This window comes from Triturus cristatus, chromosome 5_2 (assembly GCF_964204655.1).
Source record: "Triturus cristatus chromosome 5_2, aTriCri1.1, whole genome shotgun sequence".
Taxonomy (NCBI): Eukaryota; Metazoa; Chordata; class Amphibia; order Caudata; family Salamandridae; genus Triturus; species Triturus cristatus.
Window position 1 is genome coordinate 987,813,693 of NC_140588.1, and position 72,089 is coordinate 987,885,781.

Here is a 72,089-nt window from a genome sequence, read left to right on the forward strand (position 1 = left end):
CCTCTCTAACTGCAGCCACAACATCGTGCTGCACTCATTTATTCAAGTAAAGTGTTCTAGAAGGATCTGTGCTTTCTCCATGTGTATTCAATGTGTAAACGATTCTGTTATCTTACACCCTCCATTCCATGGGTGTACAATTGTATACATATTTAGACAGTATGCAATTTATTTTTAAATTAGTGAAGCCCAAGAAACTCTCTGCTACTCCTGAACCTAATGGCGTTTGCCTTCCCTCCTGAAAACTATATAGAAATGGATGGATGGATGGATAATGTTTAAACTGAATCCAAACTGAGCTATTAATGACCATATATTCCTTTGATAATTGTTATCCTAATTTATGGCCTGTTTCCATTGGTTCTCATTCTAGCCTAGCTAAACAAGTACACAATTTAGGCATCTACAATGACTCACATTTGTCATTAGGGATGTAGGGCTAGATGTACGAAGGTCATGAATATCGATTTCATAATTGTGATTTCCTGCAAAATCGCTATTTCTAATTTATGAAGCTCTTTTGAGTTTCATTAGTGATTCATAGTGGGCCACAAATACACCTACCACATGAGTATTAATGAGGTAGGTCGCAATTTGCGACATATTATGAATCGCAACCATCCCAGGGATGGTAGCCTGCTGGGGTCAGCAGACCACCATGTCTGTGATTACTTTTAAGTAAAGCAATCTTTTTTTTTTATGCACAGCCTATTTTCCTTAAAGGAAAAGGATGTGTTGAGAAACAAAAAATGAAACATTGAAGTTTAATTGTTTGGGTTCACCTAGACTGTGCATGTGCTGTCTCTCGAGACCTACTGTGTCTACTGTATGGACTTCCAGCACACCTATCGGTTTCGATTAATTCCTTTATGTGCCTTTCAAAATTCAATTTTTTTCAATGGTGAATAGTTTGAATTTGTTCCTCTTTTTGGTGTTTTGGTGACACCCTGGAGACTTGCCCATTTACATGAATCGGTCATATTAGCTAGTTTTGAAGCACTATTTTTGCTTTTGCCTTGGCTTGTTTAGGCTTTTCGAACGCGCTCAGCCGAGGGCTGCAAATCATGTCCTTATCTTGCTTTCCACTGTCTTTAGTTTCACAAGTGCTTTTTCAGCCAGAGGCTATGTTGTTTTTCATCCTATAACATTTTTGGCCCAGGGGCAATTCTGTTCTGGAAAGAAAGAAGCATGACTTGAAGTAGTCCTTTGCAGCTAGAGTATTAGGTACTGGGCGTAATTGGGTGAACCACCTCTACGGGGATCAACAAGCTCTCAATAACCTCCCTAAAAGATCTCTGGGTGGGCGGACCCCATACAAAGCACTTTTTGACGTCAATGTATATCTTCCAGACCTTGACGTTCCAGACATTGTGGGGGCTGTGGCAACCTTAGACATAGATAATCGTTGTGCTGTATTATAGGACCTAGAAAAGTTATGTGGCAGTCCAATTGAGCAAACACTTGCACACGTCTTCCCCCTCAAGTACAGACATAAAGCCTGAAGTCTCCGGCTGGATTCCAAAAATCGGAGATCTTGTTTGAGAAAAGGTGGTAATCAAAAAGGAATTCGACCAATTGTACCTTGCTTCTGGGGTGATTGTTGATATCCAGGGTTCAAGAACTGTAATCTTGCCACTGCTTCCTGGTTCTAAAGACAAACACTTTGTCTCTATCGAACATGTCAAACTACAGCATGTGGCCGATCCTAAATAGTAAGCGACGGTGTGTCAGTGCTACTCTACGAGACATTCCTTTGCAGCCCGAGAGCACCACCAATGCTGATACTCCTTGGCTTAGTGTAGGAGAGGCTAAGTCCTCAACCAGCAACATGACCGAAGTGGGGACAGTCTCTACTACTGAGTCTTCTGGAGATTAATTCATTTTTAATGATCCACCTATGGTGGACTTTTCCAGTCTTGCTATTGAACTCAGGCCTCAGTTTCTTCAACTAAGTACCTCTTGGTATTACATGGATCAGGATAATTGTATTACAGACAGTTCTTTTGTTTTGCACCTGCCTCCGGCACGGAACTGTGTTTTTATTTAATGGCTGAAAAGTACTTATCTAGTCCCACCTTGGATATATGTTAGGGTCATACTCTCCCTGGTTTTCTTGTTCATGTGGATTGGATTTGTCTACGGAACTGGCCGACCCGACCGGGAGCTGGCCCCCCATTCTTCTTCGCATAAACTGAAAAGAGACTTGTCCCTCACCAGCATTTCAGTCATTCCAGTGACTGATGGACTTGTTTAGGATAAAGTTCTTTTCAATATATTCAGCCCTATGGAGATCCTGCAGACACCATATGTATTCAAAGTTTCTATGGGTGGCATAATAGTGCCTGGGTTACATTCAGATGATTGGTATGTTAAAACTGTGAATTCTGTGCTTTCTAAACAAGAGTATTATACTATTTTTGAATCAGAGGATCTATATCTCAATTCTAAAAACTATGCTGATATGTTTTGTTATTGCCATTATGGACACCATTTTCTACATAGAGCCAGTAGTCAACGTACCTTTTCAAAATTATACACAATGGTAACATTACCCAACTCCCCCACAAGGGAGTTCTAAAACGCATACAGATAAATTCACATATTTCACAGGATATAACATTTTAGACCCCACGTCTTCTTATTTCAAATTAGTCCCTACCCCATCAATAAAAATATATGCTTACACAGACCAAACTAATATATACAGCTTTGTTTGTTAACCAGTTAGCCCTTATAGGCTATGATTACTGGAAAGACACAATTGATTTAAAAGTGATTTGGGGGACAAAACCTTGTCAGGTTCAGGGAACGGAAACCTTATTTCTGGCTTGCTTAATCCCAACACAAATGATCTTCTTGAACGACACCATCCAGCAGGCTACATGTCTGGAATTGGCAAATATTAAACATAGGAATACCCCAAATATTTCCCCCATTGCCTGCTTTGATCACTGGCAAAGTTTGACAATTTATACCAAATAACAACTCAATAGCATGATGCAGAATGGTACATTTATTTCCACTCTTTTGGGTCCTAATGGGTGATTATTGTGGACAGTAGACACTTATGGTTATCATGCTAGTTTTCTCACTTCCACACCTGGGTTCAAATCAAGCAGACCCGATCCCTGGTATTCTAACTCAGAACATTCTGATGTTGTTACCACATATTCAGTGGGGAAAGTGAAACATTTCATACTGTCTGCTGTGAAACATCTTTCTCTCTTGTCCAAAGACATGTATTTGTCAGATTTTATTGGGGTCCCACATCTCCATGTGCTTAAAGATTTATTTATGCAACTTATAATGTAATTTGATAATCATCCCAAATCGAAGCTGCCACGTGTTTAAGACAAATAGATCAGAAGAATTTGAATAAAGTGCTTGCTGTTGTTGATATTAATACACTGTCTTCTTGTATTTATAATTTAAATAACATTGTGTCATCTGTTATTGATATTATGCAAAGTGACATGTCTGCATTGTATCATGGGCAAAGTCAGCTTAGATCTATTATGCAATTTAGCTGAACCCTTCAGACCCTTAAGAGTGGGTACATACCATGGCGTTATTTGAATTGCAGTAATTTATTCTTGCCCTTTAATTTCACACACAAACAGCAAGTGATATCAATGAAAGCCGCAGCCTATACAATGCTGCATTTAGAGAAGTTAGAACAACTTCCATTCACCATAGCCAAGACATCCTCAGCTGTGTGATTGATACACGGCATTATCTCTTTACCAATTTCGACATTTCATTTCACAGCTTGCATAAAATATTTTCCTGTTGTTAGATATGAATCCCTCAGAGACAGCTTCATTCATGAGTTATGGTCACTTCCCATTTCCTATTTTTGTGATCATTGCAATAAGGAAGTTTTCCTTACTGGAGATGAATGCGACCCTTCTGTTTGACATTCACTCATTTGTAAACATGCTACGATCCACAGCACATGTAATGCTTCAGTGCCAAGACTGTTTCCGAATGAGAGCTAGAGTCCCTTACATCTTGTCCGCTTCCCAGCTCGTCACTTGGTACAACAACGTGCTGTTCCCCCTTACGCATGGGACTATAGATAGCTCGTTGTGGCCTTCCATTCCAACTTTGAAGGCAGATTTCAACAAGCTAAGCAGACTCAAAGCATTCCTGTTTTAAAAAAGTTAGCTTTCACATCTGCTCGCGAAACCTTGGAATTGCAGGTGGCCCAAACTTTTAGCACAATACAGTCACAAACCTCCCCCTACATTTCGGTGAATTGGTGCATCGAATTTGTAACTCATCTAACGCGGCCGGTTTTACACATTTCTTTAAGATTGTCGGTTAATTCCAAACTGTCTTTAGAATAATACAGGGGTTTTATTCATTTAATTTTTTTCCAGTTTTTACGGAGGATTTCTGCTGCTTTTCTTCCTCATTTGAAGCATTTTAATCCTAAACCGCTCCAACTCTATCATGAGCACATGCTTCAGTATTTTGGAATATTTTTACTGCAAGAACTAGATCTTGATTGTTCGTTAACATTCCAGACTTACTGATTTATCTGCATACAACCGGTGTTCCACTGCCTCTGGTGCCCCTTCCAATGGGCACTGGATATGGGCTTGACTTTGCAGAAGCCTCTTGCTGTGGACATTGAACTACTAATGAGTTCCTTAGCGGTCTCATTTTCATGACTGTCACTTGGGTTTGCAGCTTCTCCACAATTCAAGAATTGAGATACTCCTTTTTGAGGAAATATGTGCATCAGAACACAAACTAATGAACACAGGCTCTCCTAACATGTTTGTAGGTTACTCAGTAGCAATCTCCACATCAGCTGACACGAGGATCATAGCTGTTCTTTGGAACTTGTGACTTGGGCTGTCACTCATCCATCTTCTGTGGAGCCAGATTCCTTTATGGAATTCCTGGCCTCTGAATTTGTGATTGACATCATGGATTCCTCTGACGCACCATAATTTACCTATTTTTCAAAATCAACAAATCATTTCCTGTCTCATATTGCTGCCAAAATAAAATTTTATACATTATGCTTTGAGTTTGTTTATCTTTCGATTACATTTATATGTTTTAAAGATGTATTGTGCTAGTATCCTGACCAAAGGGAGGGTATTGTGCGTTTTTTGTTTGACCCATTGCGGTTTTATCTATGCTAGCTTAATTATGCATGTTAAAATCCACTTTTGTTTTGCACACATTACTAAATATCACGCTTGCTTTTGTGCCACATTGTATTTTGACACCGAACCATATCTTTTCACAGCCGAGGCAAGGTCAAATAACAAATGCCCCTTGTTAATCTATATGGTCAGACACTAGCACCTGGACATAATAAAAGAATGCAGCTGCTGTTTTGAATACACATCTTGTCATATAACCGAAGACAGGGGTTCTGAAAACACACACACAGAGCAAAGGTCCTGAAACAAAAGTGCTGCATCAGCTGAGATGTAGATCATCCACCTATGTGAGAAGTTGGCCTGGTATATGCTGTCCACTTGTTAAAGTGGGCAAATTGTACCAGTCCAAACAACACTTATTGATGATTATGTTAAAGACAACCTTTATTGAAAGCTATCCTAGTGGTAGCTATGGAGAGCAGCCTTCAGGCTAAGTCTTGAAGGAATGTAAAGCAGCTTGTTTCACCAGATTAGAACCTCCTGAATGACCAAATGAAAGGAGAACCACACAAGGAATATATAAAATATATGTATTTATTACTAAACACTCTCTACTAACCTCTTTATGAGATTAGAGAACAAAGCACACAATATTAAATCACTAGAACAACAGTAAATAGCACAATACACAGTGGGCTCCAGGGGGAGAACACAACATATACTAAGAAAGTGGTAAACAACCATGACTTGACTAGACACAGCGCCTAGTGCACGTAGAATCGCTGGGACCCCAGGGAACCACCCAAGGTAGTGACACAGGGGACCCATGGAGGACGGGTGCAGTGTGTGAACACAGGCGCGAGCTCCGTACAACTCTATGGGAAAGTCATGGTTGGAATTTTAAAGATTAAGGACACTTCGGAGAGGACTTTAAGCAAACCCAGTTAAGCATAGAAGGTTCTAAGGCCAGCACCCTTGCGAGTACTGAGATATCCGTGTTATCTATCCCAGAGAAGCCGGGTGCATAGGGGTCAAGTAATGTCGGAAACCTTCGTAGTTTTCAATGGCGTGATGCGGAAAAGTGCTGCTGCAGTGAAGATGCAAAGTGTCCAGTGTGATCCAATCCTGGATTGGAGCTGAGAAGAACCCGAAAGCAGAGGGGACAGAGTCTGGGTCACTTCACTGTGACCAGGGGCACGATTGATGAATGCCCACCAATGTCGGGTGTTTCAGGTGAGAAGAGGTGAAGCTTGACTCTGCAGCCACGGGGACCAGGAGACAACAACAATGATCAAAGTCTGGAGGTGAGCTGTCCCATGAAGGATGTCAAGTGCTGGGGGTCAGTGTCCGGATTGAACACCAACAAGCCTTGGCAACTACAACCCACGCGGGCAGATTAAAGATGCTTCGGTGAGGACCAGCAAGGTCCTGGGGACTCTCCAAGCTATGGAGAGTCAGGGCACGTCTGGAGCAACCAGGAAAGCCCACAGACAGTCAAAGTTACGTTCACAGGGACCCACAGGCCAACATACCAGGGATCATGAAGGGACCTCGAGCTGTATCACAAAATACCAGCCCACGGAACACTTGTGGAGTGTAGGCCGGAAATCTTCAGTGCAATTACAGCTCGGGGTCAGGACTACAAGTAGCCCAAAGCACAGCCTCAGGGGTCGCCAAAAAGCATATGCTGCTGCAAATGTACGCGGTGCACAGGGGTTCAGGTTGCATGGTCCCCACGAGGGATATGGGCCTCAGAATAGCTGAGAGCGCAGATCAGCCTCAGAGACCACAGGAACCCACCTCCTGTGTTGCAGAAATTTCGGAGTCCTCAGGAGCTTGGGAGATGCAAACCGGTCAGATGCGTTTTAGGTGCCTGCCTTGCATGGGAGTAACTCCTTTACTCCAATGGAGATTCTTCAGTCATCCAGCGTTGTGCAGATCATCAAAGTACTTGGTTTCTGTAGCAGAGTTTAGTCCAGGTACAATCTAAAGCCCTGTAGTCAGGGGTTCATAATTTATACCCAAGGAAGGGGTGGGACAAACTCTGGGGACCCTCCTATGGGAGGGTCAGGACAGAAGGGTGGCTACACCCATGTCCTTTGTCCAGTATCGCATCCAAGAAGGAGCAAATGGCTCCTGCAACCGGTTTGAGCTGGACTATGCACAGGGACACCAAATGTGCCCCCGGAGCAGACATCAAAGCACTCTCAGAGTGCACCTGCTCGAGCTTGGCTCAGCAGCAGGAGGGCAGACTCGTGCCTGTGGCTGGCAGCATCCATTTTGTGATGCCCAGGTTGAGAAAGCTGGTACCGCGTAGCCCGGTATGTCACATTTGCCCCTCTATGAGGGTAGAATCATACCTCCCTGCCAGTTACTGACAGGTAGGTATGATTCCAAGGTGTTTGACACCAAACATGACATGTTTCCATGTAGCCGTTTTAAAGTTAGCATTTACCGCGAGGTTATAATGCACTTAAGTATATATGGTTGGCTGCATCACAAACAACCCCGGAAAATAGGTTACGAAGGCTGCAGAGCAGCTCTGCTCATGCAGGTGCATCCTCTCACATAAAAGCCAGCTGAGACGGCGAGTGGGACGCCTTGCTGCTTTTGTTTCTGCCCATTTGGAAATCGCCTGCTGCCAGCCTACTTCTTGCGGAACCCGCTCCGCGGGTCCCGCTGCGTGAGGAGTGTTGACCGCAGTGCCTTGAAGGGGACACCGAGGGAAGTACTTGCACGGGGCTGCGAGCGAGTGCGTGAGCTCCTTGGGACTGCATTTCCCAGGAGCACCCGCCAGCCCTGATCAGCTACACCTGGGCCGCTCTCCCCGACCCCTCCTACCCCTTCCACCTATTGTGTTCATACTCCTTATTAAGCCACAAGTACTCCCGCAGCGCGGGAGAAGCCCGGGACAAGGGCGGGACCGTCTGTGGCCGTCCGGGGCCGAAGGAGGCCGGGCTGGGCCACCCCCCTTACCAGTGACATATAGTATCACCTCCAGTAAGTGGCTTAGAAAAGTTGGATTTGTTTAGTGTTTAACATGGCAACGTCTACATCAACAAACTCTGTAAATAGCCATCAAATAACTCCTCCTGTAGAGTCTGGTCCACTGGCAATTGGCCCCTTAGATAAATTTTTCTTTAATCGTTCACTGGTAATAGACAAAGAGTTGACCTTGGCAGAGAAGCGCGCAGAGCGTAGGCTGTCAATCGAAATACTTAAGAATTCAACGGATAAGTTTTCAAATCTAGCTTACCCCACCCTGGTAACTCCTCTGTCATCAGTGAGCCTGCCAGTTGTAAACGACCATTTTGAGGTCCAGGCCCAAAAACCAAACAAGGATGTTGTGATAGAACTAAATAATCCTTGTGGCGGCAAAATCCTACCAGCACCGCTCACTGATTCTGGCGCCAGGTTACATTGGCCCAACCCAAAATCGGGTCCAAACGGAAACGACCAGCATCTGTAAGAAAATGTAAAAGGGTGGTCAAACCCCCTCAAAAACTCAGGAAGTTACATAAACTCGTGAACACAGGAGAGGTAGCTACTAACGAAACTCAAAGCACAGAAAGTGTTACACCTACTAATCTTGTCTCCTTGAACAGCCAGGACGGAGATGACAATCCTTGTACCGACTCCACTGTACCATGTAAAGATAAGGAGCAATCACTTGTAATTGTTCTCCCTGAACTGGAAAAATTGTTTAGATCACTACTCACCCCCATTGAGGATAGAATTGCAAAGCTTGTAGATAGGCTAAACCATTTTGAACAGACTACCTTAGACAATTTTTATTCCACAAAATCACTGATTAAAGCGAATAGGGTGGAAGTAAGCACAAACTCTCAGGTCCTAAACAACCCTGTTATTCAGGATAAGGGAAGAAATCCCCGAAATAGCTCTCCTTTACCTCCCAAACTGAGCAAACCTACAGTTAAAGCCATTACAAAATCCTCAGACAGAACAGAGAGAGCAAACGTTGGCCCTGATTTACCTCAGTCGACCTTAATACACCCTACACAGCCCACAATCCCCCCGACACAAAATCCACCAATCGCAACGAGTGCTGAGGCTACAGTGCGTCACCAAGCGGGAATAGTACCAACAAACGCAAACGTAACTAATAGCACGCAGAAAGCTCAGAATATTCCGGTGGGAGGGAATAGGGCTAACACAGGTTTGTTGGTAGGTAAAATTTCAGTACCGTCCCAAATAAATAACAAACAACAGGCGCTGAAGCCTGTCCCCCAATATGTCCCCCAAGTTCCCAAATCTATCCCACCGCCCGTGGCAAAACAACCCTACAGAAAACCACCAATTAATCTCACCCCAGACTCCTTTCCCTATGTAGCAGTTCTTATAAACGTCCCACCATTACCCCCAGGACAGAGAGAAACTTTCCAGATGCTCAAAAACAAGATCATGCACTGGCTAAAGGAAAACCGTCCTCTGCCTGGTGACATCGACGGGCTAATCATAGGGGTAAGGAGAATAGATTGGATGGGATATACATCGAAAACCTTGGGTGGGGATTGCATAGTGGTCAATTTCCAAGACCCAAGGGTGGCGGGATGGATAACAAGGCAGGGATGGGGAACAAATAAGGGAGGTATCGGAATTGTAGACCTTACCTTTTTTTACCCCCGACCGACTAGTGTAACGACTAGTTTACTCAATGAACCCCTTATTCCCCCTACTGTATCATGGCCAGTCAATCCCTTACCACCTCCTCCTGTAGGTCATAATCATACCACTTACACATATTACAACCCTCATGTAGGATGGCAGGAGCCGGGATGGGGACATTGACAAACCAGTACTGACAGTTTAGGAGGGAACACTAACGAGCCAGAAGGGCAATGTGATGTTCATGGTAATACAACTGTTACAAACTTATTGGTCAATTACATCGAGACGGGGGGTTTGGTCGAAGAAGGTGGTTTTAGACTGGGAACCCTAAATACAAATGCCAAGATAACATACCCAGCCAATACGACAGTGGATCCGACAGATGACCAAGAAAGGCAGACTAATTCTACTGAAAGCCCTATGTTAGCCCAAGTATTTCCATTGACTAACACCCGAGATGGGCTAGATGCTAGCATTGGTACGCTTTTATCTTGGAATGTCGCTGGGCTGGCAAGTAAATTGGATTCCCAATCCTGGGTGGATTTTATAAGTGGGTATGACATCTGTTGCTTCCAAGAAACCTGGGCTTGTGATCCCCTTTTCTGTCTTGGTTATTTGAACTATTGTATACCAGCGTCAAAAGGGGGAAGAGGGCGGCCCAAGGGAGGCTTAACTGTTTGGGTTAGACAGGACCTGCAGGTCAACATCAAAATGTTGGACCTGGGAAATTGTGATTTGCAATTATTAAGAATCTCCGTAGCAAAGGGTCAACTAATAGATTTGTACAATGTCTACGTGAGAGGTAGCAACGTAACCAATTTACCCACCATTGAGCTGTTGTCTACTGCCATTGAGACCAAGTCCCAGGAAAGTGTAACGATAATTGTAGGGGACCTCAACAGGACTTTTGAACCTCTGGACTGTACAAATGACCTCTTGGAGAGCGAAGAGGACAATCTCTGGGGAGTACCACCTCTATGCCTAAAACCTGTAAGGAGATGGACAAAAGAGATCTTATCACTGAATGGAATTTGTATGGAACATGGCTTAAGAGCACTGAACGGGAGGACACCTGGGGACAAGGAGGGCAGCTACACTTTTGACAATGGCATCAACAGGAGCCGAATCGATTACATTTTGTGCAGTCTCCAACTGTGGAAAGGGGTTGTTGACATGACAGTTAGGCCCCGGGTTGAAAGTGACCACAACCCCCTCTGTGTGACTCATAGGTGGTGGAATACTGGTGCGGGTAACCCTCTAGTGATATACGATGAAACCCCTGTTATGAGTAATGATGAACGCAGGTTAAAATGGCCCAAGGTACTGGCAAACGACGAGGCCACTATGACTTACATCAATAATGCTGTTGATTGTGCAATTTCCGCGATGGAAACAGCGGTTCCAGTGGTTCCAGGGGATAGTGGAATCACCGAAATCCACAATAAGTTATTCTCCCTCCTGAGACCATGCTTCTTCATTAAAAAAAGGAAAGGGAAGAAATCTAAAGAAGTGGGAAGGTGGTTTGATAGTCATTGTAGATCAGCACGATTAGCCCTGGGACAAGCCATAAGGAATAGGGACCGCGCCGCTGTGACAAAGAATAGGGAACTGTACAAGATGGCCATCTATCGTGCAAAAAAGAATTGGGATGAAGGCCACTGGGCCGAACTAAAAGAGACCTCTGATAGTAAAGACTCCAGGGCATTCTGGAAAATCATCAAGTGGGGTAGTGGAGCCGGTCCTGCGAAGCCAGACAACAATATAGCAGAGGAAGCTTGGGTTGATTACTTCAGACCTCAGTACGCGGAAGTTAACCATCCTGTGGCAGCTGATAGTATAACACCGGTTTATGCAACCGACGATTTGTTCTCCCTTAGAGAAGTGGAAATTGCCATTGGTTCCGCGAAATGTGGGAGGGCGCCAGGTCCAGATGGCATTCCACCTGATATTTTTAAATACGATATGACCAGATGGGCGAGATATACCCTCCTTGTAGCGAATGCCCTAGCCAAGGGGGAAGTGGTCCCAGACCTCTGGAAAGGCGCAACCATTATCCCCATCCACAAGAAGGGAGATCGTTCACTGCCTGCAAACTATAGGCCCATAAGCTTAATAGCCACCATACAGAAAGTAGTTGGGAGAATGGTAACAAACCAGCTTATGGACTGGGTTGAAGACAACAACGCCCTTTCTCCATACCAAGCGGGATTCAGGCGAGCAACCAGTACCATTGATCAGGTCTTCCGCTTTACCATATTAAGGTGGAAGACCGTTGTACTGGGAAGGGGCTGCCTGTACGTCGCGTTCGTCGACCTGCGGACGGAGTTCGACCTAGTCCCCCGGTTTAAGTTATGGTTGGTTTTGCAAAAGTTGGGGATCCCTGCTGATCTGCTAACATTAACTATGCGACTGCACGAATCCAACTTCGCTAGAGTCCAGTGGGGTGGAAGTGGAGAGACAACAGAGGATTTCCCAGTGGAAAGGGGTGTTCGACAGGGCTGTTCCATGGCCCCTTTACTTTTCTCGTTATTTATTAACGGAATCGTTGAGAGGATGCTGAAGGCTAGTGTTGATGCCCCATCGTTAGCGGACACCAGGGTTCCGATCCTGATGTTCGCTGACGACACTCTTATCTTGTCTAAGACCCCCATGGGGCTGCAACGTGCATTAAACATTTTTGATGCTTTTTGCACTGAGCATGGGCTAGAGGTAAATGTGGGAAAAGCAAAACTAATGGCTTTTTCCCCCGGACGCAGGAACTACCCCAAGGTAACCTTAAACAGTAGTAGGTTAGACATTGTCAAAGAATTTACGTACCTGGGTGTACAGATCGCAGAGGGCATTGGCTGGACGCATCATGTAGATAAAGTGGTCTTAAAGCACCAGCAGCTTTCTGGTGCTTTAAGGGGGGAACACCGCAAATCCAAAACAAAACCCATAAAACCCGCATTAATAGTGTATGACGCGAAGGTTTTGGGTGCCACATTATATGGCGCGGAGCTATGGGCCTGGGATGGTTTAGCGGCTCTTCAGACTTCAGAGAACAAGTTTATGCGAGGGATTACAAGACTCCCACAGAGTACCCCCTTAACCCCACTGTTTTTGGAGTTAGGTAGACGCACCATTGTAGATAGAGCCCGATTGCGCCCAGTCCTTTACTGGAGACGTCTCTGGACGACTCCAGAAATAAGACAATATGCGGAGGGTTTTCAATGGATTATCAAGGAAGATACCTTCCATAAGATAAAATGGCTAAAACATCTGAAGTCCATGTTAGTAAACTTAGGGTTTTCAAATCTTTGGAATAACCCTGAGGGAGAGATCTTCCCTAGCAAAGAATCCCTTAAAGAACAATACTGGGATTGGGTTGGCGGTAAGATGCTGAATGACACCAGGGCCGACTCTATGACTGGTCGCTTCCTGGAGATAAAATTTTTTCCTGCCCTGGAAAATTACTGGGACAACATCACGGTACCAATGGACAGGAAACTTGTATTTGAGCTAAGATCAGGATCTATCCCCCTCAAGAAACTGACATCTGGCTGGCACAGACCCACCAATAACTTATGTCCAGCATGCGAAAATGCCGAGGAGAGCATAGGCCATTTTCTTTTCGTATGCCACGCTTATGTGAATCCGAGGAGAAAATGGCTCTCGCCGGTATGCAAAAACTTGGGGACACGAGACAGCACAGTGGCTCTAAGAATCCTACGTACAACAACTCAGGATTCGATAGTCATAGGGGTAGCTAAATACCTGGGTTGGGCATGGGCAATTAGAAGACGGTCCCTGGGGGGAAGCAGGTAACAAGGTATTCCTCTCAACAATGATCAATGTAATACTATTTGTAAATATGGTTTTTATATGCAAATGTTGTATGAGCTGTACTCTATGTTTAATGAATTTTTAATCCGTAATAATGTATTATTGTATAATTGTGTTGATTTTATGTGCTTTTATGAGAATTGTCTCGAATAAAGCTTATACAAAAAAAAAAAAAAAAAAAAAAAAGCCAGCACCCTGCCTTCAGGATTGATAAGACCTGCCATTGGGGGGGACTGATAGTTGTATATGTGCAGTGATATAGGATAGATATAGTGAACCTATAGCTAAGTAAGGGGTGCATGCACCACCTTACACAGGCTGCTGTAGAAGACTTGTGGTGTCATTTTGAATGGTCTCTCAGGGGTGGCATAATACATGCTGCAGCCCCTGGGAGGCCTCTGGGGTACCTATGCCCTGGGTACATAGTATACCATATACTAGGGACTTATAAGGGTACCCCAGAATCCAATATGGAGTGTACCTAAAGTACATGCAATCAATTTAGAAGAGGAAGCAGCTAGGCTAGGGTCCTGGATAGCAGGTTCCCAGCCAGACTAAGTCGAAAACAGTGCAACATCAGCAAAAAGTGGGGGTAACTATAAGAAGCAGATCCTACTCTCCTACAGGGTTCACCACTAAATCCAGAGATCTCTAATTTATACCCACTTACTTCAGTAGTATGGGAGAGTTTAGGCAGATATGTTAGATAACATGACAGGGCTCTTTACTGTATATGCTTTGTTAACCATGCTGGTGACATTAATGACATGCATTGTTTTCTAATTGCGGCGCAATTATTGCATTTTAGATCAGAATAGTTTACATAAACAATGTAAACTTTCTCCCTGTCTCTTTTTTATCTTATTGTGGACAAGTACGAATGAGAGCGAAAGGGTGCGTCCTGTTACTGTGATCCTTGAGAAGGTCGAGAGTGCTGTTTTCTGGGGTGCCAAATCACTTGTCTCTCTGGAAAGGTTAGGAGGCCGAAGAGGAAATATAGGTAGTCAGACTCGGGCTCATTGATACGGATGTGGTATGGTGACTAAGTCCCTTACATACCGAGGTTCTATGGTCCCACGCATTGTTCTGTTCCTGAGAAGAATCCCTGCACAGCACCATCTCAGCATCAGCACAGCATCACCTCTGCATCAGTGCACCACCACCAGCGCAACCCAAACTCAGTAGCAGCGTAGCCCCACCTCAGCAGCAACTCAGCACCAACACAGCACCCCTTCAGCATCAGCACATCATCACCTCAGCATCAGTGCAGCATCACCTCAGCATCACCTTAGCACAGCTCCAACTCAGCATCACTCAGAACCACCTGAGCACCAGCTCAGCACCATCGGAGTACTAGCACAGCCCCACCTCAGCATCAACACAGCACCCTCTCAGCATCAGTAGAGCACCACCTCCTCATCAGTGCACCACTCAGAATCACTCAGCACCACCTGAGCACCAGCTCAGCACCACCTCAGCATGTCTCAGCACCACCTCAGCCTCACTCAGCACCACCGCAGTATCTCTCAGCGCCACCTGACAGCATCAGTCAGTGCCACCAAAGCATCACACAGCATCATCTCAGCCAGGCATCTCCTCAGTATCACTCAACACCACCAGAGCACCAGCGCAGCATCTCCTCAGTATCACTCAACACCGCCACATCACCACCTTAGCATCAGCACAGCACCACCTTCGTATCAGTGAACCACCACCAGCGCATCACCAACTCAGCACCAGCACAGCCCCACCACAGCACCAGCGCAGCACCAGCACAGCACCACCTCAGCACCAGCGCAGCACCACCTCAGCAGTAACTCAGCACAAACAAAGCACCACTTCAGCATTAGCGATGCATCCCCTCAGCACCAGTGCAGCATCACCTCAGCACAAGCACAGCACCAACTCAGTATCACTCAGCACCACCTGAGCACCACCAAAACATCACTCAACACCACCTAAGCATCACTCAGCACCACCTCAGTATCACTCAGCACCATCTGAGCACCACCTCCGCACAAGCACACCCACCTCAGTATCACTCAGCCCCACCTCAGCACCAGTGCAGCACCACCTCAGCATCAGCACAGCACCACCTCAGCATTAGCACAGCAGCACCTCAGCATCAGTGCAGCAGCACCTCAGCATCAGCAAAGCTCCACCTGAGCTCTACCGCAGCACCACCTTAGCATCAACACAGCATCAACACAGTACCATCTCTGCATCCGTGCACCACTACAGCACAACTCCACCTCATCACCAGCACAGCCCCACTTCAGCACCAGCACAGCCCCACCTCAGCAGCAATTCAGCACCATCTCAGCATCGGCACAGCACCACCTCCTCATCAGTGCACCACCACCAATACAGCACCAACTCACCTCAGCAACAGCTCAACAGCACAATACTATCTCAGCATCAGCACAGCAGCAAATCCACACAAGTGCACCTGCCACCAGCGCAGCCCCACCTCAGCACCAGCACAGCCTCACCTTAGCACCAGCAATTTAGCCCCAACGCAGCACCACTTTGGCATCAGCACAGCACCACTGCAGCATCAGAGAAGCATCACCTCAGCGCAGCACCAACTCAGTATCACTCAGCACCACCTAAGTACCAGTGCAGCACCACCTCCTCAGCATGACTCAGCACCACTTGAGTATCATTCAGAATCACCCAACCATCACCTCCGCACCAGCATACCACCACCTCAGTCTGCCCTCGGAATCTGGCATTTGTTGATTTTCCCCTAGCATCCATCCACTGCTCATGTGGTAATTCAGGTACTATTTCTCAACCGCCACCCTACCATTGTTTATGTCCCTCCCCATAACAAAAAAAAGCCATAACAACCAAGCATTGGAACAGGCAAGAAGAAGTTGCCAGCATTGCAAGGACAAAATAACTAGAAAGCATTTTGTATGTAAATTATTTTTTTAATTGGGTCATTCAGTTGTACATAATGTTTTTTTGGTTATATATAAGGAAACATAAATGTTTAAAACACTTTATTTTAATAACTTTTCAACATGCTGCACAACAGCCACAATGCTCTAGAGCTTAGCTTAAAGACATTGGCAAAGCCAATAGCTCTGGCTAAACACTTATAAGGTCCCAAAGCGAGACCCATTGGCTATGCCAATGTTTGTTCAAGAGTATGCAGTGGTCCCTCGGAAATATCTCTTCACCCATTGTCAAAGGGGAAGGGGTCCCTTGGGGGGGCCCTTCCCAATTGAGAATAGGTTACCACCAACTTTCATTTGGCTGTAAATTGCTAATGTTTTGCAACCACATTTCGGTGGCAAAACATCCATACATACCATTCCAATTCGATATTAGGAAGGGACTCCCTCAACACATCCCTTCCTAATAACGAATCGCAAATCCCAAATTGCGATTGAGTAACAAGTTGCTGAATCGCAATCTGGACTTTGTACAGCCCAAAAAGCATTTTTGCAGTCGCAAGCAGCCTGATTCTGTGTATTGGTCGGATTGCGACTTCAAAATGCTTCGTACATGTAGCCCTTGATTCCTTAAAGAAGAATATTCTTGTCTTTTGCAGGTGAAATGGTTAAGGAAAATTCTTCCATACAATAATCCAGAACATCACATGAATTCTGTTCTTCCCATCACACAACTTGCCTGGATTAAGGAAATTCTCCATATGTGAGTCTGGCCAACAAGCTGCTTCAGCATCTTTAGCTTCTGCAGAACGCGGCTGTTAGACTCATTATGGGCTCTCGGCACCACAAACATATTACCGCAATACAAAGGGATCTGCGATGGCTTCCAATCAGTAAAAGAATCCTTTCAACACTTTGACTATTATGCATCATGTTGTTAATTCAACTCCCCTTTATCTCATCTGTGCACCCCCTATCGTATGATCTGTTCAGCTGGCAAATCTCTGTTGAACATCCCCAGAACAAACGTCTCTAACTATGCAGACAGGGCATCCATTGTTACTGCTAAAACATGGAGCCACCTTCCTTTTGATCTCTGTGCTCTCGCCCAGAGCCGTCTTAACAGCATTATAGGCCCTCAGGCAAAGCAATGCACAGGGTGAAATGGCAACTACAACGCGGCCGTTTCCACGCATAACTTAACCACGCATGCATTACAATGCATGTGTGGTTACCACGAATAGCCTTTACCACGCATACCTTACTACGAGGTACCTAGTAAAGGCATGTGTGTCAAAGGCTAAAATTAAAGAAGGGGGCTTGGGGGGGTCTCCCCCCCAAAGAAAATGCATGCAAATAAAAGGGGGCTTGGGGGGGTCCCCCCCCAAAAAAACCGCACCTGTTTAAGTAGTGATGTGGAGGCAATCGGGAGGCAATCGGCGCAGCAACAAGCAGTTGGAGGAAACGGAAAGATACTTCCGTTTCCTCTTTACGACGTGCAACGTCAACTTGGAAAATCATGGAGAAGAGACGACATGGAGAGGTAAGGGGAATTTTAGATTTAAAAAAATAACGCAGGGGTCCGATTTTAGGGTTAAGGGCAGGGGAGGGGTATTTGTAAGAAGGGTTTAGGGGTGGGGGAATAACCTTTACAAAGAGTATGCCCTTACCATGCATGAATTTACAAGGAAAATCGTTGTAAAAGTATGTGTGGTAAAGGAATATTCGTGGTAAAGGTTATGCGTGGGAATGGCATTTGAGTTGTAACGCATGCTTGGTAAAGGCATGCGTTGCAATGGAATGCGTTGTAACGTCATACAACCTGCACAGGGCCCTGCCTACACAACTACTCACAGGAATAAAAATGTTTAATGGAAAATGAGTGTTAAATTCTGGCCTGCACTGGTCCCTTATGCTCGTGGGGTGCCAGGGCTGTCGTAATTGGCCCGTCCGTGTTAGCGATTAGCTGAACCTACACGTTGTCCTCCTTAACTTGGCTGTATATGATAAACGCCATTTTGAATACTGTGGCGGCCATCTTAGATCATGAGCGGCCTCGTGGCCGACGTGCCCTTTAGTCCTTTGTCCATTCCACTGACCACTCACATCTGCCCAGCAACAGGATATTTTTAGTACTGGTCAAGCCACACATGCGCAGTTCTCACTGACCCGTATACCTTCAGGAATGTGCCGCTAACTGACCAGCGGGTTTGAAACCCTCCAATGAGCTGGCAGTATTCCAAAACATGACCATGTATGTCTCTAAAACTGCGTCCTAAACTTGTGCCGCCTATCTTTTATTGCCCCAAAATTGTATATAAACGGGGTCACACCGGTGTTCGGTGTGATACCTCTTGCAATACCGAAGGGTGCTGTTTGAGTGTACCACCACCCCATGGGGTCTTAATAAACTTGTTCTTTGCCTTTTACAGCTTCCGTGCCAACAGTTCTTTTGTGTATGGGGGTAATCTCTGGAGCGTGTAGGCCTTGGGAACCCCGAAATACTTCAATTGGCGACCACGAAGGGACTCATCGGCGACTCGGATGCCCGAAGGAGAGGTCGTGACGAAGGCTTGGAAACTCGCCATGGACGCGCACTGCCACGAGTGACCCGAGTCTTGGCTGCCAAGGTGTTTTTTCCTTTCCTTCCGATCTGACCTTCCAGGTGGCGCCGGTCTCCGACTGAGTTTTCGAGTGTCCGCTTCACTGAGAAAGTGCCGTTTGGCTGATTTGGCTTACAAGACCTTGGCAGTTGGAATCTGGACTTTTGAGAATTGGTAAGCTTTGTGTTCGGTAAGGTAGTCTTCGGACGCTTACTGATGTCCTGAGATTTGTGTTCGGTAAGGTAGTCTTCGGACGCTTACTGAAGTCTTGAGATTTGTGATCGGTGAGGCAGTCTTCGGACGCTCGCCGAATTTTGTGAACTTTGATCTGAGTTAGCTAACATTTTGAATTTGTGATCTTTGAACTTATATGTGTAGTGCACTTCACATAGGCAGGCATGTAGAGATGTTTCTCTAACCTTGTTTTTTTCATTTGAGCGGCACAATCGTGTGAAGAACTGTAAGTGCCATTTGGTCTGGTGTCACGCTTTTGTGATACTTTTCGAACATGCCTGTTTTCAGCAAGCTCCGGGGAATGTGTTGCTTAGGAGATGATGCATCAATTAGGTTAGCGGAATCACAGCCGGCTCCCCCAGAGGGAACACCAAATAGGGACATGTATATCAAGCACGGCCTTCCACCTATTATGTATAGTAAATTATGGCATAAGTACACTAAGGCCGATTCCGAATTGCAATGGCCCCTACACGGGTCATACGATTTGAGTAAAATCCAATTTGTCGAGCAATGTATGTTTCAACGTAGGTCTAGACAAAATATGTTTGATTGTGTACGAATGTGGGAGAAAGCGGCGCGTGAACGAATGAAGCGTGAGGTTGCCTTGGCGGATAAAGAGCAGCGTAAGGCTGCTCGGGATAAGGCTTTACAGCTTGAGGAGAAGGAGGTGCAGGAGAAGAAAGAGAGGGAGGAACGGGAACGTAAATTGCAAACGATTGGGCAGTTTCCTATTCGCCGACCGCTTTATCCTGTCCTTAATAATGAAATTGATGATTTTTCTTTGTTAGATCGGTCACCGCCTCCGTACGTTTCACCGACGGCTCCGGCTGCGGACTCCGAGGATGAGGGGCAGATTCAAGTGAGCCAGAAAGGGGTATCGGCTCTCAGGTTTACTGCGGAGAGGTCCGCTCATTTGCGCGGTTGGGCTCGTAAAGTGAATAAGCATTGTGTTACTCAGGAACAGGTGGTAGCGGAGAAACAGGGGTGGTCGGATCTTGAATTAATGTATTTCTTGTCCATTTTAGCGGATGAAGTTGTAAATGCATATCGTGAAGTTTCTGAAACGTTAGAACCTAAAGCTTTGTCGGTATATCGTGAGAATTTAGCTAAAGGTGATTTTGATCTTACAGATGTGGATGACCTGTTCAAACATTTGATCGCGCTGCGGGATGAGACGACGTGTTTGCGCCAGGAACTGAAACGGAGGAAAAAGGAATCCGAGCCGGGAAACGACGGGGCGGTTAAGGAGTGTTCTCTTCGTGGTTCAGATAAGAGCTCTGCGTTGCATGTTATGCCTATGCGTGAAGCCGCGCCTTTGTATGTTCCACCAAAAGGGGAAGGTACGGATGATGATAAATTGTCAAAGGATGCGAAGGGATATTTTGTGTATAATTGGGTATATACACCATGGAATAGAGCAGATGTTATGGCACTTAAAAACTCTTTACCTGATCTCCGAAAGAACCCAGCGGCATTCTATGAGGGGGTAGAGGGGGCTATATCGTCTTGTGTGATGACTCTTGTAGATATAGATTTGTTTTTCGGGTTAATTTTACCACCTGATATGTGGAGGCAAATTCGTAAAACTAATGATGAAACGATTTTGGGGGGGACCTGGAAAGAGATAAATGCTGCAGATTTAGATAGAGAACCAGCATGTAAGCCTTGTCAGCTAATTCTAGATCTTCCGGCAGCTATTTTGCATAAATTGAAAACGCTTGTTCCTGCCAAAAAGATAGATTGGACCATGTTAACGTCGTGCAAGCAGAAACCAGATGAAACAGTCTCAGATTTCTTTACTCGCTTTGAGGAGGCATTTCATGATTACAGTGGTCAATCTTTAACTGACGATACGGGTCGGCATTTGTTTGTAGATAAGTATGTGGCTAATCTCCTACCAGAGATTGCAAAGCGATTGAAGTCGAGTGAGAGCTCCTGGGCCACGGCGACCCCTGCGTCCTTATTAACTATGGCTCAGTACTATGAGCGGCAGGAAGTGGAGGCTAAAGAAAATGTAGAGAAAAAGACGAAGGAATTGAAAACGAAGGTGATGTTGGCACAGGTTCGGGGAACACAGAGTAGAGGGAATGATAGAGGTAGACGAGGTGGAGGAAATGCGTCGTATGGTCGTACGGACATTGCGGAGGATCAGTGTGCTTATTGTAAGGAGTTTGGGCATTGGGCCGATGATTGTCCGGTACTTCGTGAACAGCGTAGTCAGCGTGGTCGAGGCAGTGGAAGGTCAAGAGGAGGTTATACTGGAGCGAGAGGTGGCGGAGGTGATCGTAGACAGGTTGAGGAGAGGGGCCGTGGTCAGGACGAACGAAATACGTTTGATAGACGGAATCAATATCAGATTTTGGAAGGAGAGAATGTGGAACATCAGGATTATGTGCATGCATAGGATCGCGTAGGATGGGGTAAGGAATCAGTTGAAGTGCCAGTAGATCAGCAAGGTCCATATGTAACAGCGGGTATTTTGGGTTCTACTGATCAGTTTCTAGTCGACACAGGAGCTACTCGTAGCGCTCTGTCGAAAAACTTGGTTCCGAGGGCTCCCCTGTCTGGCGAAATGGTTACGTGTGTAGGGTTTGATGGCACACCCTCCCCCAGCCCATTGTCCAAGCCCCTTGCACTATGCATTGACAAGTACTTTAGTTTTGGCCAATTTTTGTTATCGCCCCATACCCCAGATAATATCTTGGGCATTGATTTACTCAAATATTTTCGAGCAACAATACGCTGCGCTCCAGAAGGAGTGCGGGTTATTCTGAATGACAACTACCCTGATCCTGATGACTGCCCTACACGTGACAGATTTTGTGTCATTTTAGATATTCCCGCTTTGGCCTCTCTGCCGCACACGTTGTGGGCGACATCAGATACGGATGTGGGAGAGATGCGTATCCCACCAATACATATCACTGTTAAGGAGGGGGCCCCTCTACCACGAGTGCCACAGTATAAGATCTCGAAGGAAGGTGAAATTGCACTAACACATATTGTTCAGGATTTGATTTCTGCGGGGGTAGTGGAGGAGGTCCCTTATAATGTCTGTAACAGCCCTATTCTACCAATTCTTAAGAGAGATTCAGATGGCAAGATCTATCGATTTATTATTGATTTGCGTGAAATAAATAAAATTGTCATTCCCCAATACCCAGTGGTGTCTGATATCACGACGTTGCTTACTTTGGTTCCACCGACAGCCACCACTTTTAGCGTTATCGATCTAAAGAATGCGTTCTTTTCTATCCCTGTTCACCCAGATAGCAGATATCTGTTTGGTTTTACGCTCAATAATAAATCGTATAGATTTTGTCGTGTTCCCCAAGGTTATACTGAGAGCCCTAGCATCTACAGCCAGGCTTTGAAACGACAACTAGATTCCTTCGAATTGCAGTCTGGCGTTGCGCTCATCCAGTATGTGGATGACCTTTTGCTTGCTGCTGACTCCTATACACAATGTGAACAGAGCACGCTTGCGTTGCTGTCCTTTTTGGCACAAAACAATCACAAGGTCTCCAAGAAAAAGCTTCAATACTGTAGACCCCAGGTGACCTACCTCGGTCATCTGTTGTCTAAGGAGGGGAGGGCATTAACATCTGATCGAATTCAGGCGATTTTAGATACACCAGTCCCCCGCACGCAGAGAGATGTGCGTGCCTTTATAGGGTTGACATCTTTTTGTAGACAATGGATCATGGGTTTCTCACATATCATAAAACCTCTGCTAGCATTATTGTCCAAAACTACACCAATGCCTCTTGAATGGACAGACGAATGTCAGAAAGCCTTTGAACAGTTGAGACAGGCCCTTTGTTCTGCACCCGTGTTAGGAACACCAGACTACACGAAACTTTTCACATTGTACGTGCACGAGAATGATGGGTGCGCGTTGTCAGTGTTAGTGCAGTTACACGGGGATAAGCAGAGACCATGTGCATACTTCTCTGCCATTTTGGATCCTGTAGCACGAGGGCTGCCTGGGTGTTTTCGAGCAGTAGCGGCAACAGCAGTAGCCATACGACAGAGTGAGGGCATAGTGTTATCACACAAATTGCTGGTGTTGGTTCCTCACGCAGTAGACGCCCTGTTAAATCAAACAAAGACCCAATACCTCACGAGTGCACGACTTACAGGATATGAGCTGACACTTTTAGCGCCGCACATAACATTGAAGAGATGCGCTACTTTGAACCCTGCGACTTTATTGCCCTATCCGGGCGAAGAGGGTCAGGAAGAAAAACATCATGATTGTGTTTTCCTGACTGAGGAACAGACAAAGGGTCGGGTTGACTTACAGGATGTGCCACTTCCAGATGTGGATGGGGAACTGTGGGTTGATGGATCGTGTTTGAGGCTGCCAGATGGCACGACTTCCGCAGCATATGCGATCACGACTCTTAAGACGGTGGTAGAAACAGCTAGAATACCACAAAAATCGGCTCAGGCAGCAGAGCTGATAGCTTTAACAAGAGCCTGCGAATTGAGTGCTGGCCTATGTGTGAACATATACACAGACAGCCGGTACGCCTTTGGAGTGGCCCATGACTTCGGGCTTCTTTGGAGGGAACGCGGGTTTCTGACGTCACATGGGGAGCACATTATGTACGGAGAGTTAGTGCGTGATCTCCTAAATGCGCTGCTTGGCCCTAAAAAAGTAGCGATAGTGAAGTGCAGTGCCCATAAGAAAATTACGGATAAGGTGGGCCAAGGAAATGCCTTTGCAGACAGCATAGCAAGGCAAACGGCTATGTCCCAAACTAGCTCCCCCATGTACGTGGTACAATCGCAGGCTGAACGATGGAGTGATGCTAGAGTAGAGATACGGGATATACAAAATTCAGCTACAGAATCTGAGCTTGCGGCTTGGGCAGTAGATGGGGTGCTAGATGATGAGGGATGTTGGAGAAGCAAAGACATGGAGAAGTGGAAATTGCCTGCGGCTTACTTACAGGCGATGGTCCAGATGACGCATGGACTGGCGCATGTCGGAGCTCTTGCAATAACTCAGCTTTTAACACGAGTTTGGGAACATCCCGAGATTGCGAACACTGCAAAGAGAGTAGTGCAGACCTGCCTGGTATGTTTGCAACACAATCCTGGAAAGGGGGCCTATACTCCGAAAGGAGGGTTCGTTCCACCTTCTGCACCGTTTGAAGTCCTTCAAATGGATTATATCCAACTCGAGCGCTGCAATAACCTGAAGTACGTTTTAGTGGTGGTGTGTGCCTTTAGCAAATGGGTTGAGGCCTACCCCACGAAAGACAATACGGCTTTGACAACAGCTAAGGTGTTGCTTAAGGAATTCTTTCCTCGCTTTGGAGTTTGCAAATTTTTGTGGAGCGATAATGGGCCCCATTTTGTCGGAAAGATTGTGGAGTATGTACTGAAGGGGTTGGGGATTCAGCAAAAGTTCCACGCTGTATTCCACCCTCAGTCAGCAGGTTTGGTCGAGCGGTATAATGCAACGTTGAAGCTTAAGCTGGCCAAAATTGTGGCGTCTACATCATTGAAATGGCCAGATGCGTTGCCGCTAGCACTACTGTCTCTTAGATCAGTGCCCCATTCACGAACTGGCCTTACACCTTATGAGGTGGTGTTTGGCCGCCCCATGAATATTTGGGGAGTGCCCAAGCCGCGATTAATACATGATGTGCCTTGTGTTATGATGAATGATTATTTGGCACGATTAACAAATGATTTGCTCTCCATTCACCAACAGGTTCGAGAAGCGCTCCCTGATAACTCTACTGGAGAGGGCCACGATCTTCGTCCTGGGGATCGTGTGATGATCCGTTCGTTTGAAAGAGCAAGCAGTCTGGAGCCCAGGTGGAAGGGCCCCGAGCAGGTCCTTCTGGCAACCCGCACCGCAGTACGAGTGACCAACAGGAAGCGGTGGGTGCATTCGACTCACTGTCGCCGAGTCTCTCCGGATCTGGTGACTCCTGCTGTGCTTACTGATTATAAAGAGATCTTGGAGAAAGAAAAGAGCCCAGCTGTGACGTCGGCCGAAGTAGAGGGAGCCTTCCCGGACCAAGCTGCTGCTGGGAGAGAGCGCTACAATCTACGACCGCGATAAAGAAGATTTTTCCCTTTTTGAACTGGTTGGTAACCGCTCCAGGTTTGTGAAACGGAAACCGGGAATTCCAAGGGGGGGGGATCAGTTCTGCCAGAGTAGCGACACCCGTCTTGGCCCGGAGAAGAAAACAACGGCTACCTCGGAGTTCAGCACCGCATTTTTCTTTTTTTCAGGTATACACGTACGTGTATCAGAGACTATTTGTGAGAAACTGTGAACGATTTGTTTTCTTTGAGACTTTGCACAAAACTTTTTTGAACTATGGCATCGATGGCATCGCGAGATAAGAAAATACTGGGTACCTTTCTTTTTGTTTTTACGATTGTGGTGATAGCTGTTATTGCCTGGGTAGTCGAACTTGTGGTGCCTGTACGTGAACATTTGCTGCCGACTACCCCGGCACCGCCTGAACATTTTCACTTTACCTTGCCTTTTCATGAAGAACGCCACCGTCAAACGTATTTAAATAACAGCTTCATTCAGATTCTTCACCACACACATAATATGACCAATACCTCTAATTGCTGGGTGTGTGGAATGTTGCCTGGGCACCAGAAGAGAGGGGGCACCCCACTTATTCCACTCCCGTTTTCGCATAATGGGTCTTGCAATGCCTGGTACACCCTCCTCTTTACCTTGAGATGGCCAACCAAAGGGGGGGTGCTTTTCCGCCTAAATAAAGAATGTCCCCATGACAAGGATGGGTTTCCACGGGCTGAGGGTACACGTTTTGAATGGGAAGAGTATAAGCCCGACAATGTGTCTGCTCCACGAATATACAGCAATCAGAGAAATGTGAATGTATCAAGTGCTCATGTTATAAATGTCATTGCTACAAAAGCTGATTTATGTATCCGAAATAAGGGCACGATTGCAGTGGGGAGAAGTGAATGTAATGTTACTCTCACGTTCGATAGCCCGAATGGCATTTCATTTGTTGCATCCAGAAACACCTACTTCATCTGTGGAACGAAGGGGTACCATCAGCTTCCAGTGGGGTGGTTGGGCACATGTTATGTATCGTTTGTGCTACCTCCTGTATTCATTGCCCCACCGATGTATCACAATGACTATACTCTGTACCATGACTTTGTTTTGAACAGGGTTAAGCGAACTGTTGCACTAGAGGACATTGATCAAACGGACACTGCGTTGCAACAATATGTGGATTTCAATCTGGGACTATTCTCCTTTGTGGGGGCCGCACTGAACAGTCGGAAGATCAGACGCCTGACACGTGTTGTTGAGGCTGTTGCAAATGACACTGCTATTGCCCTGGGGAATATTACCGAAGAACTGCAGATTTCCAGAATTGTCACCCTCCAAAACCGGATGGTGCTGGATGTTGTTTTGGCTGATCGTGGGGGGGCATGTAGGATCATTGGAAGCAGCTGTTGCGTTTACGTGCCTGATAATTCTCCATCTGTGTATGATGCGATTTCCAAGCTGCATAAAATAGCTGCCGAAATACAACCGGACAATGGAACTTGGACACTTTCTGGATGGTTCTGGTCCATGATTGCAACTTGGGGCTGGAAACTGTTGACAATTTTCTGTATACTTGTGGGAGCAATGTTTTTTATCTGCTTGTGTATCCAATGTGGTCCTGCATTATGTTCAATGTGCCTATCGGCCTGTTTGCCATCGAGACGAGCTCTTGTTCACGATAAAATGATGCTGCATAAGGAGGTGACACAAATTATGTTAATTGACATCGAGGACGAACATCCAGACTATGTTCATTATGAGGTAGATTCAGCTAAACGCTAAAAGGGTCGTCTGTCGTAATTGGCCCGTCCGTGTTAGCGATTAGCTGAACCTACACGTTGTCCTCCTTAACTTGGCTGTATATGATAAACGCCATTTTGAATACTGTGGCGGCCATCTTAGATCATGAGCGGCCTCGTGGCCGACGTGCCCTTTAGTCCTTTGTCCATTCCACTGACCACTCACATCTGCCCAGCAACAGGATATTTTTAGTACTGGTCAAGCCACACATGCGCAGTTCTCACTGACCCGTATACCTTCAGGAATGTGCCGCTAACTGACCAGCGGGTTTGAAACCCTCCAATGAGCTGGCAGTATTCCAAAACATGACCATGTATGTCTCTAAAACTGCGTCCTAAACTTGTGCCGCCTATCTTTTATTGCCCCAAAATTGTATATAAACGGGGTCACACCGGTGTTCGGTGTGATACCTCTTGCAATACCGAAGGGTGCTGTTTGAGTGTACCACCACCCCATGGGGTCTTAATAAACTTGTTCTTTGCCTTTTACAGCTTCCGTGCCAACAGTTCTTTTGTGTATGGGGGTAATCTCTGGAGCGTGTAGGCCTTGGGAACCCCGAAATACTTCAGGGCAACTTTCCAGTGTGTCCACTCGCCCTCGCCCTTCTTATATTCCTGAAGAAACGTAAGATCTTTCTTTTTAACCTTTGAGTATTAAAGCTGAGTTTTATGTATCATTCCTGATATGTTTCTCCAATAGCACAGTCTGCTGTGTATGTGCACTTACAAATGAAACTTAACATAACATCATGACAGGTAACGTGATACATGTGGAAAAGAGTTCCTTAATGAGACACGTTTATGAAACTAAATATAATGCACTTGCAAAGCCTTACAGATTAATTAGAATAATGGAGTGTTGACAACTCCTTTGGAGACAATAGAGCAGCAGTGGGCAATAACATTTGCAACAGACCCGCTGATGTCAACTTTCCAGCATCCTAATCCCCAACCTGTGACTCCCCCTTTCCATGCCTCTCCGCAGGTTATGTGCATAGTGTAGGGAAGGAGAAAGCCAGAGGCTGTCGAGAAAGGAGCACGGCGAGCCTTCCTCCATCCCTCCTCCCGTTGCTGTGTGTCACCAGAGACTTCCTCCATCCCTCCAACCGTTGCTGTGTGTCACCAGAGCCTTCCTCCATCCCTCCTCCCGCTGCTGTGTCACCAGAGCCTTCCTCCATCCCTCCAACCGTTGCTGTGTGTCACCAGAGCCTTCCTCCATCCCTCCTCCCGTTGCTGTGTGTCACCAGAGCCTTCCTCCATCCCTCCTCCTGCTGCGTGTCACCAGAGCCTTCCTCCATCCCTCCTCCCGTTGCTGTGTGTCGCCAGAGCCTTCCTCCATCCCTCCTCCTGCTGCTGTGTGTCACCAGAGCCTTCCTCCATCCCTCCCGCTGCTGTGTGTCACCAGAGCCTTCCTCCATCCCTCCTCCTGTTGCTGTGTGTCACCAGAGCCTTCCTCCATCCCTCCTCCTGCTGCTGTGTGTCACCAGAGCCTTCCTCCATCCCTCCCGCTGCTGTGTGTCACCAGAGCCTTTCTCCATCCCTCCTCCTGCTGCTGTGTGTCACCAGAGCCTTCCTCCATCCCTCCCGCTGCTGTGTGTCACCAGAGCCTTCCTCCATCCCTCCTCCCGCTGCTGTGTGTCACCAGAGCCTTCCTCCATCCCTCCTCCCGTTGCTGTGTGCCACCAGAGCCTTCCTCCATCCCTCCTCCCGCTGCTGTGTGTTACTGTGTGTCACCAGAGCCTTCCTCCATCCCTCCCGCTGCTGTGTGTCACCAGAGCCTTCCTCCATCCCTCCTCCCACTGCTGTGTGTCACCAGAGCCTTCCTCCATCCCTCCTCCTCCTGCTGTGTGTCACCAGAGCCTTCCTCCATCCCTCCCGCTGCTTTGTGTCACCAGAGCCTTCCTCCATCCCTCCTCCTCCTGCTGTGTGTCACCAGAGCCTTCCTCCATCCCTCCTCCAGCTTCTGTGTGTCACCAGAGCCTTCCTCCATCCCTCCTCCCGCTGCTGTGTGTCACCAGCGCCTCAGAAGGAGAAGTAGAGAATCCCCCTCAGCTTCTGTCCTCCTGGCTCTGCCAAAGAAGAAAGGCTTTATGGCAGAGCCCATTGAGACTCAGGAGCTGACTGCTGCCTACTTTCACACTCTTGCTGTGTGCTTACACTAGCTACTGTCAGGCACAAACACAGCAAGAACTGTGAAAGGCACTCAAGCTGTGGAGGCACCAGGGGATGTAAACCACCTGCATCTCCCAGGAGGCTGATGTTTTTTAATTAGGACATTCAGCCTTAGTGGGCATAAGGTTCTTCGTAGTGGGCTTTACTGGCCATTAAAAACCCTCTCCTATGTTATAGGCCTGAGCTGAAACACACTAGTAAGAGCTAGCAGCCCATCTATCCCTAACTCTCTTGCACAGACACCACCCACCAGCACTCTTTTAACCGCTTACTCTAATTCTCTTTCATGTTACTAGCATATGGCTACACCCCTCACCTCATCTAACCACCCCAAGCGAACATTCCGGAAACTACGCAAACTTGTAACAAATAAACTATCATCAACCCCCTATAAACCTTTTCAATAGGGTGGGTGGGCTGCTACAAACGTTCGTCCCCTTTGGCACAGGAAAAGAGAACAAGGAGAGTGCTTTCCCTTCACACTTCAGGTTAGTGCCCTATAAACGAGGTCACCCAGCTATGCTTCCTACTTCATAGTTGCCCATCATAGTCAGCTGCACATTCTATTTGCTACTGGCGTAGTGTAATGCTTTTTAAATGCCACTGTGATTGAATTGATGTTGCTAAAACTGTTTTTATTTCGCTAATGTTGCCGCACTTTTGTGGGGCCCTTAGGCGCTGCTAAGCTGAAGCTGATTGGATAAGAGGATCCAATCTGCTCACAGAGCGGAGTTAGCAGGAGCTCAGTAACCTCAAAAGTCTGGCAGCAGGTAGATGCGCACAGCAGGTGCGCCACTGGTGTGCCAAAGGCAAGCCCCTCTGCGCCTGTACGCCTCCGAATGGGGCCAGGAATTATGCCCAAATGATAACCTATACATCATATGAACTGAAACTGCTTTCCCCATTAGGTAAGCAGCCAGTACCTTGGATTAAACATAAACTTAAGATGCTGGGACTATTCAAGCAGAACCCCGAGATGAGCACATCCACGCAGAACCTAGCACAACTTCCTGTTGCTTCTCAAAAGGCAACCTCTACCCTTACGAGTCAAAAAACTAACAACCTAAATATTATTTACCTCAACACACGTTCTCTGGTTAAACATCAGGTAGAAATATTTTACTTATTTGATACAGACAGTCCAGGTATATTGCTCGAGACATGGCTCATGGATGACTACTAGCGGCACTACCAGGATAATACTATCTCCTGATAGTCAATAGACAGCAATCACAAAAAAAATCTGACCTTCACATCTCTTACCTCGCTACATCTCGCCTCAATTGACAGCATTAAGTTTAAATTGGCCTCCCCAATGCCTTGCTGGTGTGTGTTAGGCCTGGGTGGTAAACTTCGCTCCGTTCGCGGAGTTTGCGGAGTTTTCTGCACTCCGCACTCTGCGGAGCTCGCGGAGTGCAAAAAACTATGCTTCGCGATGTGCAGCAGAGTTTGTTCCCCGCTCGCGAACGGTAAGTTTGCGATCGCTAACGGTAAGTTCGCGAGTGCCAGCTGCCGCTCGGGTAGAGTTTCTGCACTGCACTACTCCACTCGTGCAACTGCGCAGAGGGTTTTTGTAACTTCTCGGAGTTCCGCGTAGCAAAACTACGCAAACTACGCCCAGGCCTAGTGTTTGTACTCCTCTAAGTACCACCAAAGCCTATGCAGGAATTTACACAAGGCCTAGCAGATTTCATGTCCTCTCTATCTATTGACCATGCTAAAATGGTACTTATTGGAGACATTAACTATTGGCCAAATGAGGAAACGTGAGTGCAACGATTCCAAGGATATGACTGAAATGCTATATAGTCTCAATTTCAAACTACATATAAAGGGGCCCACACATATCAAAGGACACACGCTGGAGCAAGCTTGGTCCATTAACCTCACCATATCCAACATTTGTATCTATCCATGTGTATGGTCTGACCACCATTTAATAAAGATCACACTTGGTGAAATCACTCTACCTAAACCGATTACTAAGGATCATGACTAGAAATTGAAACCGAATAAATACAACTTCCCTCTGTGACACATTAGCATCTAACCTACCCTCCATGACAGAGAACCTGGACAAATTTGAGGAAGAAATTTCACAATGGCAAAGAAAGGCCGGTGATACTCACACCTCCTTTCAAAAAATCAGATCCTCCTGCCAGCACGAAGTGTCAAAATGGTTCTCCGAAGAGCTAAAGACAGCTAAACTAAAAACACGACAGGCAGAATGGAAATGGCGAAGCTCTTACTCACCAGAAAACAAAGAACTCTTCATACAAAGTATGAAAAATTATTTTAAAAGCTATCCTTCAAGCCAAGATAACTTTCTTCTCAAACAAAGTGTTAGACTCCAACAATAAAACAAAAGACCTATTCAAATTAGTGGCAGAATTATCTGCCCCAGACCGAGTAATACTACTGGTCATTCCAACACAGAAATTATGTGATGACCTAAATTACTTCTTCGTAGACAAAATAAAGAAAATACAGACTATTATTCCCCCGAGCAAATTAGACACTGAACCCCCCCTCAGGAAATAGGAATCACACTTCAATTTCTACCTTTCCCTGCATCAGCAAAGAACAACTAGCAGAACTAATAATAAAAATTAAATCTGGTTCCCCCAAAGACGTATGCCCCCTCAATACAAAAAATCATCCATTTGTCTTTCCCAGAAGTGATTCTTTCTCTTTTTAAGTCTTCTCTCATGCAAGGATATGTTCCCCAATTGTTCAAAGAAGCTGTGATAATCCTGCTACAAAAAACATATGGAGAGGACCCACAGATGCTAAAGAATTATAGACCTATCTACCTCCTCCGATATACAGCTAAAATTTTAGAAGCACGTGTAGCAAAACACCTTTGTTCTTTTCTAGGAGAGACAAATTACCTCAACCCTCACCAGGCAGGTTTTCGCCCTTCCCACTCTACCGAATCAGCCATTCTTTCAGTGGTAGACGATATGAGGCATGGGGCTGTTGAAGGCAGTTTCAAGCTCTAGTCCTGCTAGATCTATCCACGGCATTTGACACCGTGGATCATAGCATTCTGTTGGACATAATTGCCAATGAAGGCTTAAAAGGCCCAGCCCTGCAATGGATGAAATCCTTCCTGAAATGCCGAATCCAGTCTGTCCGTCTCTTCCCATATTGCTCATCTTAAATCCACGTCAACTGAGGAGTACCTCAGGGTTCCTACCTATCCCTTCACCTTTTTACCCTTTATATACACCCCTTGATAAACACTGTCCAGCAGAAGAAGGTGAAACTATATAAGTGTGCTGATGACATGAAATAGATTTTCACCATTGATGAGAAGCTGGACTCGAGAGAGTTTTTTCAAAACAATATGACGTACATCAGAGACTGGATGAATGACAATCGGTTAAAGCTCAACCCTGATAAAACAGAGATAGTCTTAACCAAAAACAAAAGAAAACCATTGGAATCCCGCCTATTGGCCAACAGATATGGCCCCACACCCTGTCCCTAGGAAAGCTGTAAAAAGCGTAGGCATCCAGATCAATACATTTCCAACCTACTTGTTTTAAAAAAAAGTGAACAATTGTGGTGCATTGCACCCTTCAATCCTCAGAGCCCACTGCACCTGCTGAATCAATGCTAGGTACACATCTACAGCCAAAGCACTGCAACAGTGATCTCCATATAATGATGTTTGGATGATTTACATTTTGAGGCACCTACCGGCTCTCATTTCTCCTCGACCTGTCCAAAACCTTCTTTCCATTCAATCTCCTCTCCACACACATCTAACAGTGGCCCTTGTAGCACCAACTACCTGCATGGCATAGGAACAGCGCTTGGTATGTCACAAATTGCGCGGTTGGCACCCCTGAGAGTCAACACTGCCACTGTTCCTTGCCACCTGCTCTGCTCTGCAACCGAACTTGAATATTAGTGCCACTTCCTCCACCTCACTGCTCATTCTGTCATGGTCCATCTACCTTCTTGCTGTACTAATGAACAAACCTTCGATGCGCCCCATCATTAAACAGGCGTTGAAAGTGCACATCCTCCTGTTGCACCCACTCTATCTGCGTACCTGCTGTCCTCTACCCATCACCCTCTACCATCACTGGGCAGACGAGCGGCCCATTAGGCAGAAGGATAAAATAGGACTCATTCCCCTGTGTATCCCAGCTTAATATTTCCTATGCCCCCCCACAAATTGCTGATCCCTGTCTACCCTATCACCACAATGCACACCTAGCTGAATCATTCGAAGGAGACTGCAGTGGTTTCTTTCACCCTATGTTCTCCTTGTACCCATAACTTACAGCATGAATGAATGAGTCCATAGGAGGGGCAAGACATATTATAAACTGGAGAGCCTGGAGGGCTGGATACTAACTCATGTTGTCATTGTGCCCCATTGTATTTAACCAAGCAAATGTTTGTTATTGGGGATTTGAAGAGCGCACATTTGCTCACTGTTAGCTCAATAGATGTACAATGTTTGGTGAACGAGAGAGGGAACAACTAAAGGGATGTTTTAAGAAATAACAATGTGATTAGGACTTTTATACATTTATACTGATTTCCTTACCATTATTCTTAGAGCATAGGGTAGAAACAGTGGGGTAACGCATAATGATGCCCTTTCCTGCAGGCTGGGCTCAATGGGGGCCCCCTACACTGCAGGGGCCTGCTCAGTAAAGCTGGGTGGCTTTCTTGAGCATTTGACTATTTCTTATTCCATGCCATTGTATATCTTGCACACATCCTGCAAGCAGTGACAGCTGGCATATACGGGACATGCAAAAATAATACAAAAAAAACACTTATCTGAAGATGAATATGATGGCCTCCGCTACAGGCCTCTTCTTACAGGAACTGGATGCTGCAACACCCTTGACCAATCCAGGCGTAGCTCTCATGCATCATGAAAGCAGCTCCCTGATTGGAGGGAGCGGCATTACTCAGCGCTCCGCAGCACTCTAGAGGTCTGCACTTGCTCTAACCCAAGTGCCTTAAGAAAGTTGGGTTAGAGATGTTTAAAGTGTGCATGTGTGACTGGCCGCTGCAAAGCGGCCGGCCAAAAAGACATTCTCACTTTAAATAGTGCGTCGATAGCCCACCCTCTTCCCTATCGCTGTCACTTAGCAGTAGCCCTACCGCCATTGTGATGCTCTGTTCGGGATGGAGTGAAAAATAAACTGGTAATAAACTACCATTTTATTTTTCATTTCTGGGGTTTTGAAGGGATATTAAGTGGGGCGACTCTCCTCCGCTCCAATGGAGGAGGCGCCCCTGTCTGCAAGGTATGTAATGGCATGGATTGGAGGGTGAGGGGATCTCCCTTCGATACAAGAAACGCTGGTGGCCCCTGCAACACAGGGGCTGCGGGGGCCTCCATTATGCCCCTGGATAGACAGCTCCCTAAATATAGTGCAAAAGCAGTTAAAGATTTACAACCAGGCCTTTTCTTTCTTGTTCACAGAGTGTTTTTTTTTAAGAGACAGAGGTCCTCTTGAAGACCTGAAAGAAGTGTAATAGTTTCAGAGCCTCATACAGATGGCTGAAGGTAGCTCAGACTCTCATGAAGGACTAAATGATCATGCAGTCTTTCAGTTCACATAGTATGGAAATGAATGTGACCATAGACTACATGACTATCACAAGGAGGTGTTATATTCCCAAGTTAGGCCTATGTAGCGAAGCAGATTAGTTCTTACATTGTCCCCACAAATAAGATTTTCAGCTGCGATCTTTTGCACATATTTGAGTGCACAATAGTGTTGGATTAGTTTCCCTGAAACTAAACTTGTTTACACATCCAGCTTCGTACAACATTATCACAACACCCTAAACATCATGTACAAGGTCTAGTTTCGCACTACATACAAATGTAATCTCTATCTTCATCCACGGGGTGACAGGGCTATCTACATATCCATAACATCGCTAATCTATACCCACATCGCAAGCCTGCTTTCTATTATGAAAGATGAGCATCCCAATAAATTAGCAGAGGAGGGACTTCCTCTGACTCCGAGGTCCTTGCATGTTGAGAAATCACCATGCAGCAGGCTGGCATCTTGTGAGTAATGTCCAGTTCGTGACCAAGACGGGGTCCTTCATTCTATCTCATCAGGTAAGGGGGTTGGATCGTCCCTTGGGGGGATTCTTGGCTTTACACCTACACACACTCTAGGTACACCTAGTATAGGGTTCACATCGTAGGAGTACGCTCGATTACTGCATTGTTTTATATGTCTGCATGTATACATTGTTTTAGCACCATGGTAGAACTATATCTACTATTTATACTTTTGGTGCTTGTAATCACGTTTATCTGCTACTGTCTATTAATCATTGCAGCATACGTATTTCATGCAAGAATAACGTTGGTTCAATACATTTATTGAAAACGTCCCACTGTGTATTCTCTGTATATTTCTCTGAGAGTGAGCACAAATGACTAAGCAGAGGTTCTGTACAATTGCCATGATCCCTGAGGGGTCAGGGTTATCATGTTCAGTGGTTGCCAAAAACCATTTGCTCCCTGGTAGGTTAGGGGGACTTACGGTGGCATGATGAGCTAGCAGGACTATAGGCCAATATATCCTGTGTGCGTGTCCAGAATCAGTCTGGCACCGAGCCTGTTGTTTATGTTGTCCAAACAATGTGCAGATCCTAGGGATGAGTAGGGACTACACGACAGAGGCAGAGACAGCCAGTATTGTTTACCCTGGGCCAGCACTTAAGAACCTCTCTCCCTGCAAAAGGTATTTATTATGCAAAGACATGAATGATGCAGTTAGTCTTGCCCCAGAGTGCACCACAATCACCATGTGCCAGTCTTGAGCAGTGTTTTCTTTTTTTCACCTCACATTTTGTAGGCTAGAAACCAGTCTAGATGCCCTCAGAGCTAATGAGTCTATACAGAGATGGACATTTGGTGGTTCCTACTTAATATTCAGTTCAGAATATTGTGCTACTAGTATATCCTGGACAAAATATTGAGGCCAAAATATTGTGAAGGTAAGTTTATATAGGTAGGCAAAGGCTTACTTAACGTTATTCCACATATCTGTACCTTGATGATATATACATTTTGAAGGTACGTAGATTAGAAGTTAAGAATAATGAACCCATTCTTCTTCATCTCCGCTTTCTCTATATGTAAGTTCTCTTTTTTTGCCCACAATATTTGGGTAGCATGATATTTCTGAAGATGATATTTCAACAAACTGTGGTTTGTAAGTGTCATTCACATAATAATCAGGTCACACTCATCAGTAGGACATTGGTGGATTTCAACTGTCTTCCATGGTCTGCAGTGCATTTCCATTGCACTGTTGCATATCGCTGTTTCATTCGTGCAGGAGTCTGATGGGTCCACATACGGAGGAGTGCACTAGTGTCTGAGTTTTTAGTGCAGAGCAGCTATTTGCAAACTGTGGAAAACATAACATTTTCAACATACAAGGCACTACATGCAAGGCACAATTAATTACTAATCGTTATTTCTTTATGTAGTGCCATTTCCACCAGCCTTCAGAAACAGTCAGAGGTTTCCTAATGGTGGAGCAGGTGACAGGTATCTCTCCAACCTCTAAATGAGGCCGGGGATAAGAGTGGTGGTCAGGAGGTATACCTGCCATTTTTTACAACTATCGTTTTATCGACAACCTCTTCAGCAGGCCAATAGTTCCCTATTGTTACCACAGAGATAGGAAATAAATGAGATGAGACGATCAAGATGGCTGACCGGTTAGGAGCTCCGGCCGGGAGCTCCCGGACAGGCATTGCCTTTTTGGCTTAAATCCCCAGATTTCTACCATCCTCCTGAGACTTTCTTACTCACCTCAGGTCTTGTTTGTCTGCGGACCTCGTTGCTCTAATCTCCCGCTTGTGGCCTCAAGATGCATGGAAAAAACAGGATCGATGCTTTCTCCTGTGGAGACCGAGCATGCTTGGCCGATGCCCGGTTGAGCCGCTCAGACAGCTATAGGGGAGATTGGCTCTTGTTTCTCACCGCAGTCGTCATCTACCCAGCCGGGCATCGGGGACAGCTCTCCTCGCATCTCTGCTACTTGTCTTCTTCCTTCTCCGCCTTTCTTTGGAATCTCGGATGATCTGCATTTTACGGAGCCTATCTCAGCGTTGCTGATGCCTCGCTGATTTCTCAGGATGGCTGTCGATGAGCTGGGCTGAGGTTCTCCCCTCCTGACTGTCCCCCTGCCTCCGGGGTCGACTGCCGCTGCTTTCCCTACTTCCAGCCTTCCAGCTTCGCCTCCTGTAAGACGACTGGGATGCGTAATGTCTTGCTTTTTTCCAAATATGGGGGTGTAGTGGCGGTGAGAATTACTGAACTGCTATACGGTGCCCTTTGAGCTTGTCATCATCCTTCCGAGTCTGGGAGGCGCACCCTCCTGGTCCACGCTGCTGCCTTTCTTTCGCTGGATTACTGCCCTGGGGCCCGAATCTGTCTTCCCTTGACCTGCGGCATACGGATCAGACACTGCTGCCCCCGCTGACCAGAACTTGTGTCCGCGGACGGCCTGTTTGTGTTTTGGCAATCGCCAACCCTCCTCCCTCCTTTGATACTCTGGCTACTTCCCCCTCTAGTTCCACTCCATGGAATCAGCTCTCTTGGTTTTGGACTTGGATTTTGCCATTTTGGGATTATCTTCTTTTGGCGCTTATGACCTGGACCCGCCATTTTAGCGACCTTTGTCCATTCCTCCTCCCCCTGGTCTCCATCTGGGCGACCTTCCAACGTTTCTCTTTTCTGCTGCACTGCTCCTTGTTTTCTTCCGACTGACCTTTACCTCTAACCCCCCCCAGGTGTCTTACACTCCTCTCACCTACTACTGTCTCCAATTCCTATTATTGTTGCTGAAATTTCAGGTCCCAACACCGGTTTGTTTATCTCTCACTTTCCTGTCCTGATCTGCTTTCCTTTCCCCTTCTTACTATTTCCCCTTACCTTCTTTCCCCCTAGGATGTTTTGTCTCTGTTTGCCATGCGCTAATAATGTCATACTACTGTGTAACGTTTCATTATGTGTCTTTATTTTGCCATTCTCTAGTAACTCGTGTTTTACTTTGTAACACTGTGTAACTTATTTTTTTTTTTTGTAACTTGCAATCCTGTTGATCCTCTTGTAAAGCGCTCTGATACCTCCGTGTCTAGCCAGCGCTATATAAAACTCTTCAAATAAATAAAGTCCACCCATCACTGCATAAAAAACGCAAATTCAAAAGTTTCATACTTTCCTCCCCGATAAACAGTCTTCACATTGGATTTAGCTCTCACACTCATACTCCATATTAATCTCAAGAAGATAAAATATCTCCTTGAACTGCCCCACCAATGATCATCATTTCACACAGTAGTACACTACCTGACTAAACTTTGTTAATACTGTACAGACAGCTACTCCACAAACCTTTCTCACCCGTCTCTATTTTGTGAGTGCTCCACTGCTTTTGACTAGATTTCAGATATACAAATAACACATACATAAATACATGCATACATTAGTTTCTAATTGAAGCCAGTATTAAATTCAAAAGGGCTAGTAGCGATGTAAACTATTAACGAAAATATACTCCCTTATCTGGCCAACCAGGGTCTGACTGGCCTATCGGGCAATCAGGCAGCACCCGATGAGCTGGTCTAACAGAGCAGTGCGTAGGCCTGTTTTATTGCTAGGTGGGCTGTATTTTAGATCTTGGCTAGACAGCACATGTGCTGTCTTAAAGAGACATGTTGTATTCAATATCTAGGCTTCAGCCCGCCCATAGGCTTCCCATTTGCTGGCTCCATCATCTCTCTCATATTATTTCTCCCCATTTGTCCATCTCATGCATACGTCATGCCTCTTCCTGTGTGTAGCCCTTCCCAAGAGCATGGGCCAATTTTAGGAACTGTTTAAGGAACTACTTTTTTCTTTGTTTAAGCACATTTCACATGAGCACTCATGTTTTCACTCGCTCCGAGCTCTGTTTCTGTAAACAGGCTTGTAAATCTTTTTCTTAAATCGTAACATTTGCTGTGCCTTTAAAGATCGAGGTCAAATGTCAGACGCTGTTTTCAGAGGGTACCAGTTTACTTCTCTTTCTCGGACTTCAAAGTGAGAGGATTTTTTTAAATTAATGTCCCAGAGTTACTTGTTTAAGAAAGCCTTAAACATTGCACATAATGCATTGATTTCCTTCTTTGTGCCTGTAACAACATCTATTTTAAATGACTGCTGTTCCCTCTGAGTCATGCAGCACACCTGGCCTCAGATGTATTTGCACAGCGGAACTGCAAATGCACGAGAGAAATTTTAAGGATCGAATTATTGTATGGATATTTATCTAATAAATGTGCTTGTGCATGCATGCGCAGTCGCACCAGCATGAATGCGAGAGGATAAATAATGGTTTTGCGTGAACCCTTCACTTCCATTGAATATTTATTAGAACATTTATAATTCGAAGATGCATGGAATAAAAAAATGGCTCGGTAGTGCTTTCTTGCTGGGGCTAGAGTTTGGCAGCTCGAGTGTTCCTCGCAGGGACGGCATGGCAGAAAATGAAATGTTTCTCTCGCAGCTCATGGTGAATGCGGAATGCATCCCGGCTGCTGCATATCACTGCAAGAAATTCTGAAAAGACAAGACAAATTAAGGCAGCCGCAATATATTTTTTTGCAAGCCAACCAGTAAATGGCTATTGTTCCATTGACACTGTCAGCATTAAGTTATTTCCTCCACTAAATATGAGAATGTTCATGAATATCTATTGAGTGCCAGGTACAGGCATGAACAGGCAGAAAGTCTGACAGGCAGTGGCTTTATACTTCTCCAGCTGCACACCTCAATCTCATGCAGAAGTGAGAGACAATAGTGCGTTAAATTGGTAATAAATCTCCAGATTGATGCCCATGGCAGATTCATGAACTTTGTCAGTAAACCATAAAAGTGGTAACATTTTAACTACTGAAGTGCTTGGACTTGTGTGAACATTCTTTTTCACATTTGAAAACATCACACCAGAGGCTTTGTTTCATTCAGCTTTCGAAAAGCGAAGAACAACTTTATCAAAATGGAGAATTACTATTGCTCAGCCCTGTTTATTAATTCAATCATTATGGTGTGCGTTACACATCGCAAAGCCGTAAGGGGAAAATACCAGAGCCTAATAATGCACTTCCTGCAGCTGCACCCATGTATGGCACGAACGGCATGCAGTATGCCTGCGTTCAAATTAAGTACAAGCTGCTTTTAACTCCATTTCACAAGGTCTTTCCATTTGTTAAAGGTGTCTTGGAGAGGTATTCATGCGCAGCAGTGTGCATTTGTTACCTGATTGACAACAATGAATAAGAGCTGCAGATTTCCAATGAGTCGAAATGATGTGGATCAGTGTAAAGGGATTACAGTGGCTGTCATTGCCATTTTTATATTTGGCTGCAGGGCAAGGGGCTATTTTTACCACATTGATGGGAAACACGTAACTGATGCTTCTGCTGTCTCTCATTCATCAGGTCTTGGCTAGAGAGTGCATGCCCTGTCTTGAAGAGAATGTTGTATACAATTCAGTGGGCTTCAGCCTGCCCATAGGCTTACCGTTTGTTTGTTCCTTCTTTGCTCTCTTATCCTTCTTTTCCTTTGGTCCATGGGATTCATGCATCATGCCTCTTCTTGTGGTCAGCCCTCCAGCAGAGCATGGACCGATCTATTGTACTTGTATTCGTCCACTGCTCCCATGTTAGGAGCTACTTTGTTCTTTGTTTTGGAGCACTTAACCTGAGCCCTCGTGTTTCCACTTGCTCTGGTCTCTGTTTGCTGTTTTTTAAAAATAACATTCAGTTCCTGCCCTCCTGTTGCTATTTTTCTTCCCCTCCCAACTGCCCTCCTGTCCCTGTTTCCCACCCCCCTCCCACTGCTTAAAACGTTCACCCACTTGAGGGGGTGCAGGAAGCGATGTGCTGTTCATGCACAGTACTACTTGCTCTGTTTTCTGTTTGTGGTTTAAAAAAAAAATCTTTTGGTCCCTATTTTTCTTTTCCCTCCCAACCGCCCTCCCATTCCTGTTTCCCAACTCTCTCCCACCGTTTAAAAAGTTCACCTACCTGAGGCGGCGAATGAAGTGAAGTGCTGTTCATGCAGAGTACTACTCGGGTGGTTCTCGTCGGCAGAGGTGTCCTAACCAACAGCGGTCTCCTATCCACTTCAGCCTCTGATGCTGCTCACTATACGTGCAGGTGAGTCGTAACCCCCTCAATGCATGATGCACAGAAATACGCTTAGCGTTTCCCTCCTCATGCACTTATAAACACCTGGCGCTGATTGGAAAGCATCCATTCGGAATGTGTGTGCCAGTGTGAGGCATAACATAAATCACCATTTTATCTTCTTTAACACAGCACACTCACGGACTGCAATTATCCCAACACCCTGTGGAAAAAAAAAATATGCTACAATTTAGATGTCCTGGCAGTCCGAAAAGTGGGTTCAACTTTAAATTAATAGACTGTTTTTTTATTGCCTGCATTATTGTTTGTTAGCCCTGCCACCCCTATCCATGGTGCTTCTTATCCCACCTTGTTGCATTCTGGAAGTTGTGCTTCTGAAAGTAGAAAGGGATCCATGGGACTATAAGTACAGACAGGCCCCGGTCTTAAAGAGCGGCTGACCTGTGTGGCTGTGGACAATGTGGCACTTGAGCATTCTGCATTCTGCTTATGAGCCTATTCTTTCTTTGCTAACATCCTCTTTCTGGCAGTGCTGTTTCTAGATAACGGCCTCGCATTATCCTCAGTGCACAGAAGGTGCTACCTATAAACACAAGAGAGTCTTGCTGGCCTTATTAGTGCTCCGTTCTCTGGCAGACACCTCAGCTGAATAGTCATGGCATGAATTAATGTATGGGCCACACCCTTTCAGTGCATGTGACTGAAGTCAAGCTTGTCCACATAGCCATGCAGAAGGACTTTGCGGAATGCAATGCAAAAGCTAACACCCTGCCTGAAACTGGCCGTTCCCATTGCAAGCAGATGTGTATTCATGCATGACTCAGCAAATCTAATGCTGTAAGTAGGCACTCAGGTACTATACACCTGGACCTGGGTACCTGCTGAGCACTGTGTTGTTGTCCTCTGAAAACAAACTTGTCAGCTGGAGGTTTAAGAAACATCTTTGCATTATTGTGTCAGTCCACCGACCTATCATTCCAGCTTAAGAAACAGAGTAAGTGAAATAAGGAAAGTGTAAAGAAGTTCCTACTTTCATGTTGGGGATTTATAGGAGGCAATGAGAAGGGCTTATCAGACAAGTTACGATACCACGGCTGTTCAACATGGCTAAAGAAACATTGACATTGACAACGCAAATAGGTCTCGGATTGCTGAGACATATTGGTTTTGCCAATGCATGTTACTGTTGCATGTATTGCCTGCAGCAAACACAATTGCATGCAGTCTCTTAGACATTACAAAATACACATAAAGAATGGCCTGATTTGGAAATGTAGGCCTCCTTTATTTATGTACATATCTAGTTCGCTAATGAGGGTAACGTATATATTGGTTCCCAAGCCTATTAGCATCTTTATCTTGTCTTCTAAGATTCAAACTCATCCAGACCCAAAACCAGTCCTTCTAGGCTCAAGTACTATGTGTTGGAATACAAACTTCGTAATCAACCTGTGGTATTGTGCAACATTGTTTGTATTGTAAAATTTCACCATGTAAAGTTCCATACGCATTAGAGATCTTACAATGTTATCTTTTGAATGGAATGAAATATTTTAGCTTATGTTGAAGTACTTGAGGGGGTTGAAGAGTGTACTCACCTGAGGACATTGTATTTGTTGAAAAATTGTTTGGGCAGTGAAGTATTGAAGAAATTTAGATTGTTGCTAACTCTCATAAACACATCCAATTTGAATGTTTTAACTATGCTGTGAAATAGTTAGAGACTAGAGATGGATGCAAAATTAACAGTGCAATAGATAGTTTCAAATATTGTTCAAGGAAGCAAGGAGCTGAAGAGAGCACTGAAGACTATGATGCTAGGTTCAGGACATTGGTTGCAAATTAGGAGTTTAAGACCATCAATTAAGACCAATTTTTAAGAGACCAGATATTGATGTGGGCAACCTCAACCTCACACTCACTGTACAGATCATTCAGAAAAATGTGTGGAAGAGATCAGAGGGCCAAGAGGAACAATCACAGAAATGAATGTCGTTAATAAAAAAGCTAACGTTTACGATAACAGGAAAGCCATAAGGAAAATTTCGACAGAAGCACTCTCATTTTATGTATGGAGGTGGTAGCACTGTGGGGGGTGGGGTGGGGCGCAAGAGAGCCAGTGTACAGGATGGCTGCACCCATGTGATGCTCCTGCGGTCGGGGGCAAAAATCCTGTACCATCCTACCCCTTCAGCTCCTGAAGACGGAGTCTAGGAATCATACCGCTCTTTCCTCGTCACAAGGAGTAAACCCAGCGGATCGCCACGGCCTGGTGATGCTGCCACACTCTGGGACATGGCCTTGCTGACAATCGTTAAGCCTGTGAGAATGAGTCAAGTGGTAGAAGCATCCTTCATGGATCCCGATGATTTGTGCGGCCAGAGTGGCATTTGTGCGGACCATTGATGGACTCCCGGCGAGGGACTGCACTTGAAGGTGGCGGTGATTGAGATTCTGAGTTTGCGGCCTGGTGATCCTACTTGGTGACTTGTACTTGCGTTGAGTGGCCGCAACCCTTGTGAGGGCCAAGGCTGTACTAGAAGTTTGGATCTCCAGTTGGAGAAGGACTGAATATACTTGCTGCAGTTGGGATGGCCTGCGGGCAGTGGGGACCCTGCAACAAAAAAGACTCACCTCCCTGCCTTGCGTTACTGGTGTGATGTGCTGGTGACAACACTGGCCATCACCCCGGGACCTGGTTCTGCTTGTGTCCCACCTTGGCTATCGCATAACTGTAAGGGGAGAAGCAGGACCCCAGCCTAAACCAGTTGCTGCTCACTGTCAGGTCTTCTTTACAATCGCATTGTGAGTGTTTTCTGCTGCTCTCCTGGTGGATCGCCATCTTCCACACTCCTGTTGACCGGGCCTTTAAGCTGCACCGCATTGTCAAGAGGTCATTCCACAGAAAGCCACGTGAAGATGGGGAAATTGGATGGCCGCCAGTCTAAGCTGCACTTCAAAACCAAACGGGCTCCTTCTCAGAGCTGACACTGTACCAATGAGGCTAGATGAACCTGGGCTTCCTCCGGAGACTAACCTGTATGCTGTGGACATGAAGGCCCTACTAACCTCTATCAATCACAAAATGGACTCTCTTGGCACCAGGAGGAATAGCATTAAGCGTAAATTAGAGAGACATGGCAGACGCATACAAGAACCTGAAAAACGCATATCGAAGGTTGAAAACACCATACCGCCTCTTTTCAACATGGAAAAAGCCCTGAAGGTAATAGCAGCGAAAAATTAGATCCTGGAGGCGTGCTCACGGTGCAATAATACTAATATTTGCATACTAGGGGTCCCTGAATCAACCAACACATGCAGATTAGAGGACTGTGTGGAAAGAATGTTGATGACTCTCTTTGGGCCCAACTCTTTTTCACATATGCTGACAGTAAAGCCAGCTCACCACTCTCTGGCTAGTCGTCCTCCTCAAAGATTACCTGCCTGCCGATAATTGCACACCTTCTGAACTTTCAGGAGAGGAATACTGCTCTTCCTACCTCGTAAGCAACGTTCCTTGACTTTTGACAGCCATCTCCTTATTTCCAGACTTCACTGCAACTGTCCAGGAATCATGACCTGACTTTGCGGCTATGGTCTATATGCCCAGCTTGCCGAAATGGAAAGGAGGATAATGGCCCCTTTGACACCCACAACATGTCGAGGAGGACCTCACTGCCTTCCCGTACGTTCCCCACTGGTTACTCCCAGTTGTTCATTACTTTCTAATTGTGATTCACAGCACCTATTCATTTCTGTGATGTTCTTGTTACCGTACTGGGGAATAGGATTCAATTCCCAGCTGGATTTTGAAATCATTGTGGGTGGCAGAGGCAGTATAGTTATTGGAAATTATTATTGCAACATGTACTTTGCCTACTTGGCAGCACCCTACTCTTAGCATCAAGTGAATTACTACCCACCTCACACCACACACATCAGTTGCCCCTTTATTGTACCGTAGGTCTGGCCGATGCGAATGATAACACGCAAGCTAATCCATGTGGACAATATAAATACATCACCTGGAATGTGTGAGGACTGAATGACCCCAGTAAAAGTAGAAATATTGTGTCCTATTAAGAAAGACATGGGGTCGCTATGGGACTCCTTTAGGAGACATCAACACATAACCCCCAGCAATTTCTAGAGGAGGGAACCAGAGGCTACGGGGTCTCTAGGGTGAGTTGGCCACCAAATTCACTGTGTACACACAATTGTAGCTACCCGAGAGTTGTAGTTAATTACATTACGCTACTGTGTCCCTAGTAGCACTACGTGATAGGAGTGCTGGGCATATCAAAAAATGTGAAGGGCTGTCCTCACACACCACCAGGTGTCATGCTTCCTCATAGGACAGCCCTCGCTCTCTAAAAACCTGGTTTGATAGAGAGCGGGCCTACACCTGAAGACTGGGGGGCACTTCTAATTCTTTTAGGGGGGCCTGCGTGAGTAGTGAATTTAAAAACAAATGTAATACCCCAAATTACATTTATTTATCGGACATATTACTTGGTATTACAATTTGAAATGTGGGGATTAGGAGAACTGTTACACCATCACGACTGTTACCGTTGTCAACATGTTTCTGCCCATGGCTCTAGTGAGTCCGCAGCATTCTTCAGGATGAACATACAGGCTCCTTATTTAGCAATGTAGTACTAAAATTGCCTTCTTGTTAGGGCAACCTGTGTCTACCTCTAACCTAATGTGTGGTTCATAGATACCCCAACGAAAGGTCCGCAATGCCCCATTGGAGAAGGGCTCTAGGGACCCCTGTAGTCACACTTGCATCAAGGTTTGTCCCTCGCCGTACACCTAGATACGTCCACTCCTTCTCCCCGAGAGTCAGGTTAGAGGTCGACAAAAGCACATTTTAATACCAAATAATATGACAAATAAATGTACTTTGAGGTATTACATTGGTTTTGAAATTCACTACTCATGCGGGCCCCTCTAAAACAATTAGAAGTTATGCATGGCCAAACGTGGAAGAGTGCTCCGCTCACTCCGGGATCACCTAACTAGGGGGTCTATTAGGATGTCGGGTGGATCACCACCGCCTACATGGCGGTGGGGATCTACCCGACATCATCCCCCGCCCGCCTCCCATTTCCCCCGCACCATATTATGATGGTGGGGGTACCGCGGTGGACGGGAAGACCGTCTGCCGCTTTTCCGCCCGGTCGACGAGTCGACCGGGCGGAAAAGGGTTGAATATGGTGGCAGTGTCTGCTAGACACCGCCATCCATATTACAATTGCAGCGGGAAGCAGCCTTTCCACCACGGAAAGGCATGCGGATTCAACAGTTGGGGGCCTGTTGCGGACCCCCAGGATGTTTGGGAGGTAGGGGGGCACATGGTTTGCATGGACGACGTGGCAGGCACAGCATTCTGGCGGGCGGTGCTGTGTGCACTGCCCGCTACAATGATGTGGATGGGGATGCCATCGCCACCGTGGTGGTGGCATCCTAATTGCCGGTGCGGGACCGCCGCACAACTGGCAGCCGGTCCCAGCACCGCTAGGGTGACGGTCGGACGTAAGTCTGCCCGCCATTCTATTAGGCCCCTAGGTTGGAAAATGAACTAAAGCAGCTAGAAAGGCAGATGGTTAGTAGACAGGTCCCTGCACTGACACACTAGAATAAAACTACTCTGATAGAATGCCATGAAGTAGCACTCCGAGAGTCTAGATTTCACGGAAAGTATGCAATTGCAACTGCCTATTGAGAGAGAGAGAGGCCGGGGAAAACACTTGCTACAGTGAAAAACGACCAAGGGCAGCCAATGATGTGCTCAGTCTAAGATACACACATGATGCTGTGTACGTAGACACGCCTGAGATACTGCAAGAGTTTTTAACCTTTTATCATAACCGCTAACGGATCAGTGACATAATATCGAGACAACAATCACCGTCTCATACATTTATTGAAAATTTTACATTGATAACAAAAATATAGAGTCCCTATACATAACTATAAAAGTCACTTATATCGAACTCATAAATATTGTTGATAAAAATATCTAATTTAACATATATCGAGTACAAAAATATCGAAACAAAAATATTATGACTTATAAATAAGCATATACTATGTTAAAAATATCGATCACAACAACATCAACTACCAAATTATCATCAAAACAACTACTAAATACATATAAAAAATCTAAACAAATTATTTACGCCAACAAACAATAATAAATATGTCCTAAAATTATAACAACAATAAAAAATTTAATAAAAATATTTTACTTCACCAAAAAATTAAACATAAACAATATTATAATAATACACCTATAAAATATACACTAAACATATTTAAAACAAATTTATATACAATAAACATTTAAATAACACAAAGAATAAATTGGCATTTACCAAATAAGGATTTGGGGACAGATGTACGGCCATGTAATTTAGCGTGTTGCAAATTGCGCTCAATTGCGATTCGTAATTTGCGACTCGCAAAATGACATGTACAACAGTGTCAGAGACACTGTTTGCGATTCTCAATGGGGTCGTAAATTGCATGCCTCATCAATATTCATGAGGCACTCGCAATTTGCGACCCCATTGAGAATGGCTGGCCCTCCCAGGTATAGTGGCCTACTGTGCTCAGCAGATCTCCATGTCTGGGACTGCTTTTAAATAAAGCAGTTTTTTTTCTTTTTTAAATGGAGCCCGTTTTCCTAAAAAGGAGAACCGGAGGTATTTTTTTAAAAAAATGAAACGTTTTTGTTGAATTTTTTAGGGGCCGTTAGGGGTCCCTGGGACCACTGGCTGCCCTTAAAAAATATTTCCCCCTGCATTTGCAAAGGGGAAGGGATCCCATGGGGATCCCTTCCTGTATGCGAGTGTTTTATCACCATCTTGAAGAGGGTGGTAAACTGCGAGTGAGAGTGATGCATTGAGAACGGCTGGCCCTCCCCGGTATCGTGGCCTGCTGGGCTCAGCAGACCTCTATGTCTGGGACTGCTTTTAAATTAAGCAGGTTTTTTTTTTAAATGCAGCCCATTTTTCTTAAGAGGGTGGCAAACTGCGAGTATTTCTCGACCGCAATTGCGGTCGCAAAACATTTTTACATGGCATGTGGGGTCGCTATTAGGAAGAGAAGGCCCCTTCCTAATAGCGAGTCGCTAAACACTATTTTGCGAGTCGCAATTTATTTGAGACTCGCAAAATAGTGTTAGTACATTGCCCACAGGGTTTTTGCATGCCCAAACGGATCGCAAACCCATTTGCGCATGCAAAATCCCATCGTACACTTGGCCCCTGATGCCCCAAAAAATTAGAATTAGTCTAAAGAACCAGTGAAATAAAACTATAAACAACTTTAATCAATAAAACAGATTAACCAATTAAAGAAACAATATAAGAGGCACACTAATTAAATATTATTTTTAAACTCACACCAACGCCAAAAAAGCCTAACTCCCTTAACCATGTGAAACATAAAAAATAGATCACAAGCAATTCATAACATTTATTTTTCTCGTCCAAGAGAAAAGAAACACCTGTTTTGTTTAACAGTCAAGCTCACTGAAAGAAAATACTCCAAGCCACACAAAACTTCTCTAAAACACATGCAAGTGAGTAAATAAAAGAAATAGTAAATGCATATTTAACCATATATTGATGAATAACATATAGAAAATGACTATTTTTTATATTTATATTATTACAGTAATTACAGATATAATGACAGAAGGCGCCAAATTGATCACTTCACAAAAAGGAAAACTGTTATTACGTTACTTGGGGTACACCTACTGCCAGGAAAAGGCATCTACTGAAACTATTAACTGGAAATGTACAAAATATTATTCCAATGCATGTTATCGCACGGCAGCTACTAAAGAAACTGTTGTAATTAACGTAAAGGTGAATAACTACCCCCCAAATGTTACAGAGATAGAAGTGATAGAAATGTTTGAAAATATAAGTGAGGTTTTCAAGAAACCACAACACAAATACTAAAGAATATGCTACCCCAAGTCCCTGCACATATAACAGGCCAATTACCTTCAATACCCACCTTAAAACGCCTAATAACACCTACAAAAAAAGACCACCAGCGACACCCAACCTACTCCTAAAACGTACAGGGAGAGAGAACTACCAACACATCTTTCATTCAACTGTACGCTATCCCCCAACCTTAGAAATACTTTAAAAAATGCTAAAAAGTAACTCACCTGTTCTGATGAACAGCAGCACCCAACCACGACTTCTTCCTTCCAAAAACGACCACAAATCACACAGAGTACAAAATATAGGTAGCTGTGGAAAAAAATGGCAGCCTAATAAAAGTTTTAAGAAAAGTAGGAATCAATAGGACACATAGTAACAATATTGTAAAAATGTTTAAAACAATGTAAAAAATATATAAAATATGATACATGTAAAACAATGTTGTAAAAACTATTACAAAAATTGTAAAGTATATATTAAAATAATGCTATAACATATATACAATTATTTAATATATACTAATAATATTTATGTTAAACAGCACTTACAAAATGTATGTAAAATGTTTTACAACATTTGGAAAACATTTACAATATTTCTAAAAATATGAAAATGTATATTATGGAAAAAGTAATAAAGACTATAATTTTTTGTATTTGTTTTGCAACTTAATAAAATATTTCTTTGCATAAATAATGGCTACAGTTTTATTTAATAAATATATTTTACAACTACTAAAACTGCACTAATTGGTATTTATTTAAAAATAAAACTTTAAAATGATGTATGAGGGGCGTGGCTAGCAGCCAAGGAAGATGGCTGCAGCCCGAGGAGCTCCGCGATCCGCGATCCTTCTCGCCAGAAATCCTGCACTAAATCCGGCAGCCGCAGCCCTACAAAGGGAGCCGTGGGTGCGCCGATGCCCGCTGGGTGCCGGTCCTGAGTTGCGGGCGGACTGTAGCGGCCACTGCAGTGCGACGCCGAGTAGACGGACGGCGGCATAATCACGCGGCAGAAGCTGGGGACCGGGGTAAGCACTGCGGCCGGCGAGGGCGGGCGGCGCTGCGACTCCAGGCAGCGCTCTGCTGGGTGTCGCCGCCCGTCGTTGTGCCGGCCACGCCCCCTTCAGAGACGCTGTATCGGCCAGCGCTTCCAACGTTTGAAGAGGAGGGCATGGTTTGGCACCCTTGGGGCCCACAGACAGAAGTACGCGACACCGGCATCGGGGGCCGGAACACGCATAGAGGCCACGGGCTAACCTACACCACATCATCTCCGTGACCGGACCGGCGCGCTTGGGGGCAGAGCAGGACTCCACGGTGCTTCGCTGTCTGTCCTCCTGCAGCATATGGAGGCTGGGGGCAGGTAATCGCCGAGTCGCCTCCGTAACGGGGCCTGCGCGCCTGGGGTGTACGGCGCTGTGTCTTTCCTCCAGGTGGCCCCCCCCAGTGTGGCCTTGCTTGCCTTCACTCGATTGAAGCCAGGGACCACATTTCCCCTCGTGCCCTGCTGCTTATGGTGGAGCCTCATATTGGTGAGATGGAGAGGAGCTGCAGGAGCCACTGATCCCAGCGTGGTACGGGCCGAACTAGTGCAGTGGAGAAGACTCTGGAGGCGGAGTGCCTGGACTCCACTACCTCACCCCGCCGGATTGCATTCGGCGCTTGGCACCACGAAAGTCGGCGCGCCGTGGCGGGACCCGAAGCCGGGATAACGTCCAAGAGTCCTCACCACTGGTGGGGGAGGCGGCACGCAGGAAAACCGAAAGGCCACACGTGGACGCCACTCCAGTGGTCAGGCAGCGGCGACTACTGCTGAGCAACCCCTCCCCCTCTCTCTGAGACCCCGGGGATGATGCCTCGATGGGGGGCCGTGGCCATAAGACAGTACAGACCAATAAGCTGGACAAATACACTTTCAGTAAGGACAACTTGGCCTCGCCGGCTGGCCCCTCTGGAGTTGCAGAGGGCCCACAGACCGGAGGGAAGAAGGAAATAACTTTACAGGATATTATGGCTACCCTCCACCAGGTGCAAACGTCGATTGGCACACTATCCACGGACATCACGTTTCTCCGGGCGGATGTCTCCAAGATGAACTCTAGAATAATGGAAATGGAGACCGCGACGGCGGGACTCTCGACGAACACAGCCGCACTGCAGCAGCCAGTGACACAGCTGGAACACGTCACCAAGCAAATGGCTGCCAAACTCGATGACCAAGAGGGACGCTCGCAGCGGAACAATGTCCGCCTAGTTGGAGTACCTGAAAGCGTCAGAGGGCCCGCCCTGGACCTGTTTGTCGAGGACTTAATCAAAACACAACTGCAACCACAGGGCCTCTCCAGCTTCTTCTCGGTGGAAAGGGCCCATCGTGTACCGGGGGGTCGACCCAGGCCGGGAGCTCCCCCCGACCAACCCTGGCACATCTATTCAATTTCCGGGACCGCGATGCGATTCTCCAGGCGGCACGAGTGGCACCTCCGCTAAAGGTGGACAATAGCACGGTCTCCCTGTACCCGGACTACACGGTGGCGGTCACGGCCCAGCGTAGGAACTTCCTGGACATCAAAAAAGTGTTGTGAGCCGAGAACTGAAATACACGATGCTGTTCCCAGCAAAGCTTCGGGTGGAAGCAGAGGGGAAAAGCTGGTTCTTCTCGACTCCGGAAGAGGCCCAGGAGGGGCTGGAGGGATGGCGACCGGCCGCAAGCCCTCATGGACGGGACCGGCGCCGACAGCGACATACCTCAAAAACTGGACTGTCCCCACCGGCTAGAGAGCAGGCCCCAGCGACCAGCACACAGCGATCCATAGAAGCCCACGCCGACTAGCACACAACCTGCCTGACAGGCAAATACAGCCCACAACTGGGCCAAGGGCAACGATCTAAGGACTCAAGCACCTAGCATGAAAGCGGAGCAGCTCATTGATCTGGGACTTGGTGACTTGCCTGTGGTGGCAGCCGCTCAGAGAACATAAGGGCTCTCCGCGGCACATTCGTCTGCCATTGACCGACTATCCTGTGTGGGGAGGAAGTACGGCGATCGCTACACAGCTCTGACCCACCAGCAAGTACAAGTTATGGGACGGAAGCACACTGCTAAGTTGGGGTGGCGGGTAGTTTTAAATCCGCTGGGCAGGGGTGCAGGGTGGTGGAGGGGAAATTGGGGAACGTTGAAGGGGTTTTTGTTTGCACCAGTACGCACACATGTTAAGATTAGGCATGATACAGAGACAGGCTGGGTGGGAAATGGCACAAAAACGCGACACACACTCTGAAGCAGAATGGCACAAAGGGAGCCCTTAGAGCGGTCGATATCTGACCCTGAGACTCAGGATGGGTCGCAGCATAAGCTATGCCCTCCCCTTACTATACTCTCATGGAACGTGAACGGTCTGGGTGATAAAATAAAAAGGGGGCTGGTCCTGCAATTCCTCAAACGTAAAGGACCAGCGGTCGCTCTAATACAAGAGACACACTTGGTGGGCTCAACACGAAAGGCCATGGATAGGTGGGGCTACAAAATGATGACACACTCCGACCTCACCTCAGGATCCTGGGGCGTGGGTATCCTAATACATAAACATTTCCCTCTCATGGTACTGGACTCATGGATAGATGACCAGGGATGCTTCGCAGCCATTGCCTGCCAATGGGAGGGGCGCCTGTATAATTTGGTTTCGGTATATAACCCCCCGGCTCTACACCTGGCGACATTCCCGGCTCTGGCTAAATTTCTCCTATCACTCCCACCAGGAGAACTTATAATAGGGGGTGACTTTAACACTACAATGGATGCGTCACTAGATAGGCAACCCCCTAGAGACTCCACTGGACTGAATCGACAACCACACGAATTCACGGAAGCGATTGGTCTAGTGGACATCTGGCGTCTTAGTCACCAACGGGAGAAGGGATACACGTTCCTCTCTGGGGTACACAGCAGCATGTCCAGGATTGACTATATATTTATGCTGGCAGTGGGGCTCAACAACATGCAGGAAATTACAAACTTACCTCGGTGGGTCTCGGACCATTCCCCAGTGCTGCTAACCTACAGTTCACATACCAGGGGGAGACGTCGCGTATTTCCACTATACGCCGGTTTCCTTAAGAACCCCAAAATTGGGAAGGGACTGGTCAAGACTACGGAACAGTATTTCACTGAAAACAGGCACACAGTTTCATCCCCGACAACGCTGTGGGAAGCTTATAAGACAGTGATCCGGGGGCAGGCTATTTCTCTATTGACGGAACATAAACGGGGCAGAAGGCGCCAGATCGAGTCCCTGGAACAGGAAGTGGCTAAGGCAGAGACTGCATGCTTAGGAGACTCTAGAGCGACAGAGCAGCGGCGGTTACACTTAGCTCAACAAGAATATAAGGCATACTTGTGGAAAGAGGCGAAATCTAAGCTGTCCAACACCCAAAATGTCATCTATGAAATGGGGGATAAGGCTGGTAGACTCCTAGCTTGGCTGGCAACAAAAGAAAAAGTGAGTAGGTGGGTGGCACAACTCCGTTTGGCAACTGGAGAACTCACACCCAACCCTGAGCAGATTGTTCCGGCCTTCGCGACGCATTTTCAGCGGATATACACGGCCCAGGCCACGACTTCGATCGCTGATAACTTAGTTTTTCTCAGAGACTTACAAATGCCAGCACTGCGGCAATCCATGGCTCAGGATCTGGAGGCAGACCTAATGAGCGATGAGTTGCTGAAAGCATTAGGGGCCTTACACACGGGAAAGGCAGTGGGGCCGAATGGGTTCCCAGTGGAGCTATACAAAAGAGTAGCTACTCACCTGGTGCCGCCTATGCTTGATATGTTCCTGGAGAGTTTGGACAGAAAAGAACTACCTAGAGACCAGCGTCTTGCAACAATAGTGACGATACCTAAACCAGGCAAACCACCAGAAGAGTGTGGGTCATACAGACCATTCTCACTAATTAACACCGAGGTGAAAGTTCTCGCCAAAGTACTGGCCATGCGGCTCCAGCCCCAACTCACAACACTAATCCACCCGGACCAGTCCGGTTTTATGCCAAATCGCAACACGGCATTTAATCTGCGTAGAGTACATAGTGTCCTGGCTCGCAAAGATACGGTTGAAGAGGACGCGGTTATCCTGTCCCTAGATGCCCGAATGGCATTTGATCTGGTTGAATGGCCCTTCCTCTTTGCAGTGATGTGCCGTATGGGGTTCGGCCCTAAGTTCTGCGCCTGTGTGGAATCCTTTATGCGAAACCGCTGGCACACGTGGTGGTCAATGGTCGCATCTCGGCGGCTTTCCCCCTGAGTAGGGGAACTAGACAAGGTTGCCCCTTATCCCCGCTACTCTTTGCGCTGGTACTAGAGCCCTTGGCGGCATGGATCCGACAGGATCCGGTGATTCGCGGACTGAGATGGACGATGGGCTGGGAGGACTGAATTTCGCTCTATGCGGATGATATACTCCTTTACATGGTGTCCCCTGCCCGCTCAATAAATGTGCTGCTAGATATATGTGCGGCGTGCGGACGGGTCTCCGGCTATACGATCAATTGGGAGAAGTCGCTCTTATACGTTCTTAGCGGTCCCCCCACCCCTCGGCTCCCACGTCACTGCACACTACAAATAACGATGGACGGTTTTAGATACCTAGGTATCTATGTGACGCATAACCATATACGATTTATAGCAGAAAATCTTACGCCGGCCCTGACGCGACTGCACAACGATATCAAACACTGGCGTTCCTTGCCATTGACACTGCTCGGGAGAGCAGCCCTCTTCAAGGTGATGGCGCTCCCTAGATTCCTTTATGCCCTACAAAACACCCCCTTCCCAGTCGCTCCTGCATATTTCAAGGCAATAAATGCGGACCTAACGTGCCTATTGTGGGACGGTAAGGCAGGTCGAATTGCCCTACACAAATTAATGAGGGGATGGTACGATGGCGGGATTGCTCTCCCCAATATCCTACAGTACTACTGGGCATCACACCTTGCGGTCATAAACTAGTGGCTTCACGTGCCACAGGATGAACCGGCATTCCGAATGGATAGACATCTCCTCGACAAGGAAGGGATCATGGGGACACTTTACAATTACGTACTCCGGCTAACACTCACGGGTCCAACGTCGCATACGGTTCAAATATGGTTTGAAGCTCAGCGCAAAATGGGGTGTGAGGGAGTGCTGACACAGGCCACACCACTATGGGACGCCCGGCGCCTCGGCAAATTGAAAAACACAAAGGGCTTCAGACAGTGGGATCTGATAGGCATCACCAAGATTGGGGATCTTTGGAAGAAGGGCGAGGTGATCCCCCTGGCTCAATTACAAACAACATATGGGTTGGCACTGAGAGAGAGATTTAGATATGCTCAAATTAGGCACGTACTCATGAATGTTATTCCACCAGGCACAAAGCTCCCGGAAGCCTCGCCCTTGGAGGATCGCCTCCCCACAGACCGTTTAAGTAAGAAAGCCATCTCTATGGTCTATAAGAAAATTATAAACAACTTGCCGGATCCCATGCAGGGTCTTAGGGTACGATGGGAACAGGATCTAGGTACACTGGAGGAGGCGGAATGTCAGGAGGCGCTGTCGTCACCTCGGAAGATAGCAATTCCCTCCAAACTGCGATTAATACAATTGAAAGTGTTACATCGAATATATTATTCTCGAACACTCCTACATAAAATAGGAAGAGCTGACACACCACTCTGCCTCCGGCAATGCGGGCTACTGGGCTCCTTTTTCCACACTATTTGGGAGTGCCCCATGATTGCGAGATACTGGGGAGCGGTCATGAGCACAATTTCACGGGCCGTGGGGGTGGAGGTTCTTCCCGAACCCAAGCAATGCTTGATCAATATCTGGGATCCCACAGATCTTACTCACATACAGCAGGACTGGGTTACCATGTGCATTGCGCTGGTAAAACGGAAAATAGCGCGCAACTGGGGATTGCAGAAAGCTCCTACACTGCAACATTGGTGCCTGGACATGGATGCTGCTATGTTCGTGGAGAGGGCGGTGTATATACACAGGGGTTGCCCTAAGAAATGGACCAAGATTTGGGGTAGCTGGAATACCTTTCGTGGGAATATATGCGAACCCCCACAGGAGAATGATCCAGGGAATGTTACCGATTAAAGACATTCAAAGGGACAGCGGTCTATAGTTCATGGCGACATTTGGGAACTATGTGCCTGTAATTCAGTTACAAGAGTATTGATGATGTACAAAATCGATAAGATATTCTATGCTTAACTGTGCTAAGTACCTGAACTGTCTATGATGTAATAAATATGTACTGGTGAATGTTTATTTCAAAATTTAAAAAAAAATGATGTATGTTTGTTTTTTATTGTACTTAATAATATATACATAATAGTACAAAAATAAAACTTTATATTCCCATACAATACAAAGAAACACCTGCAAAGTATTCAACACCAGAAACATAACACTTACTATTCCCACCTCACTTCAAACAAACTAAAGAACTGTGTTTGATTGTAAAGGGGTAAAATGTATTATTCCCACTGCACTACAAACTAATTCAGGGAAGGTGTTAGACACTAAAGGGTGACATTTACTACCCCCACTCCAATCTAAACCAACTCAGGGAAGGTGTTGGACACTAAGGGCCCGATTCCAAAGTCGGATGGACTGGAGTCCGTCTGTCCGTCCGTCCGTCGGTTCCAGCCCAGGAAGTAAGATGCGACCGAACTCTGCATGCCTATTCTTTACAATGGGAGCATGCATTCCGAACGGAATGTATGCTCTCATTGCGAAGAGCAGAGGTGCAGTTCATCCTTGCATCCGGTGGCAGACCGGGTGCATATATCAACATGGGGGCACCATATGTGCCCCCTAGGCAGCCATTCGGCGGCCTTGCACCCAGAGGGGCCCCCCCAGACAGATTCCCTATGCCTTTCTGTGTTGGAAAGGGTGGCACAGAAAGGCAGTGGGAAGCTGATCACTTTGCTCGGAAAGAGCTGGCCGAGGGATTATTGAACACTTGTTGGACACTAAATGGCTGACATTTACTATTCCCCCTCCACTACAAAGTAAGGGCCTGATTATGAGTTTGTGAGTTGGACCACCCTAAAACCGCATCTGCGTCTGCCAGTTGTCAACTACTTTGGTGGTCTCAAGACCACCGCATTAAGAGTTGAACACAGTGTCAGCAGTGTGGATGCAGAGATCTTGCAGCGGTGGTGAGTACTATCACCAAATATATCAATGCCTGTGTGTGCATTTCGGCTGCATATGTGTAAGATGCACACATAAGCATGATACATGCGGAAAAATACCATCTACTGAAGGCTTGACCACTGGTTCAAGGCCAGCACTCTCCCCAGCAGCCTCGCCTTTCTGGGGGTCTCCTGCCAGTGTCCCCGCTCAGGGTTCGAGCAGGCAGTCCATCCCGGTGCTGCTGCTCCACCCTGCTGTTCACCCGCTGTGCTCAGAGGCCCCCCTGCGTGACTTTACTCCGTAATTGTTTTCCTTTTATTCTTCTGTACTTCGTAATTGTTTCCCTTTATTTCTTCTGTTCCTTAGATTCTGCTATCTTTTCTGCGCTGTTCTTGGCCCCCTGTGTTTTGCCATTTATCCTGCTGCTGCTGCCCCTGCGGTCGGCCCACCGATCCAGCCCACTCCTGCCCCCTACCTGTGCTCCTGCCCCCTCTCCCTTTCTTATGGTGACTGCTGCGGGGGAGCACGTGTGAAGCCTTGACCACTGGTTCAAGGCCATGACTCTCCCCAGCAGCCTCGCCTTTCTGCCGGTCTCCTGCCTGTGTCCCCGCTCAGGGTTCGAGCAGGCAGTCCATCCCGGTGCCGCTGCTCCACCCTGCTGTTCGCCCGCTGTGCTCAGAGGCCCCCCTGCGTGACTGTACTCCGTAATTGTTTTCCTTTTATTCTTCTGTACTTCGTAATTGTTTCCCTTTATTTCTTCTGTTCCTTAGATTCTGCTATCTTTTCTGCGCTGTTCTTGGCCCCCTCTGTTTTGCCGTTTATCCTGCCGCAGCTGCCCCTGCGGCCCCGCACACCGATCCAGCCAGCTCCTGCCCCCTACCTCTGCTCCTGCCCCCCTCCCCTTCTTATGGCGACCGCTGCGCGGTCGCTCAGCAGATGCGTGCGGAGGGCGGGCGGGCGCGCCGCTAGCACGCTGAAGGCAAGCCTAAGGCAAGCCTGTCTGTGCCCGTCCGTGCCTTCACCGCGTCCAGCGCCAGACCCCCTGGCCCCCGCGACCACCACAACACCCAACGCAGCAATGATGCCAACACCATCCACGCACTCATCACCAGCCGAATTTCCACCTGCTTCCAGGCCACCCCGAAGCGCACCCACGGACCTTTCACCTGCCAAAAATGCAACTACACCAGCCAGTGCACTCCTGCACGCCCTGCCCATCCCACCACTGCAGACCACAACAATCTCAGCTGCATACTACTCAACTCCCGCTCAGTCCACAAGCACGCTGTCGAACTCTGGGACCTGCTCGACTCCTCATCCCCGGACGTCGCCTTCCTGACCGAGACCTGGATGAACACCTCCAGATCCACGTCGACCACAACACCACCCTCAGAGGAACCCTCGTCTACAGACCCCCAGGACCCCAACCTCAGTTCAGCGAATCCATTGCCGACCTCATCAGCACGCACGCCCTCGCCTCCATGGACTACATCCTCCTCAGAGACCTGAACTTCCACCTCGAGCACGCCAACAACAGCAACTCCACAATGCTGATCGCCAACCTCGGCCTCAAACAGCTCGTCAAAGACACCCACTCCGCCGGACACACGCTCGACCCCATCTTCTCCACCAGCGACAACGTCACCTTCAGCCACACCACCGAACTCCACTGGACCAACCACCACTGCATCCACTTCTCCTTTGAGAAACACACCGCTTACAACCAACCGCAATGGCTCCCACACCGGAGCTGGAACAAAGTCTCCAAAGACCAGCTCATCACCACCCACGCCCGAGACCCTCCGACACCGATGCAGCGGCCCATAACTTCAGACAATGGATCGACGACTGTGCCAACACCCTGGCCCGATCAGGAAGTCCTCAAATATGCACATCGACAGGTGAGCCATCTGGTTCAATGCCGACCTCCAGAACTCCAAGCACACCTGCCTCAAGAAGCAGTGGCGCAATGAACAGACACCAGACAACCACGCAGCCCTCCTGAACGCCAGACGAAAGCACCACCAACTCATCCGATCCGCCAAAAGAACCTCCTTCAAGGAACACATCGACAACAACGCACACAATAGCAAAGAGCTCTTCAACATCGTGAAAGAACTCCCTGCCCCCAGCTCCAACGACATCCCACCGTTACAAGAACTCTGCGAATCCCTGGCCACCTTCTTCCACAGCAAGATCGCAGACATCCACAACAGCTTTGAAACCCAGACGCCGATGACAGACACCGACACCCCCGGCTCAACACCCACAAAACACACCAACCCTGTGCTCTCCTGGCAAAACGTCAATGACAAAGACACCATCAAAAGCATGAACGTCATCCACTCCGGCTCACCGTCCGACCCCTTCCCCCACCACATCTTCAACAAAGCAAGCTCCATCATCGCACCTCAACTCTGAAAGATCATAAACAGCTCCTTCGAGAGCGCCACCTTCCTGGAGAGCTGGAAACACGCCGAAATCAATGCTCTACTCAAGAAACCCAAGGCGGACCCAAAGGACCTCAAGAATTTCCAACCCATCTCCCTGCTCCCGTTCCCGGTGAAAGTCGTCGAGAATACCGCCAACAGACAACTGACCCTCTTCCTGGAGAAGAACAATGCCCTGGACTCCTCCCAATCTGGATTCCGCAGCAATCACAGCACCGAAACCGCCCTCATCACCGCCACCGACAACATCAGGACCCTACTGGACAATGGGGACACCGCAGCCCTCATCCTCCCGGACCTCTCGGCCGCCTTCGACACCGTCTGCCACCACACCCTGTACACCCGCCTCCACGACACTGGGATCCGAGGCAAAACCCTGGACTGGATCACCTCCTTCCTCACAGGCAGAACCTAGAGAGTCCGCCTCCCCTCTTTCCGATCCGAAGCCACCACAATCACCTGCTGCGTGCCCCAAGGATCATCCCTCAGCCCGACCCTCTTCAACATCTACATGGCACCGCTCACCAACATCGTCCGAGCACACCATCTCAACATCATCTCTTACGCCGATGACACCCAGCTGATCCTCTCTCTCACCAAGGACCCAGCCACCGCCAAATCCAACCTCAACGAGGGAATGAAGGCCGTCGCAGACTGGATGAAGACTAGCAGGCTGAAACTGAACTCGGACAAGACGGAGGTCCTCATCCTCTGCTCCACCCCCTCAGCATGGGACGACTCCTGGTGGCTGGCCACGCTTAGAGCCGTCCCTACACCCACCAACCACGCATGCAATCTGGGGTTCATTCTGGACTCAACGCTTTCTATGACCCAGCAAGTCAATGCTGTCTCCTCCTCCTGCTTCAACAACCTCCGCATGGCCTGTAAGATCTACAGATGGATCCCCACCGAAACCAGAAGGACGATCACCCAAGCACTCGTCAGCAGAGGGATCAACTACGGCAACGCCCTCTATGTGGGAACCTCGGCCGCACTCCAGAAAAGACTCCAACACAAACAAAATGCCTCCGCACGCCTCATCCTCGGACTCCCTCACCACAGCCACATCACGCCCCACCTGAGAGACCTGCACTGGCTCCTGGTCAATAAGGGGATCACCTTCAAGCTCCTCACCCACGCTCACAAAGCGCTCCACTACACTGGACCAGCATACCTCAACAAATGATGCCCTTCCACACCCTGAACCGACAGCTCAGCTCCGCTGACCTCGCCATCGTCCCACGCATCCGCCAAACGACCACCGGCAGCAGATCATTCTCCCACCTCACCGCCAAGACATGGAACACCCTTCCCGTCCACCTGCGCCAGACCCAGGACCTGCTGGCCTTCAGGAGACTCCTTAAGACCTGGCTGTTTGATCAGTAGCTGCTGCTCCCCCTCCCCCCCTTAGCGCCTTGAGACCCTCACGGATAAGTAGTGCGCTTTACAAATACTTGATTGATTGATTGATCTACTCATTGCCGAGGTCCAGCCCATATGTGAGCAGTCCTGGCAATTGGTATATGGTATTATTCGTACTCACCTGTAGATTGTCACAAACAGGGTTGTATTCCTCTGGGTGAAGATCATGTTATTTAGGGGGGACCTGGATAAAGGGATCCACGTCAGACTGCCTTGAAGAACAAGAAAGGGGTGAGTATGCGCCCCAAATACTTTGGGGCCTATTAGGATAACGGTCGGATTTTTTCCAGCCGCCACCGTAACAGAGATTGGGTCCGACAGCCATGCGTGTGGCGGTCCCACCCAGGGTATTATGATGGGCCCGCCACCGCAGCAGTCGGATTCCGCAGCATTAACATGGTGGCGGGCGGTGCTGGCAGCAGCACCGCTGCGTCGCGAAAACGAGCATGTTGTGCATTTCACTGCACTGTGCCTGCCACTTGGTGCAGTGAAATGTTGTACCCCCCAGTGCACCCAGACCCCCCAACATGAGGGGGGCCTGCAACAGGCCCCCAAACACAATCCCCGCCAGGCATTCCATAGCGGAGAGACCGCAGCGGAAAAGCTGGCTTCCGCATACATCCTAATCCGGACGGCGGAAAAAGCTATGCACCGGCAACATTTTAGCAGTCCAGCGCCGCCCACCAGGCCAGTTCGGCGGATTGCTACCGGCGGAAAAGGTTCGGATGGATTTTCACACTGCCGCGGTCACCATCGCCATCATAATGTGACCGGCGTTTTTCAAGGTTACGATCGCGGTGCGGAGGCCACTGCCGGTAATAGGCCCCTTTGTGTCCACTAACTTGAAGCATGCAACTCAGACTTCGATATGGACCATGAACTTTGCAAAACTGTGACGCACTTATCCCATATATGCACTACCAAGTCGCTGACTGTTACCCAATGACTTCTTGTGAAGCTGAGAGGTGTTTCAGATTTATTGCTGTCATATGCTGTGTCTGATTTAACATTGCTGCAACTGTTGTAAAGGATATGTACAAAAAAACACAACAAAAAATGGATGTGGTGTTAATGGTTATGTTGGCCACTCAAATTACATTTCTGCAGTGAATACATACTGTAAGATGTGTACGTGAAAGGAACACTTTGGTCTGGCATGCAGAAGTAGAAGGGTTAGTTCAGTTTCCAATGGGACTAAAGATGAATCAAACAAGTCAGAAACTGAATATAATCCATAGTGTGAGGATGGAAAGTAAGTACAAATGTTAACCCAAAGGTGCAATCTTACTGGGTGACTTTCTACAGTGAGTCATGTGTGTGGTATAATATCCTTGGGAAAAGCCTGTTGCAAGATCTGTGAAAAGAAAGGAAACAAACCCACAGACATATGATCTGAAGGGGATACCATTCGCAGGATAAATATTTTAGCTTTCATTTGTAGCAATTCAGATTCTAAGGGACACCGGATGAGGGAAAAAGTGTACGTCGCAGACAAGGGGGAGGGTGCTATATTCAGGGTAGCCACAGCAAGAGTCGATGGGTATCAAACTGGATCTCAGGGCAGATGATGAATATGGTGTCACTGGGTACCAAAGGAGAATGAATAGAAGTGTAGTAAGTTAGAGAGATGAATATATCCAGACGTTGCAAAGAGAGTTTAAGTAAGTTTCATCAGCCATGTTAGGGGAATATAGAGGTTCTGTACACTGTATCAAATTAAAGGATGGAGGTCTTTCCTTTAGACATTTAGGGGCCGATTACGATGGAGGTCGGAAAGCCTCTGACCTTTGGCTCCATCGTCGGTTTAAATTCTGACCGGCTGATTATGTATCAGCTGGTCGGAATTGAATGCGGTCGGTCATTCCCACTTGTTTCCGAAGGGCTCAAGGAGCCCGTCGGCCAGTTGGAACCGGCTCCTAATTCCAAAGGGCGGGCCTTTCTGCCCTTGGGATTACGATACACAATTTCCGGCATCGTTTCCATGCTGGCCTGTCCAACATGGAAAGCATGGGAAAGATGTGGTAGATCATGATTTTAGGGTGAGAACTGTTCTCCGACCCTTTGTTAAAAGGAGGGATTGAATTTAAAACATAATAAACGCTGGTATAGTGCTAGCAATGTGAAAAAGGATAGTGTTATGGTTTAAAAAACCAACATTAGGCTTTTCTAGAAGCCCCTCAGTCTACTACTAAATAACAACTGATACCATTTCTTGAGCTCTCAGGAATTTAACCAAAGTTTGTTGAAGGCTATGCCGCAAAATTCGAATCAATCAGAGCATTACAAAAATGTGAAGTTGTATTGAAGTGAGAGCCAAAAGAAAGCATTTATTTTCCTTAACAATGAAATCACTCATGCCCCATGTTTAAAACTGTTTGTTGTTGGTAAAAGGTGTGTCTTGGTGAAAGATGTGTCATGTTGGTTGATGCAAATGGATCTGGTTTAGGTGCTGTTCTACAACAAAATGATAACCAGAAAGAGGAGATAGTGGTATATGCTTCTAAGGCTGTACCGGAGACAGAAAGGAATTATTCTGTGGTAATAAGGGCATTGACAACACTTGGGCAGCAGATCATTTCCATAGGTTTCTTTTGTTTTCCTTAAGAACTGGACATAAGTCACTGATAAACATGTTTGCACCCGGTGGTGGAAGAATCATCGTGACCAGGTTAGCGGCCAGACTCCACACTTTTCAATTTGAGATTGAACAGGTGGTTGGGAGGAGCAAGTCAACTGTATGTCCCAAATCCCCTTCCCAGGGAGGCTGTTGAGGAGAAGAAGCAAGAGGATCAAGCCGGGCTCAGTGTGTTTGAGTTAATTTCAGTCAATGGGACTGGGAGACACCAATCCTGCACAGAAAAAGAGTGGATAAGAACTGGTTAATGAGATCCAGTCAAGCTGTAAAGAGGTACCTGAAGGACAGATGGCTAGATGAGAGGAAGCTGTTTGGAGAGCTCAAGTCTTTTGCCAAAGTTCAAGGGGAACTGACCTGGATTGGTGATGTGCTGATGAGAGATAATAAGGAGGTACCTCCTTATGTGTTGAGGGATGCCATAATTACGCATTGTCAAGAGGGTCAGATTGGGATGTCTGCCACCAAGTGATGTACCCATGAACATTTTTAGTGGCCAGTCATAGACAAGTGGTTAGATTCTGTGATCTATGTAACAAGTGAAAAATCATTCAAGACATGACTTTCCGTCCCCTAGTTAATTTCCTCTCCTGGAAGGAGCGTGGAGGAAGTTGGACATGGACATTTTATGGCCTTTCTGTGCTCCATATGATTTGGTTCTTGTAGACTATTATGCTAAATGTGCCAAAGTGAAGCTGGTGGAGTCACTGACAACAGATGTAGTCATCAGTTTTTTGGGGAAGGTGTTTTCCAGAAAGGGTCTGCTCCCGAGTATCTTGCCTCTGTTTAGGATCTGTAATTTACAAGTGCCAAATTCAGAATGTACCTAGAAAGCTGTGGTATGCAGCACAAAACGATAGCGGTCTGTCACCCGAATGGAGAAAAGGAGCAGTTTAACTGAGATATTAAAGAGGCATTGAATGGTGTAAAGCCCTGATGGCCATGCAGTGTTCATGTAGAACTATCCCTAATTCTGTCACGGGCTTCGTGCCATTTAAACTGTTGAGATGCTATACATTTCGAACTAGATTAGCTATGTGGTGGTAAAGAACATGTTGCAACAGTCAGCAGCAATGGGGAAGTCTTGGGATGTTTTCTACCAATAGTTACAGGAGAGATTAGAATAGAATAATTAGAGGATGCGAGTTGAGTTGGAGTAGAGGGACTTCTTTTGCCCATTACATTTTGTGTGCTGGTTAAAGATGCTGGTAGGAAACAAGAGATCTGGTTCTAAATTGCTAAGCCCTACCAGGATGTTTAAGCTGCAAAAGGGTGCTGTAAAAAATTGGGTTTCTGGTTGAAGGTGATGAAACCCTACTCAAGCAGCACCCACAATCCTTATCAGGGTGGAACTCAAGCAAATTCCAAATTAGCCTGTGCTCAACCCTCTGGCAGCTTGGCACAAAAGCAGTCAGGCTTATCTTAGAGGCAATGTGTAAAGTATTTATGCAGCACTTCTAACGGTAATAAAGTGAAAACACAACGCAAGAAAAATCCCACACCAACCTAGTAAAATGGAATATATGTGAATACATTATTTGACACCAATATGAAAAACATTAAATTAGTAGTACTGGAGATATGCAATTTTAACGGTATTGAAACAATCAAGTGTTAGGAAGCGCCAACCCCAGTTATCTGGACGTGGTAGACCGGGTCCAAGTCATAAGTTCAGGCCGACTGTGAAAAGAGCAGGGGCCGGATAAATGAATGAGTTGAGTCCGCTGAAAAGTAGCTTGTAACCTGGGCATTGAGATGCGAAGTCTGTGTGTCGAGCTGCGTGGGCCAGTGTCGAGGGATCATCAACGAGGAGCTGCGATGCGAAGTCCAGCATTGAGATGCATCACGCAGCGGCGAGTCAAAGACCATCAACAAGGCCTACAATGCGAAGTTCTGTGTAGTCATCGAGGAAAACGGCAGCCTTGCGTAGACTGTCACTGCGATGCATCGGCACAGGGTATGAGATGCGTCATTCTGGACCAGTGTCAGCATTGGTCTGTGTCAGCATCAAAGAAGTTGCCAAGGCTTGCGAGGACTTGCGATGAGATGCGTCCGTATTGAGGACGAGATGCATTGCTCTTGGCCGTGCTACATGGAAGGCTGCATCCTGCGAAGAGTTGTGTCAGCGTCGAAGAAGCCTGTTATGGCCCTGTAGCTTTGAACAGGTGGCCAACCAACTGACCCTTGGATATTTCTTGGAGTCCTGGGCCCACACAAGCAGGCTGGAATCAGCAAGGCAGTTCACAATGGCAGAAGAGTCCTGGCAGGGCCGGCTTTAGGGTGGTGTGACTGGTGCGGCCGCACTGGGCGCTGACCTGGAGGGGGATGAACTGTAGTTAGCAATAACGTGTGATTTAAAAGGACCTGATCCAGAGTTCCTTATGCATCCAGCTTTCAGGCAGTATAGGAAGCTGGCTCTGTATAAACTACACCAAAGTAAGGTATAGTGTGCACAGAGTCCAGTGGATCCCCAGAAGTATTGCAGGGGTTAAATTAGATATTCACTAACAGCTCTATTTGTGGTAGTGTGGTCGAGCAGTTAGGCTTATCAGGATGGTGTGTTAAGCAGTTATTGTATTAACTCAATCAAGGCTAATGGCACACACTCAGAGACAGAATCCAGACCAATTAGGTAAGTATGAAAAGGTATACTTAGGTTTTATTTCGTAGAACGACGTACGACTTGGCAAGGGAAAGTAAAATGTACTTTCAATTGTAAAACCTTACAAGATAGTGCAATTGGGAATGGATTTGCAATCGTTACAGGTTTGTATTTGCTTTAAAAACAGTTTAAATTACTTTTTTTAAACTTGAAAAAAAATGTAAACTTAAAAACAGTTTAAATTACACAAAGATTAATTTTGATTACTTTTACATTTCTTTTGGATTACATCGTCTACTCGGGATGATATGCCTAGATACCACACAATGAATTTTACAATACAAAAGCAAGTAAGACTTTTTCAGGTTTAAAATACAGTTACTTTTCTTTCATACAAAACACGGATCAGCACAAATTTTTAGGAACAAAATCTCATAACATCAGTTCCCATGGAGAAAGGAGTGTTAACGGTTTACAGGTAAGTAAACGGCCTGCAAGTATGTCTTTTGGTGGTTAGGACCAAGGTTCCCCAAGGTCCAGTTAGGCACTTAAATTGCAACATCAGTGGCACTGGGGCGGCCGGGTGCAGAGTGCAGAGGCCAATGGTAGCCAATGGGGCTAAAGAGCACGTTGGTTGGGGGCTGCTCATGAGCAAGTCACTCTGTCTTGGGATCCAAGCTCCTAGGGTTAAGGTCAGTGGCGGCCGGATGCAGGGTGCTTAGAAAGGGTCGGGATCCCAATGAAATCCTATGGAGGTTGCCGGTTTTGGATTTTGGCTGGAGGCTCGGTCCAGGAAGTCTTCCGGGAGGAACCAACAGCAGGGCAGGTAAGTTGGAGGGCGCCGGGACGTAGTTGCACCTCAGGTACTCTTCTCCAGGGTGCAGGGTGTATGAGTGCAGGGGTGCCTTTTGAGGTTGAATTTCACCTTACCAAGCCACTTGCGGTTGGGGGGTCTCCGTGAAGAGGCTGCAGGCAACGCCGGGGAGTCCTGAAGGGGTCAACCCACGGTGAACTCGAACTCTGGAGTAATGGGGGACCTCACTGGGACTGGTGGACCACTTGGACTCAGACCGTATGCAATGGGTGCAGTAGTGGTTCCAGGCGTGGGGTTTCTTTGTCCTCAGCAAGCTCGGAGTCTTTCTTAGCTGTTTCTTTTAAACAGAGCTGTTGTTCATAGGAGATACGGTCTTTGTGAAAGGCAGCCAGTCCTCCCTGGGGTTCTGGAGGTCGCTGGGTGCAGGACAAGGTGACCTTTGGTGCATATCTCTGGAAACTGTAGACGGGCCGGTAGGGCTGGGGCCAAGTCAGTTGTCATGACAAACTCCCAGCACCATATACTCTTAATGGCATTACTGCACTTACAATGTCTAAGAATTGGTCTAGACACTGTGCTCGTGCACCTGTACCCTCACCACTGGTATAGTGCACCTAGCTAGAGGGGTGGCTGACCTATTTCAGGGCAGTGGGTTGTAGGCATGGCACACAGGGATGTGTGTCATGTCGACTCTTCACTTTGTTCTGCACCAAAACACGCAGCCTGCAATGGCAGTGTGTGTGTGTATAAAGGTACAGTGCTGCAGCCCTTAGAGGCCTTCCTTGGCCATAGTGTCCTTGGTACCCATGGTACCTTTTACAAGGGACTGACATGTGGCTAGAGCATAGACTTTTTAATGCATGGGCAAAGTGGGCTCTGGCCCAGGGCCCCAGCCTTTCAGGGGGCCCCCTGACAGCTCCGTTCTCCAGAGTTTTGCCCTAATGACCTTGACTATTTCTTAAACAGATTGATTTAAATACTATTTTCCTTTAATTTATTTTTTATGTACCTGATTTGTGAGAGTCTAGTACAGCCATTTTGCAGAGAAATGTTGTGTTTATGTTTCATGCAATATACATAAAAAAAGTTTCTTTTAGATCAAAACAAGGCCTAACATATGAGAAATGGGAGAGCGTCACAGAGATTATTTGCAGTAATATTGGTGAGCTGCTGCTGTGCTACAATATTGAAAACACACATAACTATCCCTGAATAGTAGATGTAAACACAGTTAGGGCCTTATTTATGAGAAGTGATGCATTGCTGTGTGAAAACAGGGATGCGCCACTTCTTAGTGCGCCCTCCTTGCGACATGATGGATATTTACTGCATGATGCATCATGTCGCAAGGATTACAGATACGTCAGTATTTCTGACGTATCAGTAGGCGCAAAAGTGATGCATTGCTGGGGTCCGAAAATAGACGCAACTCCAGCAATGTGTCCTTTCACATGTGGCAAGCCCCATGTGAAAGGGCCTGCATCAGTCTTACGCCTGCTGTGAGGCAGGTGTAAGATATTGACGCAATGGCGTCCTAGAAGTGGTGCACTGATTTCTCATGGATTTGAATGCGCCACTTCAAAGAGTCTTTTTGCGGGGGAACACTCACCTTGCATACATTATACCTGGCACAGGTATAATGTGGTGCAGGGGTTTACAAAGTGACGCATCTGCCTAGATGCGTCACTTTGTAAATAGCAAAAAACACACAATGGGTGGACGGAATGCAGAACAAATCAAAACATTCATCCCCAGTCAAGAGATCTGGGTTAAATCCATCATTCTTTTGCTCACCATGCCACCCCAGTTTAGACCTGACTATATGCAAATCAGTCTTGACCCTGTGCCTCATAGGAACAGTCCAGCCCGAACTGCCAAGCCTGGTCCTCCCTGGACTGGAAACAAGCATCCTAGGACCGGTTTCGGGGTTTCACCCCTCTTCAGCCAGGATAGCTTGATTCCAGTGGCATAGTGAGCCCAGGACTCTGCACTTTGTAAATAGGGCACAACATGGCACATTTTTTACGCTGCCTGTGCGTCACAAAAAAGTGATGCACCTGCGGCATAAAATTTAAGCAAGGCCTCATAAATAAGGCCCTTAGAATTTGGACGAGTGTTCCTTTGCACTGCCAGGGACCTAATGAAATGAAATGAAATAGTGTATTTAATAAAGCACGCAGCCACTCAGACAAGATTGTCCTGGCGCGTGACAGCGAGAGGAAAACGTGCGTAAAAGACCCTTCAGTTATTAAAAAGCCAGGTTTTTAAGTTCTTCCTGAAAGAGAGAGGTCTATGGTTAGTCTCAGAGACTCAGGGAGTCTGTTCCACAATGTTGCACCCAGAAAGCCGAGGGATCTGCCTCCAGCGCGGGCACGGCATATTTTAGGCACGATGGTGCCAGGTTGACATTGAAGATCTTAGGGGTCCAGATATTGTGTAGCGATTAACGCGCTTATTTAGGTAGCCGGCTCCTTAGCCGTGGAAAGCTTTAACGAAGATGGTCATCTCTTTGAAGTTGATCCGTTCTTTTATGCAGAACCAGTGTAGAGACTTAAGAATATGGTTCATACTAGACCTGGGTTTAGGTCTCAGGATGGCTCTGGCCGCCGCATTTTGTACCACTTGTAGGCGCTGGATAAGGGATATGGGAAGACCGAGGTACAAGCTGTTGACATAGTCAAGCTTTGATGTCACCAGAGCCCGCATCACGATCTTTCTACTCTCGAATGGTAACAGTGGCAGGAATGTTTTTAAAATCTGGAGTATGCCAAAGCAAGCGGCAGTTAGATTTTGGATTTGAGAGCGCATGGAGAGTGTCTTGTCAATGACAATTCCTACGTTTTTTACTTTCTCCTTTTCCGTGGGTGGGGGCGGCAGATCTTTTGACCACCAAGAGCTCCAGTCAGGCGTTTCGGGATTACCAAAGAAAACAACTTCAGTTTGGTCAGGATTGCACTTCAGCTGATTGGTCTAAAGCCAGTTAAAAACCTTTGTGGGGCAAGACCTAATCATTCCCCCGTCAAAGTTGGTTCCTTTTTCACATGTAAAAATCAGCTGAGTGTCATCAACATTGGAAACAAGTTTGACGTCCTCTTCCTCTACCAGAAATGCAAGGGGATAGATATATATTAAAATGGGTATGACTGAGAATGAAGCCCTGAGGGACACCTACATTCATGGCCCGAACAGGGGATGAGAAAGGGGGGAGCCAGATGTCCTGAGATCTATTTGCTAAGAAGGATGACATCCATGTTAAGGTGCCCCCCCCCAAGGCTGATGTTAGCAAGTCTCTCCAGGAGCCACTCATGTGGGACCGTATCGAAGGCCGCCGACAGATCGAGCAGTATCAGAACAGCATAGCCTCCCTGGTCCAGCTTACCCTTGAGAAATTTAGTCACTTCCAGCAGAGCAGACTCCGTACTTTAGTTAACCCTAAAACTGGATTGGAACTCATGAAGGAGTTTCCCATCTTCAATGCGTTTTTGGAGGGCCTTGTTTACATGCTTCTCTAATACTTTGGACAGGGCATGAAAAAGGGAGATTGGCCTGTAGTTGGGAGGGTCCGTCGGTTTGGCGTTAGCCTTTTTTATCAGAGGACGAATCTTAGCATTCTTGCATAATTTCGGCATGTTGTCCGAGGAGAGGGAAGCATTAAAGAGCTGGTTTACCGTGGGGTTTATTGTGGGAGCTAATAGGTTGAGGATATTCGCTAGATATGGGTCGGTAGGAGAGCCAGACTTAATGCTTTGGAGAAGGGTCAGTGACGCTTCAAGCTAAAACTCAGGGAAAGTTAGTAATTATGGAGGATCCAAGAGGAGAAATTTGTATTAGAACTAAGGTAGAAGGTCAGTTCTTCCTCTGAGATGTTAGTGAAGGCTTGTTGGATCACGGAGATCGTTATGGGGAAGAATTGAGCTATTTGCTTAGACCATTCCTGCGATTATGGCCCTTCCTTTGTGCCGGCTTTCAGGGGGTAAAGGATTTAACCATGCTAAAGATTTCCTTACTCTTATTTTCAGCATTTTCTATCCTGGTTTGAAAAAAGTGTTTCTTGGCTGCCTTCCCGAGAATGTAATGAGCTTTTAAGGTGTCTTTATACACCTTCCTGTCCTCAGGTAGATAGGATTTACGCCATTTCCTTTATATTTTTTTACAATTTCTTTTGCTAGATCTGAGGGAACCGTTAAACCATGGAGCTGGTGGGGCCGACCTCTTTGAGAAGCGGGAAACAACTGGTACCGCTGCACCAATGGTGGTTCAGAGCCATGAATCTATTGCGAGGGCGTCCGAGTCGGGGCAGCCAGACTGCTCCAGTGAGGAACGACCAAGGGTGTCTGCTAACATTGGGATGGATATTTTATGGAACGTCCTGTAATTAGGGACCCTCTCCCCTGAGTTAGTCCTAGGGGCTGTG